The following is a 68,650-nucleotide window of genomic DNA, read 5'->3' as shown; positions in this document are numbered from 1 at the left end:
TACAACCTCCATCTCCACTGCCAACCTGCAGCAACCCAACCACCTCACCCGAAACCACCATTACTTGCATTCCCAAGCCGACGCCAGCTTCTCCACCATTCAGTGGTATCATAGTCACTCCATCCTCGGCCATGACCACCACGCGGGCGACGGTGAGCAGGAGGGTCACTGCGGAGCTGACAACAGGCGAGGAGATTCCAACCACCACTAGTGCTGTGGGTCCGACGAAGGCTGAGGCCTTCTTGAGTGCACTGAGCATACCGATGACAGAAGGAGCTCCACCACTACCCTTCTCCAAAGGTTGTTCGACCTCCAAGAAAAATCTCAAGAGGAGATGAAAGGGTTGAGGGCGGATTTAAGGGCCTTGGTGCTCGGCGGCCAGCCGCAAGACCAACGCCGGCCGCCGGAGCCAATGATACCCCGGTAGCGACTGTATGGGAAGCACTGATGCTGCACACCTCTCGACCGCCTAACTCAAGCCCAACACCATGTTTCTCACGGGCTAGAGGAAGGCGAGTCAAGCCAAGGAGTCGGCCGGCCACCGGAGTTGCAGACCCAGTCGTTCATCCCGAAAGGAATCTCATCAAAGCCGACCACCACTTGGCCTACCGCTGGCTATAGGGAGTCGTTGTTGCCTCAACCTTCATCTCCACTGCTGTACGGCCAACCCTCCCCAATGAGGGAAGGCATGGGGCCAACCCGTGGGCTTCCTCGAGTCCATGCCACCAAGCCAGATGGACTCCCCCCTCCACCGCCTGCTTTTCCTTGGGCAGCAGCTGTGAGGCTGAGAGGCCCCCTTTCTCCTCCTCAACCCAATCCAAGGAACCATGGATCGGGTGGATGGAACCCGGACAAAGAGACTGATATGGGAGCAAACCCTTGGTGGAATTAGGAGGACTTAGGTGTGCATTGTGATAGGGATGATCAGAGATGACGTGACCCCAGGGTACAAATATTTCACCCATCTGTGATCAGGCCGGAGATGACGCTTGATCACAACCGTGATAAAGGCATTTGAGGACGCACTACACGGCTCGACTTTCTAAAATTCTAAGGAGGTAATCCACTAGATTGGATTTTTCGAGCTGAGCAGTTTTTTAAGTACTAGGGCACCGCGGAAGATGTGAAAGTGTTGCTGGGTTTTCACTTGCAGGGGTGCCCTACATTGGGACCAGTCGGTGAGCGCTCACTAATTATTTGGGATGTGGACTGAGTGGATAGAGGGTCTCTTGAGGCGATTTGGGGCCTCCAGCTTCGAGGACAATCATGCCACACTCTCCAAATTGGTTTAGTTGACATCCGTTGCTACGTACCAAGAGGAGTTTGAGTGTGTGAATAGCTAGTGCCGACCCCTTTGGCCACAGTTGTAATAACCCAAGCCCAAGTTAAAAAAAAGAAAAGAAAAGAAAAGAAAAACTGCACTGCATGGCACGACAGTTTGTGCCATGCAGTGGCAGCGGTGTTGGGCGCCACGCGCCCTAAGCGCCGGCCCGGCCAACCTGGCCGAGCCAGCTGGCGCGGTGGGCCCCTACTGCCGCCGCCGCAGCCCCCTCCCCACTGTTTCTCTCTCTCTCTTTCTCTCTCTCTCAGATTCATTCTCATCTTCCTCTCTTTCTCTCTCTCTCTAACACCCCTTCTCTCTCTCTACCTGCTGCCGCCGCCACATCCACTAACGCCGGTGAGCTTCCCTCCTTCTCTCTCTCTCTCTCTCTCTCTCTCTCTACCTCTCTTTCTCTCGGACCGCCGGAGGATTGAGTCGTCGGCGAGAGGCCGACCGCTGAGTGGCCACCAGCGGCCGTACCCCTCCCCCATGGCCCAACCTTCTTCCTCTTCTTCTTCTTCTTCTTTTTCTTCTTTCTTCTTCTTCTTCTTCTTCTTCTTCCTCTCCTCCTCCTTCTTCCTTTCTCTCCCTAGCTGCACTCTGCAAGGGGTGCTGGGCTCGGCCCAGCGCCCTTGCAGCGCCTTGCTGTGCATGGTGCTGGGCTGAGCCCAGCACTATATACAAAATTATTTTTTCTATATATATATATATAGATATGCACAATTAGTTTAGCTTAGTTAATTTAATGAATTTAAGTTATATAAGTTAAATATAATTATATCATAGTTAGTATATAGTTCTAATTATATCATGTTTAGCAAAATATCTGCAATATAAATTACTATTTTAATCCTAAGAAATTTTAGGGTTATGTACGTATACTCTTACATAATTAATTGCAGTAACTTAATTATTATTTTCTTAATTATCAAAGAGAATAGTAGATAGATAAAATATATTTTAAATACACTAGTAAATAATATAATTATGATTAATAAATAAAAAAAACAAATATAGAATTGAAGAGTACATAATTACAACTAAAAACTATCATTTTGTCGGGTTAATTTTAATTAATATAAAACTGACATGTTTGTTATAAATAATTTCAGATCCCGACCCCCTTGTTCAAGACCCTGTGGACCTAGCTATCGAGGCTTGATCGTTATCGTAGCAGGTGATTTGGTATTTGCAGTAGTGTGAGTAGTCTTATCCCCTAGACGCCTTTCTCAAATTATGTTATAGTATATATTATGTACACGCATGTTTTGGCCTCTAGCATGATTATATGATTTTATCTAGAGATGATTTCAGTCAAGCATATTTTATCATACATTTGATTAGGCTGATTTGAGATATGAGTACATTGGTGATATATCGAGATGATTATACTGCTATGGTTTTTATGTCGGGATGATCTCTATCATGAGTATATATGTGACAGACTAGCAAAAGTATACATGGTTAGAATCGGCATTGCATCATTTTTCTCTCGGCTTCTTTACCACCTAAATTCCTGAGTTGCATGATTTGTTGTCGTACTGGATATATGCATATGATTTATCATGTATAGGAAATCATAAAAGTACATGTGTATGTGATGTGATGTGATGTGATATGATGTGATTGCTGAAACAGTATCTGGTCCGGACTGGTACTGGACATACTCTTAGCATATGGCAGAGTATGGTGATGGCTGATGGTTGTACTGTTAGCGTATGACAGAGTACAACTATCATTGATATACCCTTAGCGTATGGCAAGGTATGATTACTTTCTTCTGAGATACCATTAGCGTATGATAGGGTATGATTTATCTACAGAGATACTCTTAGCATATGACAGGGTATGCTCTGAGCTTGTGACATGATGTGTATCAAGTTTGGGGTCGGATACCGTAGTCCAGCATGATAGATAATATTTAGAGTTGAGACAGTTAATTGTGATAGTGAGAGATATGTTGATTATATCTCGCTCTGACATATACGATTATCTAGTAGTTTGCACGCATCATGCATCATCATTGATGTGACAAGTTCCATTATTGTTATACATGATATGTCGTTATATTCGGTGATGTTATATGGTAATTTCATCATGTGATATATTTTTAGATGAGGATATAATATGCTCATTCATGAGGATTAATTTCATTCATATATATGTCATTGAGGATACATATATATATATATGTTCATATATGGCATCATACTACTTTCTGATTCATATTATCCAGTACATGATTTACTCTCTGTTTGGCATCACTGATTCAGGGTAAGGTATAATCACTGAGCTTTTAGCTCATGATTCTCTTTATTTTCTCCTTTCAAAAACCTAGGTGAGCGAGTGGAGCAGGATACTCCCTTAGAGACCTCGCGAGTGGGTAAAGAGTAGTGTGTGGTTAGTGTTTTGCGCTAGTTGAGTTCTCTTATTTGATATACTTGTGGACATCCTCCAAGTATGTCTTTATCCTTGTCTTATATTCTAGTAGGTGACTTTGTACTTGTATAATGATGTATATACTACCGTTATATATATGTAGTTGTGAAAAGCTCTTGATGATATGTTGTGGCCTGTGTGGGGCCCATATAGGGTTATTTGTATGTTGTTGACAGTCAGACTTGAGTTTTTTTTCAGTTTAAATGTTGTGGATAAAATCATGATGTTACTACAGGTTTATTTGATTATTAGTATCTAACTGAATGGTCAGGTGCTATGCATGTGCCGTGTGGGCTCGTGCCATGCACGTGTTTAGAGTTTGGGTGTCACAACAGTAGCTACTGATCAGCACATTCATCTCCGACCAACGCGAGGAGGTCAAGGCCAATGTTCTTTCCTTACGACCTTAGACCTTGAGTGAGGCCTTCGAGGACGCCACGTAGATAGAGCAGAAGCACGCAGCCGTAAGGAGTGCCATGAGGACCTCATGGACTGATCGGGATAGCCGGATCCTCCCAGGTGTACTAGATAGGGGCGGATGGCCGACAGTTGCTCCAAGGGTTACTCATGCCCCCTTTGGTGTGAGGACGACACAAAGACTAGTTACGGGACCCAGAAGAGGAGGGGCACGACTCGTAGTTCGCACTCTCACACCTGCATAGGTGCAAGAGAACAAGGTTAAGGGCTCGTGCTTTCGATGTGACGAGCGGTTCACTCTGGGCCACCGTTGTGCCGAAGCCACTAGCAACGTGATGTTGATTGATGACCATGAGGAGACAAGCGAGGAGTTGATAGAGGATGATGTAGCCATGGAGGAGCTAATGGAGACCGCTGACGAGGGCCTAGAGGAGGATATAACTGCCGAGATTTTCATGCATGCTTACTCGGTGACGAGCACCCCGAAAACCCTACGGGTGGATGGGGTGGTCAAGAAGCATAGGGTACACATACTCATTGACACCGAGAGTACGCATAACTTTTTGGATGAGCGGCTCGTGCGGAGGATTGGATTGGAGGCCGATCCCACCATCGGCTTTGAGGTGACCATTGGAGACGGCACAAAGCTTCGAGCGGAGAGCATTTGTCGCGGGTTCTCATTGAGGGTGCAGGGCTAGAACTTCATGGTGGACTTGTACCCCCTGACACTATGTAGGGCAGACATGGTCTTGGGCACCTAGAAGCCCTAGAGCCTAGGCCTGGTTATGGCTCACATTCTGGAGGGATGGACAAGTGGTAAATTAGATAGGATCCGAATGCAGCCACATCCTACGCTGCAGCTCTTGATTGGCGTGCCGGGTGCTGGAGAGCTCTCCTATTTCCTATAGTTGGCCCCGACTATACTTGAGCCCGCTCCAAGCTCAAGTAAACCTGCTGATCTAGTCCAGTTGCTTACTGACTTTGTTGGGTTGTTTGAAGCCCCAATAGGGCTACCCACTGCCAAGCGTGCCGACCATAGGATTGAGATTGTACCAAGGGTCGAACATGCCAACGTTCGACCCTATTGATACCCACATGTGCAGAAGGAGGAAATCTTGAGGCTAGTCACCGAGATGCTAGAGCAGAGTATCATCTAGCCGAGTCGGAGCGCATACTCTTCACTAGTCTTACTGGTAAGGAAGAAGGATAGGAGTTGGCATTTTTGTGTGGACTACCGCATGCTAAACGCCATCACGGTCGAGGATCGGTACCCCATACCAGTTATTGAGGAGCTACTAAACGAGCTGATGAGGGCATCCTACTTTAGTAAGCTCGACCTTCGCGCAGGGTACCATCAGATTCGAGTCTGACCTGAAGATGTGCATAAGACAACATTCTGGACTCACGACAGGCACTACAAGTTCAAAGTCATGCCATTCGGGTTGGCAAATGCACCAGCAACATTGCAAGGCCTAATGAACGACATATTCTGACCACTCCTCTAGCGGTACATGTTAGTATTCTTTGATGACATGGTCGGACCACATGGAGCACTTGCGAGCTGTGCTGACCTTGTTAGCCAAGCATTCTACGAAGGTGAAGTAGAGCAAGTGCCTATAGGGAGAGCGCTCAGTGGAGTACCTCAGTCACATCATTTCAGCCGAGGGGGTGGCAGCTGATCCAAGCAAGGGTTCTTGCAAGTCAGTTGGCCACAATCGAGGACCGTCCGAGAGCTTCGCGGCTTTTTGGGCTTGACGGGCTACTACCGCACATCCTTACTGAGAAAGGACACCTTCGAGTGGACTAATGAGGCGACCCATACCTTTGAGGAGCTGAAGGTTGCCATGACCACTGCCCCCGTGGTAGCCTTGTCGAATTTCTCTCAATAGTTCGTGGTGGAGTGTGATACCTCTGGGGCAGGGATCGATGCCGTGCTCATGCAGAAAGGAGGCCTATAGCTTATCTTAGCAAGGTCTTATTAGGGAAGTCACAATAGCTGTCCACTTAGAGCGCGAGATGCTCACCACTCTACATGCGGTGACCAAATGGCGGCCCTACTTGATTGGGCAGCAGTTTGTGATTCAGACCGATTAGTGGAGCCTCCTCTACTTTATGAGCCAGTGCATTTACACTCTGGCACAACAAAGATGGGTCACAAAATTGATTGGGTATGATTATGAGCTGTAGTACAAAAATGGGGCAGAAAATAAAGCAGCAGATGCATTATCCCGACAACTTGCACTAGCAGAGTTGGCGGCTATATCGATGCTAAGTTTTCCATTCCTCGAGGACCATTGGAGATCAGGTACGGCTGATCCAGAGATATTGAGGTTGATGCAGGAGCTAGTGGACAACCCGGCGAGCCACCTCGAGCTTGAGAGCTGAGATAGACTACTATTGGACAGAGGGCACATCTAGGTGCCAGTAGATGATAGGTTGCATGCGACTCATGGACCACTTCCACTCCACTCCCGAGGCTGGACGCGAGAGCACACTAAGGACCTAAAAATGACTTTCACACGTGAAAGCGTGCGAGGTGTGCCAGCGGGAGAAGTTTGACTTCCTCACACTAGTGGGATTATTACAGCCCTTATTGATTCTGAAGCGAGTTTGGAAGGACATCTCCATGGACTTTATCGAGGGGCTATCAGTGGTGCGGGGCTACTCGGTTATATTTGTGGTGGTAGACAAGCTGAGCAAGTATGCCCACTTCTCTGCCCTAGCACACCCATTCTCAGCGAATACCATAGTAGAGGTGTTCGTACGCGACATCGGTAAGCTCTATGGCATGCCACGCTCTATAGTATCAAACAGAGATCATGTCTTCCATAGTGACTTTTGGATGGAGTACTTCGCACTATAGGGGACCCAGTTAGACCTCGGTTCAGCTTACCACCCCATAAACAGATTGCCAAATTGATGTGGTGAATCGAGACATCGAGCAGTATATTCATTGCTTTGTAGGAGAGCGCCCTAAGAGATGGCTTGATTACTTGCCGTGGGCGGAGTGGTCCTACAACATTGCCTTTAACACCAGCATTCGGATGACAACTTTCAAGGGAGTATATGGTAGGCCACCGCCGACCTTACAGACTTATGACCCCGTGGCCTTTGAGACATGGTCTTCATACGTGCTCAACCATCGTGAGTAGGAGTTTGCAATTAGCGACCTAGTCTTCATATGTGCTCAACCATATCGGTAGGTGACTCTGAGACCGGTGCGCAACCAAAAACTAGTGCACCGGTACTTTGAGCCATTTCGAGTGCTTGAGCAACTTGGTCCGGTAGCATACAAATTGGCATTGCCCAAGGGATCTCGCGTCCATCCTGTGTTCCATATTTCACTCCTAAAGGCTCGATTCAGGATGGACCAGATTGTAGATGGGGACATACCCGACCTGGTGGAGGAGACCCACCTAGTAGAGCTAGTGAGGGTTCTAGCCAGAAGGCGATGACACTGAGAGAGGAGACTATAGACAGATTCTAGTGGAGTGGTTAGGCCGACACTTCGATGATGCTACGTGGGAGCTTGAGTCCAAGATAGCCGAGCGCTTTCCTAACTTCACACCTTGAGGACAAGGTGGTAGAAGCGTGGTGGATTGTTGTGAACCAGCTCAAAGCTGGGTGGTCGGGTTAGTCTAGTCGAGTCAAGTCGAGTCAGGGTTGTTAGTCATTTGGATCTAGTTTAGGATTGCTTAGAGAGCAAGTAACCTAGTATAGGGTAGCCACTGTAAATGTGGTGTGGTGAGCACCCCAAGGGTTACTCTCTCTCTCTCTCTCTCTCTCTCTCTCTCTCTCTCTCTCTCTCTCTCTCTCTCTCTCTCTCTCTCTCTCTCTCCAGCTGGCGGCACCCCGAGGCCACCAGTTGAACCCACGCATGCTAGCTCCCCACTCGTACTCCTCCTCAACTCACATGACCGACACCATCCCCTCACCCACCTATCTTCTTCCCCGAACTGTTCATCCCCACTGCCATCATCTTCACTATATTAACCTCCCCACAACCTCCAACTCTACTGCCAACTTGTAGCAACCCAACCACCTCACCCGAAACCTCCATTACTTGCATTCCTAAACTGACGCTAGCTTCTCCACCATTCCGACTCGGACCATCACCTATCGCGACCCAATCAATATATCACTATGATACTCATGATAGGGCCAAACATACAAGTTTATGATTTATACAGATCTAAGTAGTAAAGTATGAGTTTTGTCATCTTTTGAGTCTCTCCCCTTTTTAGGCCTGCAAAATACAAACAATTATAACTGCGATAGATAAAATCATGAAGTTGATTAGGTTTAGAAGTAGTCAAAGTTGTGTTATTCCATTTCTAACCAAATTGACAAGAAATAAGCAATCACATCTTGCATAAGCCTTTGCAATTCTTCTTCACTCCTTTACACAAGCGAGTAATCCACTCCCTCTCTATTGTTATTTATGGTAGTTCTTAAGAAACTGTCGGCATAAAATTTTAAGCTTTTATGTCTCTTAGACATGATCATCGGACGGGCCGGGCCAAGTTCGGGCCGGGCTTTTCGGGCAAACCGGGCTTAAGTATTTGTTCATGGCCCACTAATCACTCGGGCCGGGCTAGAATAGTCTAGCTCGTTACCGCCCGTCAGCCCGTGAGAGATCGGGCTAGCCGGTCGGGACGGGCCGGCCCAACCCACATTTTTGCTATTTTTAGAATTTTTTTTACTATTAGCTTATTTTTAAAAAAAATATTTCTGTTCCTCCATTTAAAAAAAAATTATAAAAATTTAAATGTGTGCTTAAAAAATATAAAACGGTACAGTATTAAAATTTTAGGTTATTTTACTATAGAAAACGGGTAAATATTGTAGCAGAATGGGTAAATACTGTAGCAGAATGGATAAATACTGTAGCAGAACGGGTAAATATTGTAGCAAAATGGGCGGGCCCAGTTGCGAGCCAAACGGATGGGCTTTCAGGCCGGGTTGGGCGGGTAAAGGGCTCGGGCCGGGCCGGGCCGGCCCGTGCCACCCATGGGTAGTTCGGGCTCGGGCCGGGCCGGGCACGGGCGGGCTGGCGCCGATCTCTTAAGCATTTAATAATCAGTTTAATTTATCGTGACATTACTTTTACACATTATTATGAAGTTTCTCCAATAAAAGATATAATTGCATTTAAGATCTATACTGACCAATGTAAGTTAATTTTACCAAAATGCTTATTTGTCACTTTCTATGAATATAATTTTCCTTTTGAGTTGTTAGCCCATTTAATACTCTTATGTCAAGATTTTCAGCTATCCTATATTTTGCATGCTTCGAATGAGATCAAAGGGCAGAATCATATTAAAGTTCTTTTAGGACTTTTTTTTTTCATTGTAGAGTTATGCGAGACAATGATTTTTATTTCAAGTAAAATAATTGTAACTAAAAATTTATAATTATTTATGAAGTTATAACAGAGTAATATTTTGATCTATGTGCAAGATATTTTTGTAGAGATCAAACTCACTCTCCAAATTCTACGTATGTCATACATAATGGATAAGTGATCTCCTGTATTTTTATGAAGCTATTTTTTGCGGTAACATCACAATAAATTCTGTTTTTTAGGAGTATTTGCACTAAAAAGCTTTAAAATATTTAAAATAGTAAGATTGGGTTGTTGTTGTGTGTGTGTCTGTTATAATAGATATAAATTACAAGATTGGTGAATGCATTGAATAATTCTTAGTGGTACAACATGTACTATAATAATAAATAAAAAGTCATCATGGTAAGGATTAGAAAAGAAAAATATAATTGTCTTAGAAATGAAATATAAATGTCAAAGAAAGAAATTATAATAAAAAGAAGAAATGGATGACGTCTAATAGAAAAGGCCAAGCCTATGGGAAAGGCCATGGACTGGATCAAGAAGACCTAATCCAAGAAGAGATTTAGGTTGATCGGATCGTCGTCGATCTAGTTCCCATAAGAGTGGGGGAGAGATGGAATGGGATTGCCTCGGTGAAGAGCTAGGTAATCTCACACGGGCAGTCATGCCTCTTAATAAGAACAAGTGCAGATGAAAATTAAGAGCTGGGTATAATAAGCCTTTCATAGAGATGTCCTTTTAGAGGTAGAGGCTTCTTATTCAAACCAAGAAAACTCTACCGTTTATGTCTACTACGGAGAAACGTCGATTAGTGGGCTATTATCGGTGTGGAGAGCACAGACATTGAACGGTGTCATGTAGAAGAGTCAGTGATTTGGCATCGTGCTGCTAGGCACAAACGAAGAAGAATGATAGAGGAAAAGAGTACCTATCTCTCTAACTAGTTTCTCATGGGTACTCCTTCGAGCTTTTGAAAAGATATGCAAGAATGATTTTAAGTTGAAGAGATGCATGATCACCACTATAAGGAGAGGTAGAATCTTTGCTTAAAGCTTGGAACTAGTGATGAATACTTTATGGACGAGGATCATGAATGGTAGGCCAGAGTGGTATCAGATCATAAATATCTGCTATATTTTTTATTATTTTAGAAAATGAAAGTTATGAGGGAAGGAGAAGTAGATCTTGGAGTTACTATTGTGATGTTTACACCTTGGAGAAAAGATTGACAGATTGTATGTCAAAAAAAAAAAAAAAACTAATTTGGATCTGATTATCAGGTATTTCTCTCCGATGTTGCAATTACATTTATTTTATGAAAATTATAACTTTTTTTTGAAACATTATGACAAACTGAGGAAAGATAACCTACAATTAGCTAGATTGAAGGTAATAGTCAATGATATTGTGAATGTTCCTATTAAAATAATGCTACTTATTAAAAGCATGGTGTTTGAGGTTTGATGCGAGATTAAAGGCAATGATTAGATAATGGAGGGTTTGAAGTCTTATACTTGGGTTATAAAAGGTTATAGACAAATTTCTAAGCAAAGCAACACTCATGATTAAAGAAGTCGGGATATGAATAATCTTAAGATGATTCTTATAAGGTGTTGTTCTGTGGAAAAAGGCCCCTATGGGAGAATAGTATGAAGGAGGTATTTGTTATGAAGGGTAATACACATCGATAGGAAGGAAAGTTTCAAAAAGATGATGTGAAGTTAATTGATATTAAAGGAAAGAAGAAGATGAAAGATGTTAATTCTGTGGACTGACTGGGCAATGTAGTCAGTTTTGATAAGGTTTTATGTTATTACTTTTAATGGTGGTCGGAAACGTAAGAAAAAGCTTAGACAAGGAGACTCATTATCTTCTTACCTTTTTGTGTTGATTGTAAATAGTTTAAATAAGATGTTACAAAAGGCAAAACAAAGTGGTTTGATAAGTAATGTAAAAACAAATGAGATAATTAACTTGCAATATGCAAATGATACACTTTTTTTTTTTAAGATGAGGAAACAGATGTTAAAGTGTTAATTTTTTACTTTATTTTTTGAGATAGTTTCAAGCCTAAAATTAAACTTTGGGGGAAAACTCGCTGATTTACTTAAGTAATATTAAGGAATAAGATAAGGAGTTGGCTAACATTTTGAATTATAAGGAGGAAGATTACTAATCAAGTACTTGGGGCTAACCACTTCATGATAAGCAAAAGTAGATGTCGGTTACTTAGAAAGTGGATAAAAGACTTATGGGTTAGAAATGAAAGCTATTTTATTGGGAGGGAGAATCACTTTTATTAATTCTCTTCTAAGTATTGTTCCTCTATATTATCTGTCATTTTTTATTACGTTGGCGTGGGTGTGAAAAAGAATTAATTAATTGTCAAAAAAGTATCTTTATGGTACTTGTTACAAACCGGCCTAATCCGATCCACAACGTATTTAGACTCGATAACGCTCATAACTTCCGAGGGGATCTACGAACAATTTAACTAACGAATCCTCCTGAATTTTGGATGTTGTTGCTCTTGGAGAGAGCTTTCCAACGAATCTAAGATCACAGGATTCGGACGATGAGGTTCCAAGTTATCGACCTAACAATGGCCGAAGGTCAATTAGATCCAAGCTTGATAGCCTTCCAATGGCTAGATGGATGCTGGATTTACTTTTTAGTGTGAATGGGGGAAAGTTCATATAGAAGAGGGTGGTTAGAAGCTGGAAAAGGCCGACCAAAGACTTAGGCGGTGGAAGAAGGGAGGTGGGAGAGGGCGCCGATGGCTAGAGACAAGTTGAGAAGGAGATAAAAGCTAAAGCCAATTCAATTATCAAGATAAACTCTAATTAGGGTTTCCTTCACATATTTATAGAGACTTACCCTAAAAACTCATCAAGTGAGTTAAATAACTCTAAACAACCCTAACAAATTGTAACGAAACTCACACTTTCGCCGCGGTGCGTTCGAACGAACCCAATCGCGTTCGAATGTGAAATTTCCGTTCTTTGTCAATGTGAACGTATGCAGGCGTTCGAATGACCGCGTTTGAACGGCCCGATTTCGTTTGAGCGCGCAATTTACGTTCTCTTTTTTGCAAACGTGTGCAAGTGTTCGCATCCCCATTCGAACACGGTCCATGCGTTTGAATGTGACTCGACAAAAAATATTTTTATTGCTTCTAACAAACTCAACTAGATAAATTGGCTCATCCCAATGAATCCAATGCCACGCGTGGAGCCAATATGGATCGAATCGTATTACTCCACCATGCTTTTGTTCACCTTGCCCTCAAGGTGTTAACTCGGGCTATCGGTCCATGAAATTGGCTTTAGGCATCCAAGTCACCTCGTACACTGTGCGTCCTTGCCACTCTACCAAAATTTCAGCCACCCACTTATCTTGGACTCGAGTGCGTCGACGAGCTAGGATCCGAATTGAAATTGGAGTACTCGGTTCAGAATCGGACTCATCAGTTTTAGTCATCGCTGGCTCGGGTGGAACAACTCCAATGGGCTCGGTAGGGGGGAACTCGAGCCTTGAGGCTTGAGACGTGAAATACTAGGTGTATCCGCGCCTCCATAGGTAAGTCTAGGTGGTATGCCACAGGCCCAATCCTCTCGATCACCTGGTACGGTCCATAAAATCTTGGAGCCAACTTTTAATTGGGAATGGGTCTAAAGCTTTACCGATATGGTTGGAGCTTGATATAGACCTAGTCCCCAATCGAAAAGGATCTCTCTTGGTGCCTTCGATCATAGACTTGCTTTATCCTATTTTGAGCAACCGCTAAGTGCATCTTGAGTCTCCTCAACACCTCATCACGATCTTGCAAAACTGCAAACACCTTAGTTTGGTCAGCTTAGGCCGATAGCAAGTATATTTGCAAGGTCGGAGGTGGCTGCCCATAGACGACCTCGAATGGGGTCATGCCAATGGCCAAATGAAAAGCCGTATTGTTTGACCACTCAGCTCATGGCAAATAAGATATCCACTATCGTGGTGCTTGCCAATAAAGCACCTAAAGTACAGTTCTAAGCAATGGTTCAGCACCTCGAATTGGCCGTCCGTTTGACAATGATAGGCTAAACTCATCTGAAAGGTAGTCTCTTGGAGTGCAAAGAATTTGTCAAAATTGACTCATAAATATAAAATTACGATCAGATACAATCGATTTTGGCATACCATGCGTCTTGGCCATGTCGCGCATATAAACCTCCGCGACCTTCTTTGCCGTGTAAGGATGCACTAAAGCTGAAAAATATGCATACTTGCTGAGGCGATCTACCACTACCAATAGCATTGAATGTCTTTTGGCCTTGGGTAGACCGTCGATAAAATCCATGGCGACATCCTCTCAAAGTTTTATTGGAATCGGAAGCAGTTGAAGCAATCCAGTAGGTTTTGTCGACTCCGTCTTTGCTCTTTGGCACACTTCACAAGTCTTGACATGGGCCTGTACATCTTTCTTCATCCTATCCCATGTGCAATTCTAACTCAACCGTTTGTAGGTGCGCAACACCCCTTCATGTCGCCAACTAATTTTAGTAGAGTTGGTAGGTACCTTACTCATGACCAAGGAGGTCATGAGTTCAACTCCAACCCCAAACATATTATGGAGAAATTATTTGGTAGTTGGTAGTTTGGTAGCTTAACTTGATTCAGTTGATGGCTCGATAGTGCGGTAGCTTGGCAACGCAATGGCTCGGCAGCGTTTGGTTTGGAGCAATTGTTCAGCAACGCATATGGCTTGAAGCCTAAACTAAGCAGCTAAAAGCTCGGTGGAGCCTCAGTGCCTCTGTATCTAGGGAAGGCTGGCCCTTTATTCAGCCCATATCTAGCCTTCGGGCTCATGAATGATAAAAAAAAACACCCCTTCATATCTAGCCATGGGGGAGTCATGAATGTGACGCATTAATTCCAAGCGCAAGTGATGGTCAACTGGAACTATGATCTTGCCCTTGTCCACCAAGAGTCCATCCTTCACCACCACTCCTTATATACAGCTGGGATCTGCAGCAAGGTCATCCATCATCTTCATGGTGTCCGGGTCATTCTCGTAGGCCTTCCGCAGCTGCTAGAAAAAAAAGGAAAAATCGACGTTGAAATCGCCGCCAACTCAGCTGGATTCGAGCACCTAGATAAGGCGTCGGCTGTGCTATTTTCGGTCCCCTTTTTATACACTAAATCATAGTCATATCCAAGTAGCTTAGACACCCACCTTTGCTAGGCTGGTGTGTGTATGCGTTGCCTAAGAAACTATGGCAAACTCCTTTGATCAGTGCGGATCGTGAAGCGTCGCCCGATGAGATAAGACCTCCACTTGGTGATAGCATGAATGATGGCGAACATCTCTCTTTCATAGATAGATAGCAATTGTGATTGCTCAGAAAGAGCCTTGCTCATGTAGGCCACGGGTCTGCCTTCTTGCATTAAAACACCCCCCACACCAATTCCGGATGCGTCGCACTCAATGGTGAACGGTTTGGTAAAATCTGTTAAAGCAAGGACCGAGACTGAGATAATCGCCTTCTTTAAGGCTTCAAATGCTTCCCTTGCTTTGTCCGTCCATGAGAATACACCCTTCTGCAGCAAGGCCGTGAGGGGAGCCGCAATCTTGCCATAGTTCGCCACAAACCGGCAATAGTAGTCGGTTAAATCGAGGAAACAAAATAGCTCCTTGGTAGTCTTTGGCAGCGGCCAATCCACCATGCTTTAGATCTTCTTAGGGTCAGCTTCCACGCCATCTTTAGATATGATGTGGCCCATCTAGTCAGCCCTTTGTTGCCCCCATAAACTCTTAGAGTCCTTTGCTTTCAACTCATGTTGCCACAATAGGTCAAGTACCGTCCGAAGATGTCCTAAATGCTCTTCCCATGTACGGCTGTATACCAATATATCATCAAAAGAGTGGCGGGAGCATTGGTAAAACCAAAAGGCATAACGAGGAACTCGTAGTGCCCATACTCAACCCTCAAATCTAGCTTTGAGAAGTAGCATGCACCTGCCAATTCATCCAATAACTCTTCAATCACCGGTATGGGGTACCGGTCTTTGACGGTGATGGAATTGAGAGCTTGATAGTCTACACAAAACTACCACGAATCATCTTTCTTCCGCACGAGTAAAATCGATGAAGAATAGGAGCTTCGACTTGGTCTTATCACTCCGTTGGACAACACTCTTGGACCATCTTTGTTATAGTATCCTTTTGGATGAATGGATAACGGTATGGCCTCACATTTGCTAGACCCGCCCCAGGCATAATCTCGATGTGATGTTCTTGCACCCTAGGTGGTGGCAATCCATGTGGCTACTGGAACACATCTTTAAATTCTTGCAAAACAGCCTTTAAATCATCTGGTAAGTGTGCTAGATCATCCACGTCTTTGGCCCCTTCGATGAGTTGCATAAGGAACCCGCGGCACCCGGTTTCGGCAACCCCTCTAGGGACTACAGTGCCCCTATTGTTTCCATGTTTGATGCAGCCAATAACTAGATCGGTTGGCCTTCATGACTGAACTCCATCGCCATGGTGGTGAAGTTAAAGGTGACCGGTCCAAGATTCCGAAGCCATTGCACCTCAAGCACTAAATCAGCTCCTCGTAGAGCCAATGAATAAAAATCAATTCGGAAGACGTGGTCCTGAATTTACAGTTGAACCCTATGGCATATGCCCTTCGTTCTCAACATGATGCCATCTCCGATGATCACATCAAAGCCGTTAGAAGGCTCCGACTCTAATCCCAATTGCCTCACCATCCTTAAATTCACAAAATTGTGGATGCTTCTTGAATCAATAAGAATTATGATTTTTTTCTTCTTGATCATACCTTCAACCCAAAGAGTTTTTGGAGTTAACTCATCGGCAAGAGAATGAAAGGAGAGTTCGGCTTGAACTTTAAGCGATTTGTCATCTTCGATGTGGTCCACTTGTTCCTCTTGCTACTCCTCAAGATCTTCAATAGGATCACCCTCTATCATCTCTTCCATGAGCATCATGATCGCGAGCTATTTGGCACATTTGTGGCCCGATGTGAAGCGCTCATCGTAATAGAAGCATAAACCCTTCGAGCGCCGATCTTTGACCTCCGCTAGTGTGAGGCATCGTCACATCACCTGTGGCTGTCCCCTAGGGTCAGGGCCTGTCCGTGGTGGGGGTGGCCGATTGAGGTTTGGCCGAACCCACCCTAAACATGCCACACCCAAGACCGGTGGTCTAGGGTTAACACGCGGGTCAGTAGTGCTCCATGTGGGACGATGAGTAGCCTTCAACTCCTTTATCTTTTCTTCCATCATTTGAGCCGCTCAGAAGGATTCCAATAAGGTAGTAGGATGAGACGCCTTAACTTTCGCTTGAATATCTCGACGAAGCCCGGAGATGAAAGTACTTTTGAGGGCTGAGTCCGACCACCCGTGGACTCTATTGTTGATTCTTTCGAACTCCTCTTGATAGGCTCTTATAGAAGCCTTTTTGGTTAGTTTTGTCAAGGTGGCTTGGAAGTCTTCATAGTCGTAAGGTATGATACGCACACAAAGCACGTCGACGAACTCCTCCCAAGTGGCGAAGGGGCATGCACGATGCGTTGCTTGATACCATCTCACCTCTACGTCTTCAAGGTGGAATGAGGCCAGAAGCACCTTTTGGTGATTAGGTATCTCTTGATAAGTGAAGAATTACTCCACCCTATAAATCCAATACAATGGGTCACTATCGCTGAATTTAGGAAATTCAACTCAAATGATGCGAGGATGTAACATTTGGTCGCGTCCATTCTCGCGTCCTTGGTGGAACGGCTCTTGTTGTCGGACCCTTGGTTGATGTGGGGGCTCCTCCCACTCATCCTAAGGCTACTTCTCTCGATGTGGGGCCATAGGTTCCCTCAGGTGCAAGGGAGGTAAGATAGTACGGCGCCCATGCGATTTGTCGTGTTGTTGCTACGGTGCCTCTAGGATCGGTCCTCGTCAGTTCCCTTCTCTAGATAAGGGGCATTCTTCATGTCCTCGATGTCGATTAAGGGTACGCCTAAGATGATAGTTTATGTCAGTAAGGGTGGCCTTCATCTCCAACATTGTTTGCATCATAAGCGCTAGGGTTTGCGCGAGATCAGGAGGTTCCTCTGTCCTCCCTCGTGCACTCAAAGGGGATGGAGATCTTGACGTAGCCATGTAGTTCGTCTCTAAGCCTTGATTGCTTACTTGCTTAGCCACCTTTGATCTTGTTGTAGCCATGACGGTCCGAGAAACGTTAGCTCTGATACCAGTTGTTACGAACCGGCCTAATATGATCCGCAACGATTCTGAACTCGATAAAGCTCGTAACTTCCAAGGGGATCTGCAAACAATCTAATTGACGAATTCTCTTGAAATTTGGATATGTTATTGTTCTTGGAGAGAACTTTCCAATGAATCCAAGATCACAAGATTCGGACGGTTAGATCTCAAGTATTGACCCAACAGTGGCCGAAGGTTATTTAAATCCTAGCGTGATAGCCCTCCAATGGCTAGATGAATGCTAGGTTTACTTTTTGGTGTGAAGGGGGAGAAGTTGATGTAGAAGAGGGTGGTTAGAAGTTGGAAGAGGTCGACCAAAGACTTGAGCGGTGGAAGAAGGGAGATGAGAGAGGGCGCCAATGGCTAGAGATAAGTTGAGAAGGAGATAAAGGCTAATGCCAATTCAATTATCAAGATAAACTCCAATTAGAGTTTCCTCCATATATTTATAGAGGCTCACCTTAAGAACTCATCAACTGAGTTAAACAACTCTAAACAACCCTAACAAACCGTAACAAAACCTATACTTTCGCAGAGGTGCGTTCGAATGCGCTCGATCACGTTCAAACACGAAATTTCCGTTCTCCGTCAATACAAACGTATGTAGACATTCGAACGGCTCGATTTCGTTTGAACACGCAATTTGCATTCTCTGTTTTTGCGAACGTTTGTAGGCGTTCGCATCACTGTTCGAACGCGATCCCTACGTTTGAACGCGCCCCGGCAAAAAATATTTGTATTCCTTTTAACAAACTCAACTAAATAAATAAGCTCATCCCAATGAATCCAATGCCACGCGTGGAGCCAATATGGATCGAATCGTATCACTACCCAAGAAGAAAAAAAGGGCTGTGGTTGCTCGATTGGAATAAAATATGTATGAGGAAGGAGTATGGTGGTATGAGAATTCTTAACCTAAAGGAATTAAAATAATGTCTTATTAGCAGAATAGTGGTGGACATTACTTAATTCTAATAATCAGGTGCAAGTGTCAATTGTTATGGTGGAGATTATTTAATTTTAATAATCAGATGCGGTCCTCGATTGCGGCGTAGAAGTATTATAAGAAAGTTAAGTTAAAATCTTTTAAATTAATAAATTCCTCTAGAATGTCTCCATTTTGGAGAGGGATTCTACAAAATGGATATATTTCAAAGCTAGTCTACAGTGGAATTAATGTGCATAATAGTAAGAGGGTAAAATTCTAAACTGATAGATTTGTTGGAGATGGCTCTCTTACTAAGAGTTTTCTTACGCTTTTTGATATTGCTTGGGATCAGAAGGTGTTGGATTGTTAGAGATGGTGTCTGTAGTGCCTTAAAAGTTTAATTGATCAGTTAATAACAGAAGAATAATATATGATTAATTTGATTAGCAGTAGTCATGCATAGATAAACAATGAAGTGGATAAAACTAGTTGGAGATTTGAGAAAAAAAAAATGTATCTTTACAGCAAAATCACTACACATATTTCTTAATGATGGATGAATTAAATCTAAAGGCTTGCACAAGATATGAAAACTGAAAGTTTATTTAAAAGTTAGGGCAATTTTATTGTTAGCTTGTAACAATAAACTTCTAATTAGATATAATTTGCTGAGGAAAGGGTAGTCTGGTAATGCGAGTTGTATTTTTTTGTTTTTGTTTATAGAGTGAATCAGTGGAGCACCTATTTCAAATCTGTGGTTATATGCAGAGAACTATTTGTAAAATAAAAAAAAAACTTATGGAATTAAGAGCAATATCAAGCATCTAAGGAATTTGTTTGCTTTGAATAATATTAAAGTGAAGGCTAGAAAGTTAAAGTGTTTGTTGATCTCTCTCTATTTTGGGGAGTATTTTGTTGGAGCATAACTACAAAATTTTTTGTGATGAGCATGGATTCAAGGGGAGGAAGTTATGAAGAGAGCTCACCGAATAACTCAAGCAGCTCACTCTGGAGGATTGAGCTTGCCGAGACATTTAGTTTTTGTTCCTATTTTGTTTGTGTTAGTTTTTACTACTTGATACTGATTGTGGAGGGGTATGTTGCTTGTTAAGATTTTACTGGTTATACTTTGGTTGTTTGTTGGAGGTCTTATATTATAACATGTATTTTAAATATTTGTTGGGTTAATATTTGTTTGAGATTAATAGTTTTTTTTTTTTAAAAGTTTCAATGAAAAAAAAAAAAGGTGATTTTGGAAATTGGAAGCTAGGAAAGCTATGGAGCATGGTCCACCCTGAGCCTCTACTATTACCATGTACCAATCAGGGCCGGGGCCGGTCGTGCTTTTGGTGACGGATCGGGTCCAGTTCGGGCTTGGGCTGGGTTTCGGGCTATCGGGCGAGATGAGCCGTCTTACTGCTAGTGCTAACCGCATAACGGTCTCCACCCTATCTGGCTTTTGCCCCATTGACCATTCCTCCACCGACTATACACACAACTTTATTTAATGTCGTATCTCTTCCTTCCCAACTCTCTTCCCCGCTTCCCGCTAAGGTGCCGGCGATTACCCACACCACCACCGACATCTACTACTAAGAGTCTCCGGGCCATGCACTCAACTGCCCCTACGCTAACCCCGGATACCCAGCAAGAGGACCAGGCCATTAACTACCACAACCGCACCAAGCACTCCCTCTCCTCCGGCTACGCCCGGGGCCCACGCGGCCTCGACTGGGCCAACCAACCGAACCCCTTCCTCCGCTTCCTCTCCTCCCCTTCCCTCTCCCTTCCCCATCCCCAATTACTTCCCCATGACTCCCCCAATTACCACTCCCTCTTCTCGTCCTCCTGCTTCCCTTCTCCCCCTTCTCCTCTCTCTGTCTCCTCTCTCTCCCGCCTCCTCTACGACTCGCTCTCCCTCTCCGCATGGAAGACGACCGGCCTGTCGACGTGGTCCCTCCGTGTGAACCCTAGCAGCGGCAACCTCCACCCCACCGAAGCCCACGTCATCTCCCTTTCGCCGCTGCAAGGCTCCCCGTTCGCTTCCCCGTTCATCGCCCATTACTCCCCCAAAGATCATTCCCTCGAGATCCGCGCCTCCCTTCCCTCCTCCCTCCTCCCCCCGCCGTCGTTGCTCCTCCTCTCCCTTTCCTCCGTCTTCTGGCGCGAGGCGTGGAAGTACGGCGAGCGAGCCCTCCGCTACTGCAACTACGACGTCGGCCACGCGATCGCCGCGGTCGCGATCTCCGCCGCGGCGCTCGGATGGGACGCGCGCCTCCTCGACGGGCTCTCGCACGATGATCTTGAGGCAATGATCGGTGTTCGGCATTCCTACCCGCCGCCGCCGGACGAATTGCCTTCTCGACCTATTCGGGGAAATTTCCCATGGATCGAAGCCCAGCACCCGGATTGCGTGCTACTCCTCTTCCCGGCTGGCGCCGAGCCGGACGTGGATTACTCGGCTCTAAGCTCGGCATTGCGGAAGTTCCCTTCCTTGGAGTGGCTTGGGAAGCGCAACTCGCTCAGCAAAGACCATGTCTGTTGGGATGTCATATACCGGACCGCAGAGGCGATCAAGAAGCCACGGGCGGCGGCAGCCCATGATGAGCGGTTCTCGATAAATCCATTTCATAAGAGTGGATTAATATCAGAGGGATTGTATCAGGATTTTACGATTAGGGAGGTTGTTAGGAAGCGGCGAAGCGCAGTGGATATGGACGGAGTTCATGTTATGCAAAGGGACACTTTCTACCAGATTCTCTTGCATTGCCTGCCGTCAGGGGAGCTTGGTTCGGGAGAGAAGCAGGGGAAGCAATATGCGTTGCCCTTCAGGGTCCTGACATGGGACGCCGAAGTGCACGCCGTGCTTTTTGTACATAGTGTCACGGATTTGCCCAAAGGCTTGTATTTCCTGGTGAGGAATGAGGGTCATCTTGATGCGTTGAGACGCTCAATGAGGACGGAGTTTGAATGGACAAAACCTGATGGGTGCCCGGATGGCCTCCCACTGTATAGGCTTGCTCGAGGTGACTGTCAGGAGCTTGCCAAGCAGTTGTCGTGCCATCAGGTATGGAGATCCATCATCCAATTTTAATTTGAGGTAGACGGCTTGATGTTTCTGTGCTGTTTGTGTTCTTTTGCTGAATGCTACAGTTTCAGTGCTTTTTCCCGTTACTGTTCTATTTCCTTCCTATGATGCAATTGGACTAACAGATGCCATTGTTGCTAAGTGAACTATACTTATTATTTGCACATTTTGTCCATCTTCTTGTTGTATAGGAATCTAAAGTCTTAACTTTTTTTTGTAAAAATAGGTTATGCATGTTCCAAGTTGTGGCAAGATTGGTCCTCAAAGCAAGATAGTTATTTGCAGTTATTTATTAAAGTTTATCAACATTAGTTGCTTGGTTTTGAGGAATGAATAAACTGGATGATTGTAAAGCATGTATAATATTTATTTTGCTTCGTGATCCTTCTCTTATTGATCTAACCGTGATGCAAAATACAGGATATTGCCTCAGATGGGTGTTTCAGTCTAGGGATGGTTGCCCATTTTGAGCCAGTTTTGCGTGAAAAGAATGCGTGGATGTATCCACGGTTGTTCTGGGAGGCTGGAGTTCTTGGTCAAGTGTTGTACCTCGAAGCACATGCTGTTGGGATTTCTGCTACTGGAATTGGTTGCTACTTTGATGATGCTGGTAAGCAACTCTAATCTACAACGTTTACTTATCTTCAATTTGTGCTACTCCTGTCTTGTTGGAATAATTTATGCTGCAACTTCTCCTCCATGATTCTAGTATTTTAGGCAATATATTTGACTGATTATTATCTAAATGTTTAGTTCTAAGTTTTCTGCTTTTTTAATAGATCCACGATAACAATATCAACTAGGGAGCATTTTACTCTTTATAGATTAAATGACTACATTGAAAACTTTATTTTCATTACTATTGCTGTTACAACTCATGTATGGAACTATTTCAAAGCATAAGCTGTATCTCTCTTGGGGATATGGCTGGCCGTACACCCTTCTTAGTGCATTAAACACAGCCCGTAGTATGTAGACATATAATAGAACATCTCATGAAGAACAAAACCATGAATGAGTAACCAGCTTATCAAGAACAAAACCACATAATTCTCTAAATACAATCATCCTAATATAAAGTCAACAGACTTATTTCAAATCTAAAGTTCTTGCAAGGAATCAAAACACTAGGTAACCTGTAAAACGCAAGTATGTAAGGAACATAAACTAATTTGACAAATTGCAATTTGATCCTCAAATTAATTTAGCTCAAATTAAAATCAGGCAGGGGTAATTTCAAATTCAGCAATTCACAATTTGTAGAAATTGTTAAACATTGAAATAAATTGCAATCACATCCACGCAATATCGTCAAGACAATTTTTCAAGATATTCAATGCATATCTAAAGTAGATGACTAATCAATTTAGCATATGATCAAAATATGAAACATGATCTATGTTCATAAAGCTCAAACATGATAGGTCATAGTCAATGTAAGCAAGTTCAACATATCTTGTCAATATAAGCAAATCACATAGTAAAACAATAAAAATCATTTCTCCCACTTAAACAAATTCTTTTTCTTTTGTCAAAAATTAGCAAGAGTAATAAAAGGTAAAGATGAAACACCACATTGAAGGGAGAACTCAAAAAATACAACGGAGGCTGTTTGAATGACGTTAAGAATTCCCCAATATTCAGATAAAAAAATTAACATAGAATTCAAAAATCCGAATCAGTCATATGGATATAAAGTAATCAAAATATTTATGCAACTAAACCATCAAAGTCAAAAGAAGAATTGCTCAGAAGAAATCAGTAATCAATCAAAGGCAATCATATCCATTTGTACCCCGTTTGAATGACAATTTTTTTATTTGTTAATACAAAGTGTTAAACCTCAGTGTTTCTTAAAATATTTTCAATTCAATTCCAAGCAACTAAAACTTTAGTCCATAAAAATAGCATATTGGCTTTAAAATTACTTATCATCTTAACAAGCCAATCCAATAAAATCTGTAAGTCGAATTGAAAATTGATATCAGCAAAAAATTGTGTTTTTAAGTATTTTTCAAATTTGACCCAAACACAATAAATCCAAAACTCACTCAGTCAACATGACCTTCAGTAGTAAAAAATCATTATGAAATAGACCTCCATATGATCTTGTTCTTTTGCTTGGAATATTGCTTACTTATCAAAGAAGTGAAAACTGAAAAGTAGACGTGTCACTTTGCTATCTCAATCTGATCTTTAATGAACTTGTAGATAATTTATAAGAGATTAATTAGCCTTAAATAAATCAAATTCTAATTCCTTTATTATCTTATCTAGGGTTTTCCTAGATTTGTCCTGTTCATGCATATGAACTTCGAAAATTTTAATCTTATCAATTTTGGAAACTACTTTGGAAGGTAAATTATGAGATAGAGATAACGAATTATTCAAATCCTGTTGAAGTTTCTTCTTTTCTTCGTAAAGTTGCTCCATTTCAATGATCAACTTGACTTTCAATTTTTAGTCTTCAATCTGTCTTTTCTATAAGTTTTAGGTTTGCCTTTTGTAATTTGTAGTCTATTTAAACAAGGCATTGCAAGCGGCTTGAAGGTCCATGTCGTCCTCAGTATCCGTGCTTTAAACTTGTCTATCTGAGAAGGCATCTTACAATAATAATAAATGGAAGGAAAAGCATAATCCTACTAAGGCTAGAAAAATTGATTATGAAAGTACTATGAAAATCGAAATCTAGTAGAAGAGAGAAAAATAAAAACATGGCAAAGACCACGACACAATATTTTTAATATAAAAAACCTCTCTTATTTAAGAGAAAAACACTACGAATTTGTCCAGAACGGATAAATCTATTTCACCAAGATAAAGAATAAGACTTACAGTTCCTCTTGACACACCGATGCCTAAGTGTATATGTAACCTCTTGCGTGCATTCTGCGCAATGAACTATTCCTGTAAAATAGAAAGCCTCTATTTGGTTTGCACATGAGCTATAGATCTATCTCGTTGAACAAGTGTTGTAGTAGATTGATGAATGGTTCAGTTTCTTCGATGTTTTAGGTCAGTTTCTAATGTAGAACAAGCACTCGGAAATATAAAGTAGCTTTCATAACACTTTGATAGAAAGCATGCTATATGAGGAAACCTAGAACATGTATACAATACTTTGATCTCCCTGAGTTCAGTGAAGTCCCTTTGTCTCTAGGTTTCTTTTATAAAGTATGAAAAACACCTCTGATACATATTATGAGAATTAGCAAAAGAAAATTTCAGTCCAATTTAGTTGATGACTTTCTTAGTTCAGTCACGATCGATTGATTCGAACCAAGTACAAATCAGTTTGTACTGAACTTATATTTCTAAAGTGAATTAGGTTGATTTTTGTGTTGCGGTTCGCACCGCCGGACCGAGTTTTGCATATTGCTGAATTCTTCTTCTTTCAATGGAATTCAGATTTCTTTGCACATATCAATCTTCTCCAAATAATATGAATTGATCCTATAAATTTTTTAGATTGTACAACATAGTTTACACTTTACAAGTGTTTTGATAAAATTGCACTTGCACCCTATCTCATTGGTATATAATTGCTCAGTCTCCCTTCAATCTTCAATGTTCAGCAAAGCTTTAAGTTCCTATGCCCACACCCTGATCCAAGCTTTTGTAACATATTGGTTTTATATTTTTATGTGTAGAGCCTCTCTTTCTCTCTCCCGCTGTGCTAATGCATATGCTAAGTCATCACATTCGTGATACTCTTTACTTGAACTAGATCCTTTTTTAGTTACCATCATCTTTCATATCCTGAGTGTTAGGAACTAATTCTTCAGTTATTGTCGGTGTACATTGTGCAATAACTCCATCTGGATGTAGTTCTCACTGATAGGTGGGATTACCTCCTATTGATGAATAAACATGACGGCAGATAATAACGGCAAGCACCATTTTGACAAATGCAGACAAAGAAGCTAGAAAATAGGAGAATAGGGTATAGGCGGTCAACTCAACAAGCTCCTTCCAAGAGTATTAGGAGCATTTCATGCACATTAGACTCGGAAATAGTGTAATTTTGGTTTTTTGACATTAATGCAACCTAAGCAACATAATGCATTGCTGGATATTTATTCGAGTCTCCAATAATGAAAGTCCCTCTGTTTTCACCAAAGAAACTTCCCTATCGGAAAATCTCTTCAAGAGCTGTTCTTTCAATTTAATTAGATACTTCATACAAATTTAATCATTCGGTCTTAAAATGTATGTTTTGCTTATGTCTTTCAACCTTTGATGAATTTGTCTACTCAACTTGACATTGTATTGAGAAGGTAAATGAACTAAAACCAATACGAAGAATCAGGCCGCCAAGTCTATGTTCTAGCATCTAAAGCGTAAGCTTCACAAACATGGTGGGTTTTGATCACCAATTGCTCCAAAAGATACCTGGTAGTGATAAACCCTGTCAGAAATATTATCGTTCTTTTCTGTTTATATTTCTAACGGAATGTGCAAAATTTGAAGGGAATCTCTTCTTCTTCTTTTTTTACTTTTACTTTCAATCATATCTGTTCTTATGAAATACACAAATGATAGATACAAACTTCCGCTTTTGTCATGCAGTTCATGAGGTTCTTTGCTTAAAAGATTTGGAGTTCCAGAGCCTCTACCACTTCACTGTCGGAGGTCCTGTGGTCGACAAGCGGATAATGAGTCTGCCCGCATATCCTGGTCCTGGAATAGATGCCTAATCTTCTCAAGTGCCAATTGAGCTCTAACAATTTATATGTTCTGGTGATCGATCGCTGGTATCGTCTTGTACAAATTGCATTTACTCTTAGGGCTAATATGTGATGTATTATAAATTTTCATTTGATTTCTTGGCCTCACGTCATGGATAGAAGAGTGTACATGCATACTATATATATATATCAAACTTAATACTAAAAATAGTCTATTTCACTGTAGCTATAAATATACTAAATTGTTAAGCATTTTATCCCGTCAAAAGTAAAATATTGATCGAATCAGTATTTCTTTAAATAAAACGTTATTGAAACAAAACAACCGAACAATTCAGGCTTAATTAGAAAAAGAGGATATACATAAAATATTGATAAGTTAAGTGTTTTATTATTAAAAATACTAACTGAGAAAGATATCGGTAAAAATATAAAGAAAAAAAATTATAATGCCATAATTTTGTGCTCGGTTATTAATTTTAGATATAAAATATATTGTTGTGAAGATATAGAAAAATTTTATAAGTTGGGACTTAAGTAGTTATTCCCCGCAATCAATTGTGCTTAGCATTGTATAAACAAAAAAGACTACTTCCTCCAAATTTTACTTTTATTTATATTTTTCAAATTTTTATGATAAAACACTCTAATTCTTGAGTGTTTTCTAATATAAAACGTTGATATAATTAATATTTTACTTTTGGCTATGTCAAATGCTAAACTCATCAACATTTTATATAGTGCTATAGTGTCGTAGAACCAATTTTACTATTAAGTTTGAGGTGCGATAAAAAATATGGAGAGGGATTATTTGGTCAAAAATGCGAAGAGGGCATCGACCGCCATGATCGTAGTTGACACTCGATCAAGGATGGAGCCGCTAGGTGGATTCCTCTTTAGAAATCTTTGTACCTTAGTTATGTCCTCTGTCGTCTTTAGACATGATCATTGGGCCCAACTCGCCTAAATCCGGCCCGAACCCACCCGGTTTTAATCGGGCTAAGCCCGACCCGAGCCTGATTTAGGCCTGACCCGAGCCCGAGATGGTAGTGGGCAGCATGGGCTAAGCATTTGCCTGTCGACCCGATTCGAAAGCTTAATCCACTACCCTCATCTATAGCCCAATTCATAATGCATGCATATTTCAATATTTTTTTTAGTCCCACATTGGATATTTAGTAAACTATATATCAATATATATATAAGTATGTTCATATGAAAAATAATTAAAATATCTTCATATAAGCCTATTAAACTTGACTCAATAAAATATAATATTTTTATATTTAACTAATTATATTAGACTTATTATATCCAACTCAAGCTCGATATCTAATGGTCTAGTGGGCGGTAATGGGCTTGAATATTCTAGCTCGGCCCGAATCCGGACCGGCCCAAGTAATTGGTGGGTCAGGCTATGAACAAATACTTAAGCCCGGTTGGCATGAACCTGGCCCGCCTCGCCCGATGATCATGTCTAGCCGTCTTAATAGAAGATGACAAAGATTAGCACGAGAAATGATGGCTCGAGTAGGAGCTGAGGAGCATAAAGTAAAGTATCCATGCGAACTTCGTGGGGAAGCTTTAGGGGTCGAAGGGGATGATGCTTGCGACCGACAAGACGAGGAAGGTGGTGGAAGATTATGTGAATAATAGCGGCGATCATAGTAGTATGGACTTCTACTTCTTTAATAGTTGGTTACGTCTTCTGTTGAACGATGCAAATTTCAGGTGGGGGAAGCCGGCATGGGTGGAGTCGAGGAGGGAATTTTTGCTAGAGAGAAGTGTGCTTCTATAACGCCCCCGCCCGGCACGTGCACGCCCACGTGCCCACACGGCACGCGCGGCACACGCAACAAGTCGAGCGAGGCCTGTCACACATAGATATTCTCCTCTGCACATATAATCATGACATCATCAAATAAAACATGCTAACCTATCCATGATCACATAATTTATCACTAGATCATTAACCAAATAAATCTGTTAACATATGAATATCCCAGTCCACAATAATATACATTAAACTACTACATAATTTGGTAGGACCCACATAGGCCACAACAAACTATCAAGATACAACTAAAACGATTAATATAAGAGTACACTATGATTCGACCTGTATTATACAATTCATCGTCTAATACAAAAGAGTACAGATATCAAATACGGGTACAGCTCAATTCCTATATAAACTATCATCTATACCGTCTCGCATCTATAGCTCACCTCATCATTGCTCTAAAATATCTTCTCAAGATATCTCAAGTCGTTATTACGTACCACATATCTGAGGGGATTAGAAAAAAATAAAGAGAGTCATGAGCAAAAGGCTCAGTGAATAGGCCTTACCCCGAATTAGTGATGTCCTAACCCTCGCGCCTACTCGGGTATCCTCACGCTTTCTATCAACTATCCTATCAATCACATTTCATGCGTTCCTTCTAAATGATAGATCATATGCATATATCCAGTACGATAATAAGTCAATGCATAACATGAATTTAGGTGAAACAGGAATCAAGAGAAAAATAATGCAATATAGTCTCTGATCATGTAGTCAACACATGTATACTCATGCTAATCAATTACATGCATACTCATGCTACAGATCAACTAGACATAACATTATAACAGTATAATCATCTCTCATCATCTCTATATATCACCAATGTGCTCATATCCCAAATCAACATAATCAGATACATGATAAAATATGCTCGATTGTAATCATCTCTAGATAAGGTCATATAATCATGCTGGAGGCTAAAACATGCATGTACATAATATATAATATAACATAATTTGATAAAGGCGTCTAAGGGATAAGACTACTCACCACCACTGCAAATACCAAACAACCACTCGTTCACGTTGCTACGACAATGATCAAGCCTCGATAGCTAAGTCCACGGGATCTTGAACATGGGGGTCGGAATTTGAAATTATTTAAGTAGTATGATGTTAGTCGTTTATCTGATTAAAATCCGTTCATGTAATATATGATGATTTAGAAGGTTTTAAAATTTTTACTTATCTTTATAACTAGCTAGATTTTTAATTACAGATAAAAATAAAAATAAAAATATAGATGAAAACCTAACTATAATTATATCTTGATTAATTAGAGATTACTTTATAAAATAATAAATAAATACATAAGCCTAGTATTTTATTTGGTACAAAAATAACAATATATAATAAATTAATAGAATTACTTAAAATGTATATCATAAGAATATTAGAATATAAATCTAATAATTATAATTTACAAATCTATCTATTAATCTAATATACATATAAGTAAATAAATAAATATAAGTATTACCTATATTTATGTGTAATAGTTTATAACCTAATTAATCATCAATAAACTTTAATTAACAATAATCATAATGATGAATATGTATTATTATTAAAAGAAATAATGTCTAAATCTATTTGTATTAATTAAGACAGAAATACCTAAATAAATAAATAATAAAATTAAAAATAATAATAGATCACTAGTGCTGGGCTTGGCCGCTACAGTGCTGGGCTCGGCCCAGCACTGTTGCAGAAAAATAAGAAGAGAAGAAGTAGTTGAGGAAGAAGAAGAAAAGAAGGAAGAAGAAGGAAGAAGAAGAAGAGAAGAGAAGGGAAGGAAGAGGGAGGTGCGGACCTGGGCCGGCGGGGAGGGCACCGGAAGCTGGTGGCCAGCCAGCTGCCGGCCTCTTGCCGGCGGCTCGGCTCCGACGGGCCTAAGCCCAAAGTAAGAAAAAGAGAAAGAGAGAGAGAGAGATAGTGAGAGAGAGAGAGAAGAAAGAGAAGGAGAAAGAGCTCACCGGCGCTCGTGGAGGTGGCAATGGCGGTTTCCAAAGATGGCGGCGACAGTGATAGGCTGGCCTCGGCGAGAGAGAGAGAGAGAGAGAGAGAGAGAGAGAGAGAGAGAGAGAGAGGAAGAGAGAGAGAGAGGGAGGGAGAAAGAGAGGCGGTGGGAAAGGTTGGCTGTGGCCGGCCTCGTGCCCATGCAAAGAATTTTTTTTTTTTTTTTTTTTGATGTGGGAATGGAGGCTTGGGTTACTTTGGAGGAGAAAAAAATGGTGGGATTTGAATAAGAGGGTAGCTCGTCGACTTCATCTCATTCCCTACTGATGTCATTGCATAGACGATGGTATTATTATATAACATGAGATGCAAATAAGGTGAGGCATGCATGCTTGTATTTTCTAATTAAGCTCTATTTTAATTAGTTAATGGTTCTTTGATTGTATATTTAAAGTTTATGTCATTTGCAATATATTTCTAAATATTTCAAAATATGAAAAGTGTGTAAGAGGTCCATCCTTGTATGAGTATATGCATTACAAGTAGGTTCATAAAGAAAATTAAAGGGAAATATTTGCTTATAAATTTCTCTTCAATGACCTTGTGTCGTTAGTAGTCTAAGTTTTGGTGGACGCTACACCTCGTAGCCTCCCTCGCCAATTTCTCAATATACTTCTGATTATTATTGTCAACTCTGGCCATGTCTCTCTTGTCTATCATGTTCCTCTCCATGAGAGGATGGTGTTGATGCTCCCCATTCCAGCTTTCATGGCTCGGTCACTTGATTCGAGCTTCCAACAATAGGAATAGTTTGTTTGTCATTAACCATTCCTATCGGCGTTCTCCTATTCTCTTTTGGTTTCCCTCAATTTCTTTGGTTAGAATCCCATGTCCAATTGGTGTGGGTTGGACCATTAGTATGGTGGTCGTTGGTGATGGTAGGTTGAGTCTTTTCCCCTCCCTCCGTGGTGAAGAGGGATGTTGGCCGGACTCAACCCACCATGGTTGTGTGGGTTGTGGTTTCAGCCACGACCCACCACAAGTTGTGCTACCTGTTATTTGAGCTGCGGTTAGATAGCAACCCTAATCGTGAGTTGGGCCTTGGGCCTAGCCCACTTGTTGGTTTAGTGGCTTGGTTTTAGCCTACAGCCCAAATGATTGGGTTATGGGTTGGCCCAAGGACTTGTGCAATTTTGTTTATTAGCTTTTCATTTTAGAGTTGTATGCTTTGTTGGCCTCAATAAATTAATTTAGCTAAATATTAAGGATAAAAAATTATAATAATAGTTATTATAAGTTGATTGTATTTTCCATAATAATGGATTAGATGGTACCTCTATTAACTATTTCTAATGATGAATTCGTTCCATTTGTAAAGCGTTAATCATATTTAATACAACTTAATACTTATTAAATAAGTTAGATAAATGTTATCTATTATAGTTTTTATAGATTAAACTGACAAAAATTAGCATAATAGTGAACATGAAAGTAATTGTATTAATTACTCTTAATAACATGTTAGACCAGTATTATTATGATACCAATTTTACTTGAGCAATGTTATTAACACATATGAGTTATATTTAAAAATAAAATGAGCATGTTATATGAATGCATTACTTTGATCATGCTTGATATATATATATATATATATATATATATATGCATTACTAAGGACAATGTCCGCTCCTCGTAGTGCTAACGGATACAAGTCCACAATGATGTCGTGTCCTTGTACCTGTATACCGACCCGACAACACATGCTCTCCACTTTAAGCTTTGTGCCGTCTCCTATAGCAACGTCAAATCCCGTGGTCGATACGGCATCCAAACCCAATCTCCTCACTAATCTCTTATCTAGAAAGTTGTGTGTACTCCCCGAATCAATGAGAATGTGCACACAATGCTTTTTAACGAGTTCGTCTACCCGTAATGAATGATTTTGTAGAAGATACTTTCGATTTAATTACGGGTTAGATCAAAAGTTTTAATATTTCTTTTCATATGGTCGTTTTATATTTTATAAATAAATAAAAATTATATATATATATGTGTGTGTGTGTGTGTGTATGTATATTAAGTGAAGCTAAGTTAAGTTTTACTTGATAATTTTATTTTTCTATTTCATATTTCCATTATATGTATAATAGAAGTCTAAGTCAATTTTCACTTTACAATTTTTTTTCATGTTTTCTCTGGAAAATAACCCAATTTCATTGTTTTTAGATGAACGTGTTTTTGCTTCTTCTTTTTTGTCAGAGAGAAAAAAAAAATTGTTATTCATTTGATCCCTGTTTATTCTTTTCAAAAGAAGAAAATATACTCATCTTTCTCCTCACATTCTATTTAAAGAGCTCATCTACTTACTAATCTAATTTTTCTTTTATTTGGTATCATTTGATACGATTCGATCCATATGGGCTCCACGCGTGATATTGGGTTCATGGCAATGAGTCTATTTATCTAGTTGAGTAAGTAGAATCAATAAAATATATTTTTGTCAGGGTGCGTTCGAAGGCAAATGGGTGTGTTTGAACGCGGCCATTCGAACACCTGCATCACGTTCACATCGACAGAGAACGGAAATTTCGCATTTGAACGCAATCAGGCGCGTTCGAACGCACCGCAGCGAAAGTGTGGGTTAAATTAGGGATTGTTAGGGTTGTTTAGAGTGTTTTTGTGTTAATTATGAAGTCCTTAGGGTGAGCCTCTATATATATGTGGAGGAAACCCTAATTGAGATTTTTTTTATCTGGATTGGAATTGGTTTTAGCCTCATCTTCTTCTCTCTTGACTCTAGCAATTGGCGCCCTCTCCCTCCCTTCTCCTACCGCCCAAGTTTTTAGTCGACCTCTTCCAGGCTCTAACCACCCTCTTCCACAACAACTTCTCCCCCTTCACACCAAGATCTAACCCTAGCATTCATCTAGCCATTGGAGGGCTACCAAGTGGATCAGATTAGGTTGGTTCGTAACAACTAGTATCAGAGCCCAACTTCCTCGGACCACTATGGTTACCACAAGATCCAAGGCGGCTAAGCAAGTCAGTGATCAAGGCGTGGAGATTGACTGCGTGGCTATGTCAAGATCCCCATCCCCTTAGAGTTCTCGAGGACGGATAGAAAGACCGCCTGATCTCGCGCAAACCCTAGCGCTTATGGCACAAACTTTGTTGGAGGTCAAAGCCACCCTTGCTGATAGGAATGAATACTTTCCGAGACGTACCCCTGGGCGTCATAGAAGACATGAAGAACCCCCCTTACTTAGAGAGGGGAACCGTCGAGGATCGATCCTGGAGGAACCTTGGAGACAATACGACGAGCCGCATGGGCGCCGCACCGACTTACCTCCCTTTCACCCGAGGGAACCTATGGCCCCACACCCAAAGGAGGAGCCTTGGGATGAGTGGGAGGAACTCCCTCATCAGCTAAGGGCCCAACAACAAGAGCCGTTTCATTGAGGACGTGAGAACAGGCATGACTAAATGCTACAACCGCACACCGTTCGAATCGATTTCCCTAGATTCAGCGGTGGGGACCCGTTGGATTGGATTTATATGGTGGAACAATTATTCATATATCAAAGGACACCTAATCATCAAAAGGTGTTATTGGCCTCATTCCACCTTGAAGATGTAGCGGTGAGGTGGTATCAAGCAACACATCATGCGCGTCCCTTCACCACTTGGGAAGAGTTCGCCAACGCGCTTTGTGTGCGTTTTGGACCTTCGGACTATGAAGACTTCCAAGCCACCTTGACGAAACTAACCCAAAAGACTTCTGTTAGAGCCTATCAAGAGGAGTTCGAAATAATCAACAATAGACTCGTTCGCCAACGCGCTTTGTGTGCATTTCGGACCTTCGGACTATGAATACTTCTAAGCCACCTTGACGAAACTAACCCAAAAGACTTCTATTAGAGCCTATCAAGAGGAGTTCAAAAGAATCAGCAATAAACTCCACGGGTGGTCGAACTCAGCCCTTAAAAGTACTTTCATCTCCGAGCTTCGTCGTGATATCCAAGCGGAAGTTAAGGCTACCCGTCCTGCATCCTTACTAGAGGCCTTCTCAGCGGCTTGAATGGTGGAAGAAAAGATAAAGGAATTGAAGGCTACTCACCGCCTCAATTGGAGTGTTACGGACCCGCGTGTTAACACCAGACTGTCGGTCTCGAGAGTGGCACGTTCGGGGTGGGCTCGGCCAAACCTTAATCGGCCAAACCCTCCACAGACAGGCCCTGAATCTAGGGGACAGCCAAGGGTGATAGGGCGACACCTCACACCAGCAGAGATCGAAGATCGGCGTTCAAAGGGCTTATGTTTCTATTGCGATGAGCGCTTCACACCAGGCCATAAATGTGCCAAACAGCCTGCAGCCATCATGCTCATGGAAGAGATGATTGAGGAAGATCCTATTGAAGATCTTGAAGGGTAGCAAGTGGAAGAAATGCATCACATCGAGGAAGACAACTCGCTAGAAATTCAAGCCGAACTCTCCCTCTCTTCGCTTGCCGGCAAGTCGACTCCAAAAACCCTTCGAGTCAAAGGTATGATTAAGAAGAAAAATATCCTAATTCTTATTGATTCAGGAAGCACCCACAACTTTGTGGATCTATGGATGGTGAGGCAGTTGGGATTAGAGTCGGAGCCTTTTAATGACTTTGATGTGATCATCGGGGACGACACTGTGTTGAGGACTGAGGGAATATGCCGCAAGGTACAGCTACAAATTCAAGGCCACACCTTTCGAATTGACTTCTACCCGTTGGCTCTTCGAGGGGCCGACATGGTGCTTCGGGTGCAATGGCTATGGACTCTTGGGCTAGTTACCTTCAATTTCACCACCATGGCAATGGAGTTTAGATACGAAGGCAACCCGATCCAATTAACGGCAGCATCAAACAAGAAACCTTTTGGAGCACTTCAATCCCTAGAAGGGTTCCCAAAACTCGGGTGCCGTGGGTTCCTCATGCAACTCATCGAGGGGACTCAAAACATGGAGGATTCAACAGCCTTACCCGCTAACTTAAAGGTTGTTTTGCAGGAATTCAAAGATGTATTCCAGTAGCCCCATGGACTGCCACCACCTAAAGCGCAAGACCATCGCATTGAGATCTTGCTAGGGGCGGGTCCAACCAATGTGAGGCCATACCGATACCCATTCATCTAAAAAGAGGCTATATCAAAGATAGTCCAGGAGATGCTGTCCACCGGGGTGATAAGGCCAAGTAGAAGCTCCTATTCTTCACCGGTCTTACTTGTGCGGAAGAAGGACAGATCATGGTGGTTCTGTGTGGACTATCGAGCTCTCAATTCCATCACCGTCAAGGATCGGTACTCCATTCCAGTGATTGAAGAGTTGTTGGATGAACTAGCTGGTGCATGTTATTTTTCGAAATTGGATTTGAAAACTGGATGCCATCAAATCAGAGTCGAATCATCTGACGTGTACAAGACGGCGTTTAGAACTCATGATGGATACTATGAGTTCTTAGGCATGCCTTTCGATCTTACCAACGCCCCAACCACTTTCCAGAGCTTGATGACTGATATCTTTAGGCCTCACCTAAGGCAATATGTGCTAATATTCTTTGATGATATATTGGTATACAGTTGCACATGGGAGAAACATTTGGGATATCTTCGGACAGTTTTTAGACTACTTCGGCAGCACGAGCTAAAGATAAAGGACTCCAAGTGTTCATGGGGGCAATAAAAGATCGACTACCTGGGTCACATCATATCAACAGATGGAGTGGAAGCAAACCCTAAGAAGATCCAAAGCATGGTGGATTGGTCATTGCCAAAGACTACCAAGGAACTGCATGGTTTCCTTAGTTTAATTGGCCACTATCGTCGGTTTGTAGCGAATTAAGGCAAGGTGGCAACTCCTCTCATGGCCTTGCTACGAAAGGGGGCATTCTCATGGACGAACAAAGCTAGGTAAGCATTTGAAGCCTTGAAGAAGGTAATGGTCTCATCTCCGGTCCTTGCCTTAGCAGATTTTACCAAACCGTTCACCATTGAGTGCGATGCATCCAGAGTCGATGTGGGGGCGGTTTTAATGCAAGAAGGAAGGCCTGTAGCCTACATGAGCAAGGCTCTTTCCGAGCGTTCACAGCTGCTATCAACCTATGAAAGAGAGAGATGCTCGTCATCATCCATACTATCACCAAATGGAGGCCTTATCTCATCGGGCGGCGCTTCACGATCCGCACGGATCAAAGGAGTTTACCGTATTTTATTGGGCAGCGCATTCACACACCAGCCAAACAGAGATGGGTGTCCAAGCTACTCGGGTATGACTACGAGATCATGTGCAAAAGAGGGACTAAAAACAGCATCGTCGACGCCTTATCCAGATGACCGAACCCAGCCGAGTTGGCAGCCAATTCAGCACCGATTTTTTCCTTTTTCCAACAGCTGCGGCAGGCCTACAAGAATGATTCGGAAGCCAAAAAGATGATAGATGACCTTGCTGCAGATCCTAATTGTAAACAAGGGGTGTTGATGAGGGACGGACTCTTGATAGAGAAGGGAAAGATTATTATTCCAGCTGACCATCAATTGCGCTTGGAGTTGATGCACCACTTCCATGACTCTCCTGTGGCTGACATGAAAAGGTGTTACGCACCTACAAAAGGTTGAGTCAGAGTTGCATATGGGCTGGGATGAAGAAGGAAGTGCAGGCCTATGTCAAGGCTTGTGAAGTGTGCCAAAGGACAAAGACGGGTGGTGGTAGATCGCCTCAACAAGTATGCGTATTTTTTAGCTTTAGCGCATCCTTACATGACCATTGGCGCCCTCTCCCCCCTCCCTTCTCCCACTGTCTAAGTCTTTAGTCGGCCTCTTCCAGCCTCTAACCACCCTCTTCCACAATCTCCGCCTTCACACCAAGATTTAACACTAGTATCCATCTAGCCATTGAAGGGTTACCAATCTAGGATCCAAGTTTCAGAACCGTTGCGAATCAGATTAGGCTAGTTCGTAACAAATACTTATTACATATGCTCCAAATATGTAGAACATATATACATTTTCTTTTCAAGCTGTCATCTTTTAAGGTCTTGTTTGCTTTGAATTTAGGGACCCTTCTAAACAAGTTCAGTAACCAAATATTTTTTTTTATTTTTTTCATATATCAAGTTTACTTTTCAAAAAATCAAGACTGAAATGAGACTAACTAATGGATTTTGAAATTTACTATCAAACCAAATAAGACTTAATTAGATGAACGGCTATCTTTCTATAATATTAAATTTGAAGATCTCGTTGTAGATTAAGTTATATAGAATTAGATAAACTTTTCAATTCATCGAAAATAATATCAATTAAGATTCAAATAAAAAAGATAGGATTAAAATATTAAAGAAATATACATTTTTCTTGTTTAAGTTTTCATCTTCCAACAAATTGTTAGCCATATAGAAAATCAAATTTGAAGATCTTTGTTAAAAATAAAGTTCTAGAAATTTTAAAATGCTTGCCAATGCGTAAAAATTAATACCCATCAGAGATTAAATAAAAAATATAATACCAAAATTACTAAATAATAAATTGTGTTATTTAGTAATAAATTCGGTCATCTTTTAATAAATTTAATCATCTTTTTAGAGTTTTGGATAAGCTTAAAATAATACTCATCCAAATTAAAATAATATGTCCAAAATATATAATATATATATTTTAATATTAATCGGAGTTTAATTAAAAAAAGGAAAAAATATTTAACAACATATTGCCCTATTTGGTAACAAATTCTATCATCTTTTAACTAGATTACGTATGTTTGTCATTTTCTGATGCAAACCGGATTAGATCGGATCACATCAAAGGGAGATTGGGCTCAATGGATTGAGTCTAATTATCTTATTTGGTTATTTGGTTTAGTTAGAGTCTTAGTAGGTTAGAATTTTATTTAATTAGCTAAATTCAACTCTGTGTAGTTTCGGGAAAATATTCACAGAATATTTCAGAGATATCCGAATAATATCAAACTAGTTGGATAAGATCTCCAACCTCGTAATCTACAACTTTGGTATTCATGACTTCTCTAGATTCAGAATCTATATGCAAAAACGAAGAGTTAATCTGAGAAGATAACAAAGACAGGTTTAGTTTGTTTGTTAAGATTTTAACTTAATTGTTGGTTTGTTAGGGTTTTTAACTTAGTTATTTGGGTCCCTAGGGTGAGCCTCCATAAATATGCGGAGAAAACGCTAATTGGAGTATGGTCTTGAATAATTGAATTTGCTTTGGCCTTTATCTCCTTCTCTATTTGTCTCTAACCATTGGCGCCCTCTCCCTCCTCCTTTCTTCCACCGCCCAAGTCTTTGGTCCACCTCTTCCAGTTTCTAAACCCCCTCTTCTACAACAACTTCTCTCCCTTCACACCAAGAAGTAAACATAGCAACCATCTAGCTATTGGAGGGCTATCAAACTAGGATCTAATTGACCATTGTTGGGTCGATAACTTGATATCTAATCGTCTAAATCCTATGATCTTAGATTCGTTGGAAAGCTTTCTCTAAGAGCAACAACATATTCAAAATTTATGAGGATCTATTTGTTAGATTATTCGCAGATCCCCTCGGAAGTTATGAGTTTATTGTGAATCGGATTAGGCCGATTCGTAACATTTTCCAACAAATATTTAGCCAATAATAAATTCAAATTTGAAGATCCTTGTTAAAGACGAAAATATAGAAAAATAGATAAGATTTTTGACATATCTAAAATAATACTAATCGAAGCTCATATTAAAAAGATATAACCAAAACATTAAACATATATGCATTTCAGATGGATTATTTTTTAGTTTTTTTTATCTTCCAACGAATTGTTACACCCTAAGAATATTGTATTTGAGAAATAAAATTATAGAGAATTTTAGAAATTTTTCAACACATATAAAATAATATAAATCAGACTTTAGACAGAAATGATGCAACTAAAATATTAAACAATTAGCGTCATTTTTCAACGGATTACATTTTTAAAATTCTCATCTTCCAACAAAATTATAGAGAATTAGACAATTTTTTGATGCATCTGAAATAATAATAAATATACATCAACCTAAAAAGATATGACTAAAATATTAAATAAATATACATAATTTTAGCTTTCTTAGTCAAGCCAACGCCAATCCATTCCTCATTGACTATTGATTTCTTATATCTTTTGATTATTTATAGACTAGATAAAGACTTAAAATCCTTTTTGATAAAAAGAAAATAAAAAAAATTTCTTAACAAAAATTTAAGAGTTTTCTTAATGTTTCGACTTTTGTGTCTCTCCAAAAGTTTATGGTCTTGATCTTGTATTCTTTATGGTCAATAATAACCCTCCGATATTCATCCGTGAATCAAAAGCTGCATCAATGACAGTGAGAATATATATATATATATATATATATTTAATGACAAATGTATCGCTACAAGAAATTGAATTAACCTAGAGTTGGGATTGACTCCAAACCAAGTAGTTGGAATTATTTAAAAACAGCTGGTGCCAATGGAGCAAATCGTGAACCCAAAGTTTCAACCGACTACTCAATCACGTGACGCCTACTCTAACCTTTCCGGATCCTCTATCTACTACGTGATTGACCATCCAAATTAATGTTCCCCCTTCATTTATGAGCTAGCATTTTCCTTATAGATTTCCTCACACGAATGTGGTGCTATAAAAGAAAAGCGTTAATTACGTCTACACTCCCAGAATAATACTTAATTTTCATGGGGACCCCCTAAAGGTTGGGGCAAAGACAGTGATAAAAAATGTCTAATTATAATTATATCCGTAATAAATAAACGAGCTTGTCCATTTAGCTAGCAAATTTAAATGAAATCATAAAATTATAATTAGACCCCACTGTTCCTCCTCTCAAACCCACTCAAACCACCGCCGGAGAAGGCCTATGCCTGCCGCCGAATTCTGCTAGGCCCCTCCCTACGGCCTCAATCTGCTCGTTGAATTCTCCTTCCCTCAGCTCTGGCTCAAGTTCTACCACTTTGACCCAAACTGAGTCTGAAACCTCATCTCCACCTCGATCTAATTTGCCGCCATGCTACTTCAACATGGGGGTCATGGTGGCGACTGTTCAGGTACTCCCCCAGATCAAGCGGTGAGCAGAGATCTAGAAAGCCAATCATATCTACAAGATGGGCTCACCGTCACTGTTCTCACTCTTGTTCACCAAACATATGGCACTCATCGAGCATAGGTGGAACCAGCATGACAACAATGACCTACAATGAAATTGCTTGCCAATTTCGCGACCACAAGGCGGCGAAGGATTTGATTGTAGGATCAAAGAAGTATGCAGCTGATCGCCATCATCGGTTGGTGATGGATCGATCTGTGAGGCTACCGCCAAGCGGAAGCTTATCCTCAAGGCCGATAGAGGGATCAGTCGCGCTACCCCCCTCGAGATTAGCATAGTCGCCGATGCTATTAACGTTGAGGCCGGGGAAGGAGGAAAGGGGAATGAGAGGGAGAAGTCGGTGATAGTGAAAGAGAAGAAACGGTGATGGTGAGCGATGATTGAAGATGATAATAAAAAAATTAAATGATATTAATATATTTAATTTTATCCTAATTTATTTAAAGGGTTAAACGAAATCAAAGTTTCCTCCAACGAGAGCATCTAGGTCATTTTAAATTAATTACGTCTGATATTACTGGCACGTAAGCCGACTCACCCAATTTTTTTGACAGTATATTAACATAATGGTGATGTTAAAATTTTCCCAAAATTTATAGGGGACAATGCAACGTAAAAAGTTTAGAGGTCCATGTGAAATTAGGATATAGTTTGGGAGTGTAGATATAATTAACCCTAAAAAAATAGGATAATAAATTTTGATTAAATAGTAGAAGAATATGATAAGAAATTTAATGTGGAATATCGTAGAAAAAAGGAGTGAGTATTATAATCGGAAACCGATGCAAAGTACTTCACAGATACTCCTCACTCTCCCTTCCACAATTAAATTAATCAATTATAATTACTCAATAAGCTTTTGACTAAACAAAACTACAAGCAAAGCTACGTGCCCTCATCTTCCTATAAGTAAAGTACATTCATTCATGCCCTCAAACCTCCCCACAAAGAAGTGTAGAGAGAGAGAGAGAGAGAGAGAGAGAGAGAGAGAGAGAGAGAGAGAGGCAATGAGAGTATTCGGTCTTTTCCTTGTAGTGTTAACCCTGGGCGTAGTCTGCTCCTCCGCTAGTACGCTCACCGGCTCACCTCCTCCCACCGACTTCATCCTCACGTCGTGCAAAACCACGCGGTACTCGGACCTCTGTGTGCGTTCCCTCACGCGCTACGGCCCCGCGGTTCACCGTAGCCGGCGGCAGCTAGCCTACGCCGCACTAACCATCTGCGCCGCCCGGGCCTGGTCCACGTCCTCCCTCGTGACCCAGATGACCTCCGGGTCCAGGCCGTCCCGGTCCACTCAGACCGGGCCGGTTCAGGACTGCACCAGAACAATGAAGGACAGCACGGACCGGCTTAGGCAGGCGGTTCGTGAAATGAACCGGATGGGCCGGCCAAGCAGTAAACGGTTCAAGGTGCGTCTGAGCAACATCCAGGCTTGGGTGAGTGGGGCCCTCACGGACGCCACCACCTGCCTCCAATCCCTCGACCAAGATGCCATCCCATTAACCGCACGAGCTGCTGCTATCCGGAAGAAGGTGGTGGAGTTTTCCCAGTTCACCAGTAATACCCTGGCCCTCATCAACCAGCTTGAACTACGTAACTGAACTGGATGGAAGGATGTTATTATTATTATTATTGTTGTTGTTGTTGTTATCATTATATATATGTATACTTTATCCAGAACTTGGATAAGAGTCTGTAACTTGTATATTATCAGTTTGTTTGATGTTTTGATATGAATGAAAGTATACTGATGGTGATGATGTCGTCTAGTCATGAATCATTATAATTTTGTTCAAATATATGCATAGGAAAGGATGATCGAGATGCTTTAAAAGTAGCTGGCTGAGGTTATTTTAGATGTATATTTTTGTCTCCAACTGTTTCTCATAATTTTGTTCTTGAAGGCCAAACTTATTCCTTTCTTAATATTGCAGTTTTGCCTCTGACCTTCATCTGCGTCCACTCTTCACCTTTGCTTAGCACTTAAACTTCAGACAACCTCCATTTGTGAAGGTAATGTGAGTCCAGTCTGTCTCCTGCTTCTGAAATAAGTAAGAGATGAAAATACTTAGCTAATTAAGCCTTACATAAATAAAAACATTAGCATAAGCCTGTTCATATGAATGCACCCAAATGATATTGTCCTATAATTAGAGCAGCATTGAGCAATATCATACGACAATTTTAAGATTTCAAGAACTTCACAAGGCTGGGGCCATGGAGATGTGCATGGATGCAAGGGGATTCAGCGCTGCTATCGGATGCATCTAGTTATATAATGGACCAACCCCAACCTAAGGTGGTTTTATTTGTGATGACGGTGGTGGGTGGTTTGATGATGAAATTAGTAGAGATAATGAGATCTACATAATAGAAGTGGAATAATGGAGATGATGATTGTATCGGGTAGATCTGTGACTTAGAAAGAAAGAATGAAAAAAGATGGTCGACCCTAAAAAAAGAGATTGACGGATAAGGAGGGAGAAGCTAGCTTATGGCTAGGGTTTGAAGGTGCTTCTGCCAAGTATTATATATTAGGCTCAGTATGCTTTCATTCTCGGTCAACATATCATACAACCAATTCATTGCCCAAGAACTCATGGTTCGTCTCAAAACCTCTACTAGCAAGGTTGGATCTTCCATTCTTGAAGCTGAATCTCCGAACTTTTGATAGAATGGAATGAGATTCATTCGGTGACAACTTAAATTTCATAGATTTCCCAACTCCTTTATAAAGCTCATTCACAGCTACATCTCCACAATCTCCTTTGAGATTCTCATCAATGATAGCAAACAGTCAAAGCTTCTATCCTTCTAGGCACCTTCATCAAGGATGCCCTTTCTCTCCTTTCGTCTCCATAATTGGTTTCTATTCCTAATGTTTAAAGAAGCTAACAGACGCAAGCTTTACAGGGGCATCAGCCTAGCTAGAAGGGCACCAGCATTATCCCATGTTATTTTTGCAGACGATTTATTAATATTTGGTAAAGTTATGGCCTCTAAAGCTTCCTATCTATAAAATATTCTTAGTTCCTATGGTGCTGCCTCTGGCCAAATCATCAACCTAGAGAAGTCGGCTCTTACATGTTTTCAGCAACAAAACTTCCTCTCCTAATCACAGGGCAGTTGCAGAAGCTCTCCAGATCCAGCTTCTAAAAATTGGGGACAAGCACTTAGGAAACCCCCTATGGTCCTAACAATCCAAACATTAAGTTTTCCAATTTGTGATTGAAAAGCTTCAAGCTAAGCTTATGAGGTGGAATTTTTTTGCTAAAATTTGTGTTAAGCTCAATTCCAATTTAATTTATGGCTACTTTGGCCTATCCAATCTCCCTACTTAAGAAGTTAACTACAGTTATGAGAAACTTCTGTTGGTCCAACAGTTTGGAGAAGCATCCCATTCATCTTAGGAAATGAGAGCTCCTTTGCAAATCTCAGACCTGTGGTGGTTTGGGGATCAGGCAGATGTGATTAATCAACAAAAGCTTATCTTTACAGCTTGTTTGGCGTTTGCTAGTTGAACCAAATAGCTCTTGGGCCCATCTCCTAAAGCCTAGATACTTCCCTCACTCTTCTTTCTGGGAAGCCAAGAAACATCATCACTCCTCTTCGTCTTGGTCGGCCATCCTTAGTGCCAGGAATTTGCTCAGGTAGAACATTATCTGAGAGATTGGTAATGGTAGCCATATTCACCCCCATTTTGATTCGTCATTATTGTTACCTCATCACCCACTCTATTATAACTTCTATTCCTCCAAGTTCCACTCTGCATGATCTCATCAGTGGGCAGGACTAAAATTGGGAGCTCATAATCTCCCTCTACCCTTTGAAAATTGTTGCTCTCATCAGAAGGACCCTTTTCCTCAGAATGGAAAAGAGGACAGACTAATTTGGAAATCTAAACCTAATGGATTATTCTCTGCAAAGTCGGCATACAATGTCAATAGGGATTAGCCATTTTTGAATGGTATTGTGGAATTGTAAGGTCACTCCTCCCAGGACAAAATTTTTTATTTGGAAATGTATAGTTAGATTAGTACTCCATCAAAGAATCAGATAGATTGAGACTACTTGCGCATTTCGCCAATTAAGGAAGAAACAGTTGATCATGTTCTCCTTCGCTGCTCCTTTGCTAGAGCAGTTTAATTCCAAAGCAAGCTTGGACTGAAGTGGGAGAGTGACTCCCTTAGACTGGACGAATTCAATAAGGTACTATTTCCTTACTGCTTCATTGCCCTTACGTCCACATCTAGAGGTGTAGAAATAAGCTTATGATCTTTCGAGGGAGAGAGTCCATACCTTATTTGTGTGCTTTGCATGGCAAACACTATTTTCAAGGAACTCAACTCTCACCTCTTATTTGAAGTTTCTCAATCCCCAGTCTAGGCTAGATTTACCTCTCTCATAGAATCCCCTTCCCCCAGCAAAGGCGATCTAGTTGGCTGCTCGAATGCCTCTTGGGCGGTTCCAATACTAGTGGAGTAGGACTTGCCTAGCTCTGCACCCTTCTCCCATTAGCTTAGGTAAAGCCCTTTTCATTGAGCACTACCAAAATGCTCTCCATGGAGAAGCTATAGCTCTCCTCAATACGATCAAAGAGGCCATCAAACTTGCAAACGGTAATAAGATATGGATCTCCAGCGACTGCTAAAATCTTGTCTCAGCTATCAACAACCCCTCTCTTGATAAAGTGGTTTGGACAATAACTCCTTTAGTCATGGAATGCTTTCAGTAGATTTCCAAAGCTTCGTCCCTAAGGGTATGCTACACTAGAAACAATAACCTCACAGCTAACAAGTTAGCTAAGTTTGCTTATGTAAAACAATGTAGTAAGGAACGGGTCAATCCTTCTGCTAACTTCCATTGCAATATGATACATTAGAATGAATAAATCTATGGACTATGTTTCCAAAAAAAAAAAAAACATAGCAAGAATTTCTCGTACCATCACAATAGACACATTTGGTAACATGAGCAATGCCTCAATTCATTAAAACTACGATAACAGTAGTAATAACTGTATTTAGGAATTGTTGTTCAATGGCAGTAAACCTATTTAAATATGATATTTTCATGGAGAAGATTACAAGTACTCAAATTACAAACAAACAGGTTTGGTTTGGTTTGGTTCCATTGCTTCAAAGCGGATTTAATATCTTTTTTTTTCAATACTTAACTGTATATAACTTGGCATCTACGAATCTTTTCTCTTGCAAAAAAAGAGGGATTAGATGTGTAACTCCTAGTGAAATGGTAAGTAAGCTAACTGTCGGTTGGCATGGTTGAATCGTAGTTCTTGTATGAATTGAGATTTGATTTGCAGATGCATTTGATTTCATATTCTGGAAGAAAGAAGAAAATGTGACGCTTGGTCCAACATTCTGGGAAAGAGAAAATGTATTTGGTGTTGCCCATATTTTTGCATCATTCAATCATATTTGATTTCCTGTTTCTCTTTTCACTTCTCTTTAAACATTATTAGTTTATTTAGCATTATTTACTGTACTGTTTTGTCCGGGAGATAATTTGCATTAATGGTATGAATAATTTTCTCTTCTCCTATATATATACATATATAATTTTATGGAATTCACCAATATTAGTATAGAGGCTTATAAAGTAGAAATGCAACAAGATGCACTTCATCAATATTAGTATAGAATTCACCAATATTAGTATAGAGGCTTATAAAGTAGAAATGCAACAAGATTCACTTCATTCTCCCTGTAAACAATTGATTCATTCATTTGAATGTGACACGGCAAAAAATTTATGTAGAGATACTGTGAATCATTTACAATTGTCATATGCATACGAAAATAAATGTGAAATAGTAATATAACAACATTTCATATCCATATTCGGCATGAATGTGTATGTATCTTAAGGTATTTTATTCAATTGGGTGTGTTCTATTTTTTTCATCAAATATTTTATTAATTAGTTTTTATCATACTCTTTTTGGATTTAAATCTCGTTCGAGATTGATGATTAAATAAAAATATTAAATATTAAAATTTATAAAATTCTAAACATGAATAAAAAAATATGGGTATGATTTCTTGCTATCTTTGTTTTATATTTCTATGATTTATTGCTATCTTTTTTATATTTCTATGATTTCTTGTTATCTTTTTTATACATAACTTTAAAAAATAATTTATATTTATTTATATGCCCCTTAAAATATCTAAAAAGATTTGACGGGGATAGATTTAAAAGTAGTGATTTATAAAATTTTAAATTGGGGATGGATAGTATACTAAAACACCAACAGTGGGATTAAATTCTAAATTTACGATTGAATTTACTAAATTAAAATTAAAAATACTAAATATGAACATTAAATAAAAAAATACCAAATATGAAAATTAAAAAAAATTGTAAACATAAAGATTAAAAATATATAGATACGATTTCTATTATAAAATGAGATTTTTACATACATACCTTTCAAAAATTTCTTATTACTCTTCAAAAAATCTAAAAAAATGAGTAAGGTTTTTACGTATAAAGTTTTTACCTACGTACCTTACAAAAATTTCATATTACTTTTCAAAAAATCTAAAAAAAAGAAGTAAAGTTTTTACGTGCATAACTTCAAAAATTTCATATTACTCTTCAAAAAATCTAAAAAATTTATTAAAAAATTTGCGTTATTATCCTTTGTTTAAAAATTTATTTAAAAATTTTCATAAATACACCCAATTTTCTTTGTGCATCACAATTATCCTTCTTTGCGTATGAATGTTTTAAATTATCTATATATATATATTGTCAGTTAAAGAGCGATAAAATATTAAATTAAAAAATACTAAATATATAAATTAAAAAATTCTAAACATGAATATTAAATAAAAATACTAAATATGTAGATTAAAAATATTCTAAAGATTAAAAAAAGAATATCCATATTATTATTTTTTTTAGAATGTTTTAAATTATATATATATATATATATATTGTCAGTTAAAGAGCGATAAAATATTAAATTAAAAAATACTAAATATATAAATTAAAAAATTCTAAACATGAATATTAAATAAAAATACTAAATATGTAGATTAAAAATATTCTAAAGATTAAAAAAAAAGAATATCCATATTATTATTTTTTTTAGTTTTATAATTTGTTAATTAATTTTTAATAAAAATAGTACCATTAGAATGCTCTCATCACGATCTTTAAAATGAGTCTAATATTAAATTATTTAAGTTATTTTAAATATTTTATTTTTTATTTTGTGTAATATAATTTTGATGTTTTTAATTTAAAAAAATAGTAATTAAAATTATTTATGAAACTATTGAATATTAGTCTTATTATAAAGATATCGATGTGAGTTTTATAACGAAATATTTTTTATTAAAAAATAATAATATTAAGAGGTCTTATTAAGTGATTTAGCATATATATAAAAAATATATATTATATTAATTAAATAATAAATATAGAGGCATTGAAGATAATAAATATAGAGGCATTGAAGCGCTCTATATTTGAAGTCTTTGGATCCAAATATAGAGCACTAATAAGTTTAGGAGAACTACAAACAATAAAAAAAATCTAGATTAACACTTCTTATATCCTGTTGGTTTGACCAATGATGACCTATTTCCAAATAAACAAGAAACAAAATTATTTAGCAAATATAGAAGAGAGTAATATTAATATTTGATAGATTGAGATACGATTTTGGCACGAGATCAATATGCTTATAAAAATAAGCATTGAATTTTTCGACTAATGTTATCAAAAAAATACAAATTTATAAAAAATTGCTCTATATAATCAGACAGGAATTTAGAATTGAATTCTAAATTTTATATAAAAAGTAAAAAAAAGGTCTAGATAAATATACCCAATTAACCTTCTTTAATGACAATTAAATAAAAAATACTAAATATACAGATTAAAAAATTCTAAACATGAATATTAAATAAAAATACTAAATATGTAGATTGCAAATATTCTAAATTAAAAACGAATATGCATATTATTTTATTTTCTTTATTTTTAGTTTTATAGTTTGCATTATATTTCAGAGATAATTTATTATGTTTAACAGCGTGTAAGCACAATACTATATTAAAACTTCTCTGAACTAGTTTAGGAATTGAGAACTACAAAAAATAAAAAAAAATCTAGATTAACACATCCTATGTCCCATTCATGTCAGCTTTCCTCATCTCCCATGCTTCCAAGTTTGAGACTTTTATATCCTCTTCTCCATTGTTGAATACATAAAGGTGAGCATTTGATCCTATTGACAAAGTTGGATAAACTCTTGAAGTAATGCAAGTCTTCCCTTTCTCACCAAAGCTCTCTACCACAGAGTTATCAATCTGCATAAAAGACCAAAAACGGTTAACTTTTAAGAACTCCAATAAAAAAGTGAGAAGTATATTAATGGGAAATTAAGTTTCATACTAAGCTTCTCAGATATATTTTCTTAGTCTTCTTTATGTCTAGATCGACAAAGCCAGCAAATGTTGGTTTGAAAAGCTTTAGACCAAAAGATGACCTATTTCCAAATAAACAAGAAACAAAATTATTTAGCAAATATAGAAGAGAGAGTAATATTAATACTTTCATAGATTGAGATACAAACCTAGTAGGATCTTGGCACATGAGAACCATATGCTTATCAACATCTTTGAATACTCTAAAAAATACTGCAGTTCTCTCTTGCAACTTAGAGGAAGCTAAAACCCAAAGCCCAAAAGGTCCAACCCCACCTTTAACATCTGCACCTTTTATTTTACATAGAGCTTGTGCATCACCAATATAAGAAGAATCAAATGGCTCAGCTTTCTCCAAGCTTGCAACATCAAACTCCACCACCACATCAGCCTGTCCACGAAATCATCAGTACTAAAAGAAAAAAATAGAAAAAAAGAAAGATAGAAAAATAAATATAATATATGAAATACTACTACAAAATAGAAAACTATATATATATTATAAGAATAACCTGAGCTGTCTGTATTCCTTTTACTTCGAAGTAGTCTCCACTCTTAACAACCTTATTATTTAAATTAACTTGTTTCCCTCTGAAAGATCCAAGCTCCTCAATAGGCCATTGGAGCAATTGTTTACCACTTGGATCAAGCAAAATAGTTCTTGGAACAGCCTAAAAGTAACAAAAAAAATAAAATAATAATAAAAAATGCAATGAACCAAAACATTAGGCTTATCTTAATTATTAATTAGCTTATATAAAATAAGTACTAACCTGAATACCAGACCAACCCTTGGTCTTATCAGCTTTCACGCTATCAGATTCATTACTCCAACCCCACAAGATCCTGCGCTTCTTATCTGCATCGTAGAAGGTCTTGGAGGCGTAGAAATTACCGTAGTCGTACCTCAACCCCATACTATTGTCTACTGACGTGGCATCCGGCACGTATTTATCCATCTTACGGTCATACGTACCAATCGTATAGTACTCAAACCTCGTCAAGTCCAAGCTCACCTTAAGCACGTGCCTCATGCCATGGCCATACATGGACGTATCCAGCCCAAGCTTCCCTTCCTCGGCCACCGGAAAAAAATCCGGACATTCCCACATGCCAGTCTCCGGTGCCGAGTGCAACGGATGCTTCACTTGTATCCAATTCTTGAAATCCTTACTCCGATAGAGAATAACCTTCCCCCTCTTATTCCACTTGCTTCCAACGGCCACCCTCCAGTGGTCATCCGGACCTAGCCACGCCGTCGTCGGATCGCGGAATGCGCTGGCGTTGACTCTGAACGTCGGGGCGATGATCGGGTTGTAGTCGGGTTTGATCCACTCGCGGAGGTAGGGATCCGATAAGTTGGCAGGGAAGGCGATGTTTTGGACCTGGTTGTTGTCGGAGTCGATGCCGGTGTACATGATGGTTGGGGTGCCGTCGGAGAGGATGGTGGCGGAGCCCGACCAACATCCCTCGATGTCGAATGGCTTCGTCGGGTAGATCGCCGGCTCAAGGGCGACCCAGTTGATCATGTCTGTTGAGATGGAGTGAGCCCAGACGATGTTGCCCCAGACTGCACCCTTAGGATTGTACTGGTAGAGGCCTTTGTAATACATGGGTCCTGTACGGTGATTCATTTATTAGATTACTCTTATTTTTAACTCATCAACCAAATATAAAATTATTAAATAAGTCGATCGATCGAGCTTAATTACCATTTGGATCTTCCCGTTCGTTCGTTCGTTGCAGCAACACAACCCATGAGAAGAGAAAAAAGTAAGAAAATATTAACAGATGAAGAGAAGGAGATGAGATGTTTAATAATATGAGAAGTTTGAAAGTAGTAGTAAAGGAATATACCGTTAATCCAATGCATTGGAGGCTGAAAGTGATACCCTGTCCTCAACTTATCGTCGACAATGTCAGGTGAAATAGATTGGAGTTCTGAGTATACCATATGAGATGCCTCTACTATTCCGCTCAACTGCAGTACAAAAATCACAACCAATATTGCAAATATTTTGTGAGAAGCCTCCATAGAAACAAGTCGTAGAAAGAGAGATAGTATTAAGTTTTAGATAACTGTAGCATATGAGTGTATATATATATAGATCTTCGAGCTCTTCTTTTATGTCTATTTTTTTCAAGTTAGATACTGATTATAAAAATAAATTCGATATGGATAAATATCTATCTAGTAACAAACCAACCCCTAATTCGGTGGAGTTACAAAACGCCTTCTTTCTTTCCGGATTTATATTCTAAATGTGAGGGGTGATTCAACTTACAACTAGACGAGCCTGAGCGAAGAGCCGAGGCCGACGGAGGAGATTTATTTGTTTATGAGTTGTTCTTTTCTTATTATCTCAGTTCTTCCTCTCCCCCCATTAAATTAAAGTGGTTGATGCAATGTTTGCTTCCTGCTCCAAAACTGGACTCTTTCAAACCCCCGGGAGTTTGGGGTCATTTACATAAATAAATATGGCAAGAGGGAGATTGAAATGGGAAAGCATGAGATCTCATGGGTATTACTAATAAATGATTTCTCTTTCGAATTACTCATCGAAATATGTAGGAATTGTTGTTAGCTCCATAAGCAATTGCTCTCTCGACTTGACAAGCCTAGACATCTACTGCAGAGATGATGTCAGACTTGACAAGAGATTTCATTCATGGCTGCAGAACTTTTCTACGTCTCTGCCTACCTGATTAGTCTTCAAGTTATATATATATATATATATATAGCAGTTGGCTGTCTTCTATCCGGGCAAAAGGGAGTACTCCATGACACCCCTATCTATTAAAAAATTGATAAAATAAGTAAATATACTTTTTTGCACCTTCTAAAATGGATATTTATGTATATACCTTTTAAAATTCTTATTATTTTCTATATACACTTAAATATCTTTATTCTTGTTTTGAACTTTAACTTAAAAAGGAACAAGTATCGATGTAAATAATATACATTTTGAGGGAGATAAATAATTTTTTAATCATATACATGACAAAAAGTATTACTTTGCAATAAGGAAGATAGAAAGAAATCATATTTTTATTAACCACAAATATTTGAAAGTTATGTCCCAAGATGTTATAACTTACTGCATTTATTTTCATAATTAGAATTAAGGTCGACTTCTGTTTATAGTTTGAGAGAGCAATCTCAAAGGTAAAAAGAAAAGAAAAAGAGAATTTATGGCGATGGGGTATACGAGATTTCTCTCTTTGACGACGTTAGGATTGTTGGAACCCCCCTTCCCATTAATTCTTCTTCAGGTATCCATCCGTATAATTTTATTCTTAGATTTATATTATGCTCTTCTTTTTTCTGTCTCCATATTTTGATTATTTTTACAACTCTGGCAGACTCGCACTCTCCAAGGTTGCAACAACAGACATATTACTTCGTAAAAGAGCTCATGGAATAGTAGAAATGGGAGATAGCACTTGCAGATATAGAGCTTAGCTCATCCTCTGTATATCCTTCAGTTGCAGCAAACTTGTCACCCAAACAATTGCAGAAACAGATGTCCTACCAGAGAACAGAGAAATGACTCCTAGATTATTCATTGCTGCCTTGTTTGTCCTTTCCAACTAAATGCCAGAAGTTACAGATCAACTGGTGGTAGGAAAATCTGAGAGCAGAGCCTGCAATAAACAGAGAGCAAAGAAAAGAAATATCAGGATAACAAACAAAATAAGACTCCAGATATTGGAGAAAACAGAGAGGAAATAAACTCAAGGGAATTACATCTATGATCACCCTAAATCCATTAAAAAAAAATTTATTGCGTTAGATTCAACTGTTGGTATAGAGTTAGGTTGTTAAATATCTTGTTTCATTTGGATAAATTGTATGTACTCCTGTGACTTTTGGATCTTCTTTCGGCTTTGATTTAAGGTGTTATAAATCAATAAGCTAGCATTTGTTTATGTCATATGGATAATAAGGTCTCTTACACTCAAACTAGGATTTTGAATCCATTAAAAGAATTCTCATCTACCACTAATGGAACTAAACTCGAGCATTTTCCAGATATTTCTTTCAACTGGAGTTGGAACATGTTTTAGAGTTTCTTATTTGATTTAAAACTCCTCAAAGCTTTAGAGATATATCAGTAAATATTCAAATTTTCATTGCGGAGGATTCAATGTAGGCTTGTTATTCACTCTTTTCTTCTCGCCCACAACCAAATGGGATTAGTAACTGGATGATGAAGTATCTTCCTACAAGGTGGGTTTTTCCCCAGTTGGGCTCTCTCGTCTTCTCTTCTCCTCTCTCTCCTCTAACCGTGCTAATTCAAAAAGGACACTCAGATTCCTCTGCTTTAGACACCTGTAATGTTCAGCATATCCCAGGCTACATCAATCAATCCCTTATTACAAGTGTATTAAAAATGGGTTAAAGATCTATTATTATTGTTTACTGATCAATAAAACTACTAGGAAGGACTGAAAAAATTAGTTTCCTCCACTTTTTCTTAACGTGAAACTTTGCAAGGTTGAAACCCTATAAGTGTGAGTCCGGGTTATTTCTGCACTTTGGTCCTCTGTTCCTTTCATCCATTCTCTTATTTGCATCCTTTGGCATTTTCTTGTCTGCCAAATAGTTTTTTTTTTGTCGATTTATGAAACATAAATAATCTTTGAAGCTTATTAGAACTTAATCCTAGCTCCTACGACTTCTGTGTACCTTAGTCCTTACTACCATACATAAGAAAACTGGATGATGACATCAAGACTGTTTGAACTAACATGGGCCATCAAGTCATCTCAATGAACAGCAGTAAACTGACAACTGACTCATCCTCAACTCGGATTCTTGACATGTTCCTCCTCAAATTGAACCGAGCCTGTAGAGATCAACGTTCAAACAAATAGGAATTATTCGGGTCAGGGTAACAGTATGAATTTGGCAGTGCCAAAGAGGACGAGAGACGGACAATACTCCTGATGGAGATATTTAAATCACCATCCTCGCAGTTATCAAATGTAATGAAACATTGTACAAGTAATATGGTCATCTCATATCAGATCTACATACGTAAGATCGCGGATACTTGGCAGCAATCTCCACAAGGATCTCTCACATGCCAGAGTGTATAAAATCTCTATAAGAATTTACATACGGACAACCATCATGCAGCAAGTGTCCTCATCCATCACCACAGGCATTACTACATCTATAAATGTGAAAAGCAAAACATTTTTCATTATTAGTCCTCCCCAGTGCTTTATCATCATTCATCACAACTAGAGAGTAAGAACTGAAATAAGAAGAATGTATGTATCAAGCAAGGGAGTATCACATATTGAAATCAGTTTGCATTGAAGCTAAGAGGTGTTCTGCTTTAATAGTAGATGTACATATGCCACCAGGATCTTTCAGTACACCTATGTTCTATAAAATGAATAGCATGATGTAAACAGAAGCTTATAGATGGATGCCGCATGAATTTGAATTAATTAAAGAGGATTTTCACATTAAGTATCTAATGTATTCTACCATGTATCAAGTATCAATTCTTGATTGGCAGTTTGAAGCTTGGGTGTGTGCTAGCTTCGTTAAAAACTTAAGCCATTATCTTACTCCAGCCAATATACCATGCATCAAGTATTAATTCTTGATTGGCAGTTTGAAGCTTGGGAGCTAGCTTCTTTAAAAACTTAAGCCTTTATCTTACTCCAGCCAATATACCATGTATCAAGTATTAATTCTTGATTGGCGATTTGAAGCTTGGGTGCTAGCTTTCTTTAAAAACTTAAGCCATTATCTTACTCCAGCCAATATACAACTTCAGTCGTCAATCATCATACTCTCACCTGTTCCCAGCTTAAGGGACAAAAATTACCAATCTCAAGCAAAACATATACAGGAGCCTATTTCTCTCTTGGAATGGAAAGAGAGCATTTACCTTAATGCAGAGGTTCTAATCCTCATCAGAGGAGCTCCCTATGGGGACTTCATCCTCGTCAACTGTTGCAGTAGGATCCTGAATGTGCAATATGAGAAATTACTAAGCTTTCAAGGAAAATAATAGAATGTATACTAACCAACTCCCAAAAGTAGCAGTAAGAAAGAGAAACCATTGACTGGAAATACTTACTGGCAATTTATCCCAGACCTCCAACTTTAAATTTGAATTTGTAAGCATATAACTATCACGTAATGGAGCCCACCCAGGCTCATAAGTATCTTCTTTGTCCAAACTAGGAAGCTGGAAAAATCAAGTTACTAGTATTACAAATCCAAGATGATCAATTGATCCAAAGAAATAGAAGGAATTTCACGAGACATGACTATGTAACAGTAAATTAGTAAACATGCCTAACTTACACCACTACATTAAAAAGAAAAAATACAGAATACTATAAAGTTGTGCTAGAGGTGAAAACAAATCGGATATGGACCGGATAGTGCTCAACTCACATCCGAATCCATATTTTTAGTTCGGATACAGGTTTAGATACAGATATTAGATGGATAGTAAAATTTAAAATCATATCCCTTGAGCACTATCCGGTCTATATTTTTAGTCCGGATATGGATTCAAATATAGATATTGGACGAATAGTAAAATTTAAAATCATATCCTAACTAAATGGATATAAATAATTTGTGGTAAAGGATCAGATCTTAAACGGATGTGATCAAATTCTAAACAAGTTATGATCTTTTATTTAGATATAATTAACACAAAAATATTAAGAGTTTCATAAAAAATAATAAATTTTTTGTATGTCAAATATATATAAAATTAGAGAAATTAATCTTTACAAATAATATATAACACATCATTACTAATAATATTAATATTCACTATTTAAATAAGCAAACTAAAAAATTGTAAATTATTCAAAAAAATATGCGTGTAAACAAATATCTAATATCCGTATCCAACTGTATCCTGAATTTTTTCAAAATCCTATCCATATCCGAATCTGTATGCAAATAGGATAGGAATTTTTTATCCGGATCCAATTCGAATCGGTTTGGATAGTAGGTCATATCGAAGTTAATCCAACCCGTTTTCACCCCTAAGCTGTGCACATACAAGAGTCAAGAAAATATTATTTACCTTCTTATCTTATAAGCTAATATTTCCCAAGATGTAAGATATCATCTTCTACACTAAAACTACTTTCTCATGCTCAACTGTCTCAAATCTTTGTTTAGAACTTCCCATTTAGTCAAAATAACAAATTAACTAAACTTCTTAATAAGTCAAAAGTATTGCAGCCAAGCTGAAGCAACCACTAAGTCATAAGTGAGAGATCAGGCATCTAAGAATATCTCAAATCAACATTTCCCTAGACAAGCAATATCTCTCCAAAACTAATTATAAATGAGTCCAGCAAACAGAATGTCTCTCCAAAAGACAACAATTTACGACATATCATCAAGCATGCCAGAAGCATTTTTGATTTTACATTAGTGATAGCTAAAACATACATGATAAAGTATATCATGCAACTTCAACTGTCACAATCAAGCATCTCAGAATATCTGAATGCAGCATTTTACCTCAGAAGTAATAATCTCACCAAAACCCAAAACCACGTATATAAACCAGACAAGGAATAAAGTTTGTCTATCTGAAAAATGAAAAAAGAATTGTATGACACCATTGAGTATGCCACTATGCCAAAGGCATATCATATAGTGTGAGCTAAAAGATACATGATAAAGAAGTATATCATGCAACTTGAAGTATCAGAACTTGATATAAAAAATCGGTGCCATCTTAGTGTCATGATATATTTAGTATTCAAATGGAAGACCATAATAGTAAAGCAAAAAATGAAAAATGACACTTGAAAAGGAGATCTGTCAAGCTAAAAAAACATGAACAATGCATATCAGCAAGATGTACAAAAAACGTGCAAGTATATTCTTTTCAGTGTTCAAGCCAAATACAAAAAACAGTAAGTCCTAAAGTTAGTAGTCTTGTGAAATTTCAATAGATAGCACTTAAGAAGGTGGAAGAAGCACCTCAGAGGAACTGGATGACAAGTGGCTAGAATGACCTTGAGTTATCAACTATTTTAGTTCTGATAGAAAAGTTTTTTTTCTTTGTTTGGCCAACACTGAGATGAAAAAAGATGTACCGCTTGTAGAAACATGATGAGGTCACTATATAATGAGATATAAGACATGCCATTCTACAAGTATGTGAGACAACATTGACAATGATTCACAATCGCAAATTGAAAAGAGCTTATCCAACTTCCATTTAATTGAATAGGTAATAAAAAGAGACTCATCTAGATAATCGTAAGCCTATCAAAACTGACTCAAGCTTAATATACCGAAATATTTTGTTTCACATTCCTATACTTCTGAATTATCCTCTATTACTATTTGATCCTAACAAAGCAACATTCTCCAGTAGATTTTTCACTGTTGATCACGTTCCAAGAGAATTAATGTAATATGTAGCAAAGAAAGAGAGAGAGAGAGAAAGAAATGTCTAGTTTTCCCTCTCATTTCTAAGACTTAAAGCTTCATTCGGGTAACAATTTCGTTACTTGCACATTTAATGCCTCTAATCTTTCTCCACAAAATCTATGTATAACTCACTAAACCATGGTGGCTTTCTTCAATGAGGTCTAGAAAAGCAAAGTTCCTATCAAAGTTAAAATCTTCCTCTGGGCTTAATTTTTGGGCTCGCTTTCACACTAGTGATTTCTTGTTTTGGAAGGGTATTTAGTCTAATTCAATCCATCCACTTTGTGCTTGTAAGCTGTAAATGAAGAAACCCTGGAACATTTCTCTATTATCTTGCATGGTCTGAATATCTCTAATTATTCCTCAAATTGTTCAGGGCTGTCTGTCTATCTTCTTGGCTTAATAGTTTCATCAGGAAAGACATGTAACCTAGTCACCTAGATGGATGATGTTAATTTGCTTCCTCTAGTGGAATATTTAGATGGCAAGTAATATTAGAATTCTTGAGAAATCTGCGAGAAAATTTACTAGTTTTTGGAGATCAATAGTTGATATATGGCATACTTGGGAGGTTTCTTATCCAACAAATTGTAACATTTATTATGATCTATTATCCTCTTCTTGTAACATACTAACATCATTTTTCTTATTATAATATAGGGATCAGCCTTATATCAAAAAAAAAAGGAAGGAAAAAAGAAAAGGCTTGTTCATGTCCAATGGAGACAATATATTTGGCTCAACAGAGTGATTTCATTGAATTAGTAGGGTCCTTAAAGTGAGAGAACCAAGACTAACACGAGAGGAACTTGTGAGAAAGGGAAAACGTTTGATCTAACCGCAAACCTTTGAATGAAACAGAGATGAATAGAGGAAAAGGATCATATAGCCAATCCCAAATAGTTGAGACTTAATATATGTTTTACAAATTATGTCTTACATAATTGTTTTTTTTTGTCATATCTTTATGCTACAAGAGTATATAAAGTAAACTTTGAGGACAATTACTTAAGATTGTATACAGACAAATGATATATCATGAGTACATTGTGTGAAAGACAACCAATTTCTAAACAAAGATAAAAGCAAATATTGATAAGAATTGATGTTCCTACCCCCTCCTATTGAAGCTTAAATCATTCAGAAACAATCTATTTAAACAGAGAAACAAAATGAGATCTAAATTATTCAAGAGTCATGGATTATACAATTGTATATACAACAAACCATCAAATACAAAGAGTAACGGATACAATCAATACCTTTTGCATCTTTCAATTTTGAAGGATTTAAACCTCTCTGCAGATTTTGTCCTTCACTGGCCTGTGCAGAAAACCCGAATTAATCAATTACGACAGGAATTTCATCTGCAATTGACTTGCAACAACAAGAAGATTCTAATGGATAACTCAGCAAACAAATATAGGAATTAGCAGAAATATAATGTCCTCTTACCACATTAAATAGCCTGACAACTGAAATCTCCGTAGCAAACATGCAAGATAGAAAGATGGTCAGTTAGTAAAGCTTCAATCTAGGATAAGGTTTCTCACTGAGCGCCATCACTGACAAGGTGAAATAAAAACAGAGAGTTCCCATACTTTGTATGCCAATTAACACTTACCTCCTTTTGTTGTGAAATCTAATAAGAAACTTTTCCTTTGCAACCAAGAAATTAGCTGGTGTTGTGTGCCCCTTTTCTGCAGACTATTTTAAATCAACCAAAAGAAAAGATCAATAAGGAACTTGTATAATTAAACAAGCAACCAGAAGTGTTAATTGCGAGCAGTAAAGTAAAGTATACCCACCAAGAGCTTCTCCTTCTTAGCCTCCCCTTTCACCTTGTGCTCCGCCTCCTCCGCAAGCTTTCTTTGCGACCATCTTCTTATTTGGAGACAAAATGACCCTAAAAAACTCAAAACAAAGTTGCATCACAAAGAAATATCATCTTTGATATGTTCCTCCTCACATTGAACTGAGCCTTATTAGAGCTCAACATTCAAACAATAGGAATAATTCTGGTCAGGATAACAGTATAAATTTGACAGTGCCTAAGAGGACGAGTGTCGGACAATACTCCTGATGGAGATATTCAAATCACCATCCTCACAGTTATGAAATGTAATGAAACATTGTAGAAGTAATATGGTCTTCTCATATCAGATTTATATATGTAAGATCGCGGACACTTGGCAGCAATCTCTACAAGGATCGCTGACACGCTAAAGTGTTTAAAATCTCTACAAGAATTTATGTAACATTCCGAGCATATGTTCTACTATTATTTGACCATTAGGGACTACCATCTTGCAGCAAGTGTCCTCATCCATTACCACAGGCACTACAACATCTATAAATGCTGCAAAACAAAACATTTTTCATTATTATCAGCATTACAAGCATGATAGTTGTAGAACATGTAGTACAAAAAACATATTCAATTACGACAACCAAACAAATGAGAACAACCATATTAATATTTCCAAATTGTTCTAAATTTCCATTAGCTAATCAGCCATTTCAGAAGAGCCAAATGATCCAAATGATTCTTACAAAAGTACCCATCAATGAGGGAGCACATATTACCTTTCTTGAACAGAAATCTGACTCAGTGTTTACTGTCCACTATTAAAAGGATCAATAGCCAAGAAGTTCGGGATCTCCAACATACTCGGCTATCTGTTCCAGGCGCACATTGATCATGGCATGGCTGTCTGCATCCCTAACCACTCCAGTTTCATCCTCCAAATTTCTCTCCACAAGGTTCCCATACACACCTTTGTACTTCCCATACAGCACGAGCACTGATCCTCCCCTCTTGGGCAGTGCCGTCTCGAGCATCTCTTGCTCCACTCCCTGCACCAGCTCCCTGCTCCCATCCATGGAGATATCACAAGTCGTGGGCCCAACAACATCCACTACTTCCCCCTTCTTCAGATACAGCTTCCCCTTCATCAAATCCTTGCTAATAATCCTAACCCTAATATGGCTAGTGAGCCACCGGATAGACACCTCCTCAGAACGCCTACTGCTTAGCTTCTGACCCAATTTATCAGCTTTCTTCCTTTCTTCATCCCTATTCCTCTTCTTATCCTCCTTCCCCCTCTGCCCGACTTTGTTGGCCGCGTCGACAGCCGGAGCCTCCTTGACAACCTTAAAGACCCCACCTTTCTCCATCACTTTCCACTCTCCCCTCTGCTTCTGGGGATCCGACATGGAGGGGTTGTATCCCAAGCCATGGGTGCCGGCACGGCGGTCGTACTCGACGACCTTGGTGTCGCCTTTATTGTTGTGGCGCCCGATCCCTTTCCCCTCCGACCACCCATACCCGGCAAGAATCGCCGCGGCGAAGCCTTCGACGGGGACGTCCTTGAACTCGTCGAATCCCCGATCGTCTGGGAGATTATTCATGTCCTCCCTGAACCTCCGAAGCATGAAGTCGCCGGGCTCGCGCCGCTCCTCCTCGTCATCTCGATGGGGTTCGGATCCGGAGCCGTTGGATGTGGATCGAACCGTCAGCCCGTATTGGACGTTGGAGTCGGCGCCGGCGGACGAGGTGGTGTCGAGGATGAATTTCGTGTCGACGGAGGAGGAGGACGGGTCATCGTCGGCGGTGGGAAGGGGGAGGAAGTGCTTCGACCTCTTGGAAGGGTGGAGGTAGTCAGCATTGGGGATGGGGGGGATGACGAGTCTCGATGCGCCCGCGGAGTCTAGGGTTTGGGAGGGGTCGAAGACGGTGACGAATTGGGGCGCCGGGGAGCTTCCGCTGCCAGATTCGGAGTCGCGGAGTGGGGGTTTGGGAGGATTGGGGCGAGAGGAAGGTTTGGAGGAGAGGGAGAAGGAGAGCTTCGTCTCTTTCTCTCCCATTTCGCTTCCTTCGGGTTTTGGCTTCAAAACAACCAAAGAAGAACAGAGAAGAGAAGAGAGAATATCGGTTGGATTTCTACTAGAATTTTATAGAAGAATACGAATTAGGGCCGGCGATGGACCCGTTTACCACAAACCGGATCCGAGCGTAACTAGGATTATTTTATTTGGGAATTTTAGTCGGTTTCGGATCTCGTTCGGGGCCGCCAGATTGGATCCTATAAAATATCTTTTGACCGCAAGCTTCTTTCCAACCCCCCCACCCCGCGTATTGGAGTGGGAATTTTAGTCTATTTTTATTGTAGTCCTAAGTAAAATGCTCAACTCTTAAGTGTTTTAGTTAAAATGCTAATAAGATTTAATATTTTTCTAAGTAAAATACTAATCTTATCACTGTTTTTATTAAAACGCTTTAGTAAATTTTTCGAGTCCCTTAGCCTAGGAAAAGTTTTACTTGAAAAAATATTTAAAAATTAAGCATTTTAGTTATGGCAACAGTAAAATAATTTTTATTTGGTATTTAAGTTTTAGGTGTTGTCTAGTTAGATAAATAAGTTTTAAAATAAAACTAGTTTGGTCAAAAACTCTTATTAAAACTTCAGCTTGATATGTTACTTATACTGTTGATATGTTCCTTCGAGATTGTCCTGTTTAACTACTTAATTCCGCCAATGAGATAGTGCTCAAATAGTTAATGAACATACCTAAAATAGTTCAAATATTGGGACATCACTAATAAGTTCTCAAACTATATCTCAGAAATTCCCCCAGGAAAAGCATCAACCTAGGGCTAGGACACTTCCGTTAGGATATATCTTCTTACCAGAGCCAAGTCTGACTCCTTGGCTTCCTCCACCTTGATGCTCATCAGAGTGGTGAAGTTTCCAATTTCCTCTGAATATTCCTCACAGCAAATTGGACCTTTATTATGCAGCACTCATTAACAATATATAAACGAGAAGAAAAGGTGGCATCATGATTGCTGTGTGAAACAACATGCTTACAGTTTCCTTTCCTTTCTGTGTTGAGGTACAAAATAAAAATATGAGCAAAGACAATATAAATATCAGAGAATAGTTGCAGTCCAACTGCACAAGTCAAGATCCTATTCTAGGTGGAGAAAATCCTGGGCTACTATTGAATGAATCCTTAACTTGTACACCACACGCAGCAGAATCAACCAACTTGCTCATGCCCTCTTCAGATGGGATGGCTTTCCCTAGCACCATAACTTGGCCCAAGCTTTCTATCTGAAAACCTGATGGACTCAATTTCATCCATAGATAGCCTGTAGGTTGGAAGACGAGGAATTAAAATCTTTGTTCCATATTCGAAATGTATTTGATGTCAGTATAATTCTGATTACCTTGGGTTCAACCATAAAAGGTCTGTAGAATGTGCGAGATAGAACTGTTAAATTACTATGCAGAATCAATAGAGACAGGCACAAGTTAAATCAATTATAAGCTAAACTTAGTGCCTTAAGGTTAAATTAATTATAGGCTAAACTTAGTGCATTATGATATATAAATCAGCATTAGACATAACTACTAACTGGGCAACATCTTACTTTTGATGATGTTGAGGACAGCATAACACCAATTCCAAAAGTAATAATCAAATATCCAAATGCTCTAACTTCAGTGAGATAAATTTGTGCTAGGAAGCTCAGCTCTTTGTGATATCCAATAATCTGTTCCTACTTTCTAATAGTTTCTAATGCACATCAAGTGAAGGATAAAAAGACTATCCAAAGGAATAAACTCGTGCTATAAAAGTTTGTGATATGACTAGATAATAGAAACTCTGATATCTCTAGTTGTGGTACAAGTTGATAAATGTAAATTTAGTCCTCCCCAGTGCTCTTTCATCATTCATCACAATTAGAGAGTAAGAAATGAAATCAGTTTGCATTGAAGCTAAAGGTTCTGCTTTAATAGTAGATGTACATTATGCCACCAGGATCTTTCAGTACACCTATGTTCTATAAAATGAATAGCATGATGTAAACAGAAGCTTATAGATGGATGTCGCATGAATTTGCATTGATTAAAGAGGATTTTCACGTTAAGTATCTAATTTATTCTACCATGTATCAGGTATCAATTCTTGATTGACAGTTTGAAGCTTGGGTGTGTGCTAGCTTCGTTAAAAAGTTATGCCATTGTCTTACTCCAGCCAATATATCATGCATCAAATATCAATTCTTGATTGGCGGTTTGGAGCTCAGGTGCTAGCTTCTTTAAAAACTTAAGTCATTATCTTACTCCAGCCAATATACAACTTCAGTCATCAATCATCATACTCTCAACTGTTCCCAGCTTAAGCGACAAATTTTACCAATCTCCAGCAAAACACATACAGGAGCCTATTTCTTTCTTGGAATGGAAAGAGAGAATTTACCTTAATCCAGAGGTTCTAATCCTCATCAGAGGAGCTCCCCATGGGGACTTCATCCTCATCAACTGTTTCAACAGGATCCTGAATGAGCAATATGAGAAATTACTAATCTTTCAAGGAAAATAATAGAATGTATACTAACCAACTCACAGAAGTTGCAGAAAGAAAGAGAAACCATTGACTGAAAATACTTACTGGCAATTTATCCCAATCCTTCAACTTTGAATTTGAATTTGTAAGCATATAACTATCACGTAATGGAGCCCACCCAGGCTCATCAGTATCTTCTTTGTCCAAACTAGGAAGCTGGAAAAAAAAAACAAGCTATTAGTATTACAAATCCAAGATGATCAATTGATCCAAAGAAATAGAAGACATTTCACGGGACATGACTATGCAACAGTAAATCAGTAAACATGCCTAACTTACACTACACTACATTAAAAAGAATACTATGAAGCTGTGCACATTCAAGAGTCAAGAATATGTTCTTTACCTTCTTATCTTATAAGCTAATATTTCCCAAGATGTAAGATATCATCTTCTACATAAAGGCTGCTTTCTCATGCTCAACCGCCTCAAATTTTTGTTTAGAACTTCCCATTTAGTCAAAATAACAAATTAAATAAACTTCCTAATAAGTCAAAAGTATCGCAGCCAAGCTGAAGCAACTGAGCTAAGATCAAGCTCAGGTTGGACTTGCAACTATCAGAGCCAGCTCAAGTTCAGCTAACTCGATTACCACATCAAGCTCAAAATGCATTTCAAACAAAAACAACGTTGTCCTGTCCCAAGATTCGAACACCAGACTAATAAGTCATAAGTGAGAGATCAGGCATCTGAGAATATCTCAAATCAACTTTGCCCTGACAGGCAAGCATCTCTCCAAAACTACTTATAAATGAGTCCAGAAACGGAATGTCTCCCCAAATGTCTCCCCAAAAGACAAAAAGAATGTATGACACATCATCAAGCATGCCAAAGGCATTTTTTGTTTTACATTAGTGGTAGCTAACAGATACATTATAAAGTATATCATGCAACTTCAAATGTCACACTTAAGCATCTCAGAATATCTGAATGCAGCATTTTGCCTCAGAAGCAATAATCTCACCAAAACAACTTATATAAACCAGTCCAGGAATAAAATATGTCTATCTGACAAACAAAAAAAGAATGGTATGACACCATTGAGTATGCCAAAGGCATTTCATACTAGTGTGAGCTAAAAGGTACATGATAAAAGAGTATATCATGCAACTTGATAAAAAAATCGGTGCCATCTTAGTGTCATGATATATTTAGTATTCAAATGGAAGACCATAATAGTAAAGTGAAAAATGACCCATGTGAAAAGGAGAAGATCTGTCAAGCAAAAAAAAAAAAAATCCATGAACAATGCATCAGCAAGATGTACAAAAAGACGTGCAAGTATATTCTTTTCAGTGTTCAAGCCAAATAAAAAAATAGTAAATCCTAAATTTAGTAGTCTTGTGAAATTTCAATAGATAGCACTTAAGAAAGTGGAAAAAGCACCTTGGAGGAACTGGATGACAAGTGGCTAGAATAACCTTGAGTTGTCGACTTTTTTAGCTCCGATAAAAACGTTTCTTTTCTTTGTTTGGCCAACACTGAGATGAAAAAAGATGTACTGCTTATAGAAACATGATGACGTCATAATATAATGAGATACAAGACATGCGATTCTATAAGTATGGAGATAACATTGACAATGATTCACAATCGCAAATTGAAAAAAGCTTATCCAACTTCCATTTAATTTAATAGGTAATAAAAAGAAACTCATCTAGATACTCTCAAGCCTATCAAAAGTCAAAACTGAGTCAAGCTTAATATACCGAAATATTTTGTTTCACATTCCTATACTTCTGAATTATCCTCAATTACTATTTGTTCCTACCAGGGCAACATAAACTTAGGCAAGTTGTCGATTCCATTTATCACTAGGTAAATGCCTTCTCCAATAGATTTTCACTGTTGATCACATTCCAAGAGAATTAATGTAATATGTTGCAGAGAAAGGAATATCTGGCATTCTCTCTCGTTTCTAAGGCTTCAAACTTCCTTCGGGTAACAATTTGGTTATTTGCACATTTAATGCCTCTAATCTTTCTCCACAAAATCTATGTATAACCTACTAAACCATGGTGGCATTGAGTTTGCTTTCTTCAATAAGGTCTAGAAAAGCAAAGTTCCTATCAAAGTTAAAATCTTCCTCTGGGCTTAATTTTTGGGGTCACTTTCACATTAATGATTTCTTGCTTTGGAAGGGTATTTAGTCTCTAATTCAATCCATCCACTTTGTGCTTGTAAAAGAAGAAATCCTGGAACATTTCTCTATTATCTTGCATGGTCTGAATATCTCTAATTATTCCTCAAATTGTTCGGTGCTGTCTTTGGCTTAATACTTTCATCAGAAAAGACCTGTAACCTAGTCACCTAGATGGATGATGTTAATTTGCTTCCTCTAGTAAAATATTTGGATGGAAAGTAAATTTTAGAATTCTTGAGAAATCTATGAGAAAAATTACTAGTTTTTGGAGATCAATACTTGATATATGGCATCCTTGGGAGGTTTCTTATCCAACAAATTGCAACATTTATTATGATCTATTATCCTCTTCTTGTAACATACTAACATCAATTTTTCTTATTATAATATAGGGATCAGCCTTTTATCAGAAAAAAGGAAAAAAAAAGGAAGAAAAGAGAAAAGGTTTGTTCATGTCCAATGGAGACAATATATTTGGCTCAACAGAGTGATTTCATTGAATTAGTAGGGTCCTTAAAGTGAGAGAACCAAGACTAACACGAGAGGAACTTGTGAGAAAGGACATGAAAACGTTTGATCTAACCGCAAACCTTTGAATGAAACAGAGATGAATAGAGGAAAAGGATCATATAGCCAATCCCAAATAGTTGAGACTTAATATATGTTTTACAAATTATGTCTTACATAATTGTTTTCTATGTCATATCTTTATGCTACAAGAGTATATAAAGTAAACTTTGAGGACAATTACTTGCGATTGTATAGACTATTATACCAGAATAATCTTTTAAGAATACAGACAAATGATATATCATGAGTACATTGTGTTAAAGAGAGCATACAAAACCAACTTCTCAACAAAGCAAACAGCAAATATTGATAAGAATTGGCATTTCTACCCTCCTATTGAAGCTTAAATCTTTCAGAAACAATCTATTTAATCAGAGAAACAGAATAAGATCTAAATTTTTCAACAGTCATGGATTATACAGTTGTGTATACAACGAACCATCAAATACAAAGAGTAACGGATACAATCAATACCTTTTGCATCTTTCAATTTTGAAGGATTTAAACCTCTCTGTGGATTTTGTCCTTTACTGACCTGTGCAGAAAACCCCGAATTGATCAATTATCACAGGAATTTCATCTGCAATTGACTTGCAACAACAAGAAGATTCTAATGGATAAATCAGCAAACAAATATAGGAATTAGCAGAAATATAATGTCCTCATACCGCATTAAATAGCCTGACAACTGAAATCTCAGCAGCAAACATGCAAGATAGAAAGATGGTTCAGTCAGTAAAGCTTCAATCCAGGATAAGGTTTCTCATTGAGCATCATCACTGACAAGGTGAAATAAAAACAGAGAGTTTCCATACTCTGTATGCCAACAATTACCTCCTTTTGTTGCGACACTAATAAGAAACTTTTCCTTTGCATCCAAGAAATTAGCCGGCTTTGCGTGCCCCTTTTCTGCTGCCTATTTTAAATCAACCAAAAGAAAAGCTCAATAAGGAACTTGTATAATTAAACAAGCAACCAGAAGTCACAGCACATTAATTGCGAGCAGTAAAGTAAAGTATACCCACCAAGAGCTTCTCCTTCTTAGCCTCCCCTTTCACCTTGTGCTCCGTCTCCTCCTCCGCAAGCTTCTCCGCGACCAGCTTCTTATTTGCCGACAAAATAGGGCCCTAAAAAACTCAAAACAAAAGTTGCATCACAAAGAAATATCATCTTTAACGCTTCAAAACATCCAAACGGCAACAAAAGGAACAAACCAATGGATCATTGGGCAAATTCTTCTTCATAATCTTCAAGAAAGCGACCCTGAAGGTTCTACAACCTTCTGTAAACCTGGTAATCCCACGGTGGCCTCCTCCCCCCTCGCCCTCGTCGTCGCCTTCGGATCCTTCTCTATCGGAATCGATTTGCCTCTCCTCATCACCGCTCGAGGCATCGTCATCCTCTTCTTCCCCTAGCTCCTCAGCCTCTTCGTCGTCGGAGTGGTAGTTCTTGGCCCTCTTCTGGAAGATCTTGAGCATTCTCTGGGTGGGCTTCTTGGCCTTCGTCGCAGAATCCATGGACAAGGGCTTCTTTGCCTTCTTGAACGGCTTTTTCCCTTTCCTGGGTTTAAGCTTCCGCTTCCTGGGGCTCATTTGGGTAGTTGCCGCCGGGGAATCGAGCTCGGCTGCCATTGGCGTTCGACGGCGAGCGGGAAGAAGAAGAAGAAGAAGAAGAAGGGAGGGTTTAAGATAGAGGAGCGGGTCTCGGGTCGACAGAGAAAAGTTTTTGTAGGTATTGAGTCGATTGACACACACCTGCTCGAAGTTAATAATTTATTAAGTGGAGCGGAGTTGGTCCAACCTGAATCCAGGAGGGTCTCTGCTCACTATCGCTTCAACTTCCAATAGATTTAAAGATGGAAATTTTTAAACAATACAGTACCCTAAAAAGTTTCACTAATTGTATGTACCGCAGTTTCTTAATTAATTCAAAAATATTTTAGATGTTAATCTAATTTCTAATTATATATTTGAGATATATTGGATTTTTTTTTCTCTCGTCGATCATCAGCTTTGTTATAGTTCAGTTGCTATCTTCTCCCCTAGCACTGCTCCTCGCATGCAACTATCTCGGTCATCCTCCTTCCCTATTGTTGTAGCTAGTTATGTTTCTTCCTTCTACCAACCTATCCC

General features: G+C 39.1%; 5 protein-coding genes across 13 annotated transcripts; 2 read left to right on the top strand and 3 right to left on the bottom strand.

The window, feature by feature from the left end:
• Positions 1 to 20,204: 20,204 nt before the first annotated feature.
• Positions 20,205 to 26,710, top strand: LOC140798447 (uncharacterized). Its single transcript, XM_073152277.1, has 3 exons — positions 20,205 to 21,793; positions 22,235 to 22,424; positions 26,384 to 26,710. The coding sequence occupies exons 1-3, from the start codon at positions 20,234 to 20,236 to the stop codon at positions 26,509 to 26,511; spliced, it is 1,878 nt and encodes a 625-aa protein (XP_073008378.1). The 5' UTR covers positions 20,205 to 20,233; the 3' UTR covers positions 26,512 to 26,710.
• Positions 26,711 to 41,484: 14,774 nt separating this feature from the next.
• On the top strand, positions 41,485 to 42,078 carry LOC140798885 (pectinesterase inhibitor 9-like). The gene has a single exon (XM_073152967.1). The coding sequence runs from the start codon at positions 41,485 to 41,487 to the stop codon at positions 42,076 to 42,078; it is 594 nt and encodes a 197-aa protein (XP_073009068.1).
• Positions 42,079 to 48,580: 6,502 nt separating this feature from the next.
• Positions 48,581 to 50,968, bottom strand: LOC140799094 (beta-fructofuranosidase, insoluble isoenzyme 3-like). Of its 2 annotated transcripts, XM_073153240.1 has the most exons (7): positions 50,797 to 50,968; positions 50,652 to 50,660; positions 49,713 to 50,557; positions 49,452 to 49,610; positions 49,089 to 49,330; positions 48,908 to 49,001; positions 48,581 to 48,822 (listed from the first exon to the last, which is right to left on the bottom strand). In XM_073153240.1, exons 1-7 carry the CDS (start codon positions 50,891 to 50,893, stop codon positions 48,637 to 48,639), a joined length of 1,632 nt encoding a protein of 543 aa, XP_073009341.1. In that variant the 5' UTR covers positions 50,894 to 50,968; the 3' UTR covers positions 48,581 to 48,636. The 2 variants fall into 2 exon arrangements, with proteins under 2 accessions (XP_073009341.1, XP_073009340.1); XM_073153239.1 differs by lacking the exon at positions 50,797 to 50,968 and having other exon boundaries at positions 50,652 to 50,752.
• A 1,005-nt stretch (positions 50,969 to 51,973) lies between these two features.
• LOC140799051 (protein MOS2-like) lies at positions 51,974 to 61,315 on the bottom strand. 8 transcript variants are annotated; one of them, XM_073153177.1, is made up of 10 exons: positions 59,975 to 61,307; positions 59,197 to 59,294; positions 59,013 to 59,095; positions 58,844 to 58,863; positions 58,651 to 58,711; positions 55,047 to 55,157; positions 54,855 to 54,932; positions 53,984 to 54,122; positions 53,633 to 53,792; positions 51,974 to 52,587 (listed from the first exon to the last, which is right to left on the bottom strand). In XM_073153177.1, exon 1 carries the CDS (start codon positions 61,253 to 61,255, stop codon positions 60,026 to 60,028), a length of 1,230 nt encoding a protein of 409 aa, XP_073009278.1. In that variant the 5' UTR covers positions 61,256 to 61,307; the 3' UTR covers positions 51,974 to 52,587; positions 53,633 to 53,792; positions 53,984 to 54,122; positions 54,855 to 54,932; positions 55,047 to 55,157; positions 58,651 to 58,711; positions 58,844 to 58,863; positions 59,013 to 59,095; positions 59,197 to 59,294; positions 59,975 to 60,025. The 8 variants fall into 8 exon arrangements, with proteins under 8 accessions (XP_073009278.1, XP_073009277.1, XP_073009280.1 ...); XM_073153176.1 differs by having other exon boundaries at positions 53,695 to 53,792; XM_073153179.1 differs by lacking the exon at positions 53,984 to 54,122 and having other exon boundaries at positions 53,695 to 53,792.
• Positions 61,316 to 62,206: 891 nt separating this feature from the next.
• LOC140798762 (uncharacterized) lies at positions 62,207 to 68,269 on the bottom strand. The gene is made up of 9 exons (XM_073152794.1): positions 67,733 to 68,269; positions 67,544 to 67,645; positions 67,353 to 67,434; positions 67,187 to 67,206; positions 66,993 to 67,053; positions 65,192 to 65,286; positions 63,851 to 63,961; positions 63,659 to 63,736; positions 62,207 to 62,543 (listed from the first exon to the last, which is right to left on the bottom strand). Exons 1-8 carry the CDS (start codon positions 68,147 to 68,149, stop codon positions 63,674 to 63,676), a joined length of 951 nt encoding a protein of 316 aa, XP_073008895.1. The 5' UTR covers positions 68,150 to 68,269; the 3' UTR covers positions 62,207 to 62,543; positions 63,659 to 63,673.
• Positions 68,270 to 68,650: the final 381 nt, after the last annotated feature.

The sequence above is a fragment of the Typha latifolia genome, chromosome 12, assembly GCF_019914945.1.
Source record: "Typha latifolia isolate L0001 chromosome 12, TyphaL0001v2, whole genome shotgun sequence".
NCBI classification, from domain to species: Eukaryota; Viridiplantae; Streptophyta; class Magnoliopsida; order Poales; family Typhaceae; genus Typha; species Typha latifolia.
Note: the sequence above shows the minus strand (reverse complement) of the source record. Positions and strands in the feature narration are given on the sequence as shown.

What these genes read in the sequence shown, in the direction of transcription:
- LOC140798447 (XM_073152277.1), top strand. Translation starts at nt 20,234, where the DNA reads ATGTCGTATCTCTTCCTTCCCAACTCTCTTCCCCGCTTCCCGCTAAGG. An exon ending in AGCAGTTGTCGTGCCATCAG is followed by an intron (nt 21,794 to 22,234) that starts GTATGGAGATCC and finishes TGCAAAATACAG; the next exon opens with GATATTGCCTCAGATGGGTG. An exon ending in TTGCTACTTTGATGATGCTG is followed by an intron (nt 22,425 to 26,383) that starts GTAAGCAACTCT and finishes TTTGTCATGCAG; the next exon opens with TTCATGAGGTTCTTTGCTTA.
- LOC140798885 (XM_073152967.1), top strand. Translation starts at nt 41,485, where the DNA reads ATGAGAGTATTCGGTCTTTTCCTTGTAGTGTTAACCCTGGGCGTAGTC.
- LOC140799094 (XM_073153240.1), bottom strand. Translation starts at nt 50,893, where the DNA reads ATGGTATACTCAGAACTCCAATCTATTTCACCTGACATTGTCGACGAT. An exon ending in AAGGAATACAGACAGCTCAG is followed by an intron (nt 49,331 to 49,451) that starts GTTATTCTTATA and finishes TTTCGTGGACAG; the next exon opens with GCTGATGTGGTGGTGGAGTT. An exon ending in ATGTGCCAAGATCCTACTAG is followed by an intron (nt 49,002 to 49,088) that starts GTTTGTATCTCA and finishes ATTTGGAAATAG; the next exon opens with GTCATCTTTTGGTCTAAAGC.
- LOC140799051 (XM_073153180.1), bottom strand. Translation starts at nt 61,255, where the DNA reads ATGGGAGAGAAAGAGACGAAGCTCTCCTTCTCCCTCTCCTCCAAACCT.
- LOC140798762 (XM_073152794.1), bottom strand. Translation starts at nt 68,149, where the DNA reads ATGGCAGCCGAGCTCGATTCCCCGGCGGCAACTACCCAAATGAGCCCC. An exon ending in TAGTGTCGCAACAAAAGGAG is followed by an intron (nt 67,207 to 67,352) that starts GTAATTGTTGGC and finishes CTGAGATTTCAG; the next exon opens with TTGTCAGGCTATTTAATGCG. An exon ending in TGTCATCCAGTTCCTCCAAG is followed by an intron (nt 63,962 to 65,191) that starts GTGCTTTTTCCA and finishes TTTTTTTTCCAG; the next exon opens with CTTCCTAGTTTGGACAAAGA.